Raw genomic sequence first — 72,089 nt, 5'->3', positions numbered from 1 at the left:
TCTCATCCTTCGAAATTGGCTGTAGGGTAAATTATGTATCCAATTCCTGTGATGATTGCTATGATAATTTAGAAAACTGTTGCTGTCAACATCTTTAAAATAAGTCTTGGATGTGATGTTGTGTTCTTCTAAACTAAGGATGAGATCTAGATATTCGATATTTTGTGTCTGAATATTGGCTGTAAATTTAGGCCCATATCATTACAGTTTAAATGTTCTATGAAATTGTTGGCTAACGATAGATCTCCTTCCCATAAAAAGATCAAATCATCTATATAACGGCCATAGAAGACCAGGTTCGCCCCAAAGTTTGCTGAATAGATGTATTTTTCTTCAAAGAAACCCAGGAAATGGTTTGCAAAACTTTGGGCGAACCTGGTCCCCATGGCCGTTCCCTTAATTTGTAAGTAGAAATTGTCTTGGTATATGAAGTAATTATGCTGTAAAATAAACAAAATGCTCTCTAAAATAAAATCACATTGTGTGCTTGGCAAATATATATCCTTATGAAGATAATGTGAAATTGCTAATAAACCTAAATCATGCGAAATGTTCGAATATAAAGAACTGACATCACAGGTGATCCAAAAAAGATTTCTATTGTTAATATTGATTTTCTGTAAGTGTTGTAATAAATAAGTGCTGTCTTTGATGTATGATGGTAAAGTGACTACATATTTTTGCAGATATTTGTCTATAAAAAAAGGATAAGTTGTAAGTGAGATTTCCAATTCCAGCAATGATTGGGCGTCCTGGGGGATTTGTTTTGTTTTTGTGGATTTTGGGTAGATGATAATAGTGGGCAATACCTGGATTTTGTACTTTTAGAAAATCTCTTTCATTTTTGTTCAAGATTTTTTAGGTAAACCCTTTTTCTATCAGTTCTGTATAAGGCTGTAGAAATTTGTCAGTGGGATCTCCTTGTAGTATTTGATAATATTCTTGATCTCCTAAAAATCCTGTCTGCTTCCCTAATATAATCTGCCAAATCCTGGAGGAATATTCAGCCGCCTTTGTCGGCGTCGCAGATGATGATATTGGGTTATTTTTAAGACTAGAAATAGCCTTTTGTTGGCTTATAAAACAATATTTTCTTTTTTATTCTTTGTCCTCAATAAATTGTCAAAATCTTCTAAGACCATACTGTGATACAGATCTATGTGATCCTTTCCTATATTAGTGGGATTGAAATTGGATTTATTTTTTACATCAGTGTGTATAAAACCATCGAACAGATGATTGGTAAGATCATTAGTTTCTGAATATAGGCAAACTAAACTATTGTTTGTTTTTTTATAGACAAATATCTGCAAAAATATGTATTCACTTTACCGTCATACATCAAAGACAGCACTCATTTATTACAACACTTACAGAAAATCAATATTAACAATAGAAATCTTTTTTGGATCACCTGTGATGTCAGTTCTTTATATTCGAACATTTCGCATGATTTAGGTTTATTAGCAATTTCACATTATCTTCATAAGGATATATATTTGCCAAGCACACAATGTGATTTTATTTTAGAGAGCATTTTGTTTATTTTACATCATAATTACTTCATATACCAAGACAATTTCTACTTACAAATTAAGGGAACGGCCATGGGGACCAGGTTCGCCCCAGTTTTGCAAACCTTTTCATGGGTTTCTTTGAAGAAAAATACATCTATTCAGCAAACTTTGGGGCGAACCTGGTCTTCTATGGCCGTTATATAGATGATTTGATCTTTTTATGGGAAGGAGATCTATCGTTGGCCAACAATTTCATAGAACATTTAAACTGTAATGATATGGGCCTAAAATTTTTCGGCCAATATTCAGAGACAAAATATTGAATATCTAGATCTCATCCTTAGTTTAGAAGAACACAACATCACATCCAAGACCTATTTTAAAGATGTTGACAGCAACAGTTTTCTAAATTATCATAGCAATCATCACAGGAATTGGATACATAATGTACCCTAAGGATGAGACGAAATTGTAGCGACTATAATACTTTTTTGAAACAAAGTCAAGTATTATATAATAGGTTTATTGAAATAGAATATCCCCCCATTTTACTAGACAGGGCCCTTGAAAGAGCGAAAACTCTAAACAGGGAGGATATCCTAACAGACAAAAAAATCAACAAAACAGATACACCTTTTGGAGAGAAAGAAACTATCTTTATAACACAATACAATTCTGATTTCCATAAAATACAACACATTATAAAAAAACATTGGTATATAATACAAAGGGACCCCATTCTCAAACATTTGGTAAAAGAAACACCAAAAATCATATATAAAAGAGCGCCCACACTCAGAAATCAGCTAGCTCACAGTAAGAAAGTGAAACACAAATTTTCCAATAGAACATTACAAAATCCAATTCAGAACAAGGGACTATTTGGCCTTCGGGGTATTTACATATGTGGCAAAACAGGATGCGGTTCTTGTAAAATTATCAAATCAGGGATCAAAAATTTCAAATCCACAACTACCGGTGAGAATTTCCAAATTCCTATTTTTTTCAACTGTAATTCATCTTTCACCGTTTACCTTATGGAGTGTATATGCGGCCTCCAATATGTAGGCCGCACCTCCAGAAAACTGAGAAACAGATGGGGTGAACATCACCGCAACTGTAAAAATTCCAGAAAAAATAAAATCAAACATAGCATACCAAAATCATTGTCTAACCAAACACAATGGAAATCCATACGTTTTCAAATACATTCCCATTGATTTTAATTCCAAACAGTTCTGACTACAACAGACTCATCAGACTCAGACAGCGTGAAACATACTGGATCTATCGACTGAAGACTCTTCATCCACAAGGGTTGAATGCAAACCTGGATCTAGCCCAGCCTTCAATTGATAGATTTCTACAGCTATTACACAAATGAATATCATTATCAGACACACTTTTTAATTAATATATATAAAACAATTTCAAAAAACATTAATACATAGCATTTTTTTCTATCAACAACCATCTAACATAGCACATAACAGAATCCCATACTACCCTTTTTCCTCTACATCATTTTTTCTTCATTTCATTTCAACAAAACACCACTCATCAACATTTATAGGCCTAATACACCCCTCGGAACAATGGGGCAAAACTCATAACACCCGACATTGATTTTGATTTATCCATTAAGGTGAAATCAACCTCATTGTACAGTAACTGAGTATTAGTTAAATCAGGTACCACTTACTAATTAAAAATCCCTTTTCATTCTATTTCAAATATTAGATTTCACAAATGAAATTCCAGACATAGGATCCTCAATTATTATTTACCATTAAACATACACTTATACACAGAAAGATAGATACCTTATTTTCTTATCTTTTCTTTTTAATAGAAACTAATTATTTTTCCCAAACAAATAACTATATATAACACAACTATATGCGTGTGTGACACATGCGCATGTATGCAGATATAGGGGGGGGTACATGTGTTGTTGCATGCATGTGTATATATAAAGACCTCTGTCCAATGGATAATCCCATTTTTCCATACATACACATCTCTATGTAATTTTTACAATCTAACCCTTAATGACCACAGCACTTTTCCATTTTTCTGTCCGTTTGGGACCAAGGCTATTTTTACATTTTTGAGGTGTTTGTGTTTAGCCTGTTATTTTCCTCTTACTCATTTACTGTACCCACACATATTATATACCGTTTTTCCCCTCGCCAATTAAATGGACTTTCAAAAGATACCATTATTTTCCATCATATCTTATAATTTACTATAAAAAATTATAAAATATGAGGAAAAAATGGAAAAAAACACACTTTTTCTAACTTTGGACCCCCCAAAATCTGTTTACACATCTAACAACCACCAAAAAACACACCATGCTAAATAGTTTTCTAAATTTTGTCCTGATTTTAGACTATATCCATGTTACATGTTCCTTTGCTTTTTTTTGTAAACTATAGGGCCATAAATACAAGTAGCACTTTGCTATTTCCAAACCATTTCTTTTCAAAATTAGCAATAGTTACATTAGAACACTGATATCTTTCAGGAATCTCTGAATATCCATTGACATGTATATATATTTTTTTTAGTAGACAACCCAAAGTATTGATCTAGGCCCATTTTGGTATATTTCATGCCACCATTTCACCGCCAAATGCAATCAAATACAAAAAATCGTTTACTTTTCTCAATTTTAGGTTTCTCACTGAAATTATTTACAAACAGCTTGTGCAATTATGGCACAGATGGTTGTAAATGCTTCTCTGGGATCCCCTTTGTTCAGAAATAGCAGACATATATGGCTTTGGCGTTGCTTTTTGGAAATTAGAAGGCCTCTAAATGCCGCTGCGCATCACACGTGTATTATGGCTAGCAGTGAAGGGGTTAATTATGTAGCTTGTAGGGAGCTTGCAGGGTTAATTTTAGCTTTAGTGTAGAGCTCAGCCTCCCACCTGAAACATCAGACCCCCTGATCCCTCCCAAACAGCTCTCTTCCCTCCCCCACCCCACAATTGTCCCCGCCATCTTAAGTACTGGCAGAAACTCTGCCAGTACTAAAATAAAAGGTATTTGGCCCTTCTTTTTAAAAAAAAAAAAAAAGAAGCATATTTACATATGCTGATGTGTAGGATCCCCCCTTTAGACCCCAACCTCACTGATCCCCCACCAAACAGCTCTCTAACCCTTCCCCTCTGCAATAATGGGCGCCATCTTGGGTACTGGCAGCTGTCTGCCAGTACCCAGTTTTGTAAAAAATGTGCCTTTTTCTTTAAAAAATACCCTTTTCTGTAGTGTAGCTCTTCCCCCCCCCCCCCACCAAGACCAACCCCCAACCCCTTCCAGGTCCCTTAGATTATATTGTTAATATAATATTTAAATAGTGTTTTTAACTTTTTTTTTTTCTGTAGTGTAGCGGTTCCCACCACGCTCCCGCCCATATGCACGCGCCCGCCACCACCCCCCTGTGCACAGCAAGGCGCTCCCATGCGTGCTCCCGCCCCCGATCCCACCCCCCTCCACTCCACACAGAGCATCGATGGCCGCCCACGCCCACCTCCCACGTAAGCTCCCACCCACCACCGATACCGGCCATCGATGTCCGGCGCAGAGAGGGCCACAGAGTGGCTCTCTCTGCATCGGATGGCCAAGGGGGGTTATTGCAGGATGCCTCCATAACGAGGCATCACTGCAATAACCGGAAAGCAGCTGGAAGCGAGCAGGATCGCTTCCAGCTGCTTTCCAGACCAAGGACGTATGCCACATGTCCTCGGTCATTAACTGTATTTTTTTTGAGGATGTGTGGCGTACGTCCTTGGTCGTTAAGGGGTTAAAGGAACACTGTACCCAAAAAAAAATTATTTGTGATTCAGATAGAGCATGCAATTTTAAAAGCAACTTTCTAATTTACTTCTATGTCAATTTTTCTTCGTTCTCTTGATATCTTTATTTGAAAAAGAAGGCATCTAAGCTGAGGAACCAGCAAATTTGTGGTTCAGAACCATTGGACAGCTATTGTTTATTGGTGCTGCCCTGCAATCAGCAAGGACAAACCAGGTTTTGTCACCAAAAATGGGCCGGCATCTAAACTTAAATTCTTGCTTTTTCAAATAAACATACCAAGAGAATGAAGAAAATTTGATAATAGGAGTACATTAGAAAGTTGCTTCAAATTGCATGCTCCTATCTGATTCACAAAAGAAAAACTTTGGGTACAGTGTCCCTTTAAACATATTCTTTTTTTTATATCTAAAAAAGATTGTAAGTTATAAGTTTATAAGTTATAAGTATCATTCTTCAACAAAAACCAAATAACAACACTGTTTGCAACTAACAGGTTAAATGTTCATACTCTTTTCCAGATTCTCATTATTTAATGAATAATCCATTTTTCATATACAACACTTTTCCCTTTCACAATCAAACTTATTTTTATTTATATTTTTTATAAATTGTGTCCATTACAACAAACTATCAAGTGAGGTTCTATATGTATTAATTTTTAATGAAAACAAAGTGATAACAATGTTTAATTTTCACAATGTAACCAACAGGTTAAAGATTTCAGAATCTTATTTTAACCTTGTTACTCTGTCTAAATTCCCAATTTGTAACAGCTGGGAGCCTGATTTGGTTTCCACAGCTGAATGCACACAATTGTATTTCTATTGGATTAGAACATCTGATGACAACTTCCTTTTAGACACACAATGTGTATAAATTGTCAACAATTGTTAATGATGGGCATTCACTTTTTTATCTGATGAAACCACCTGGTTGAGGTTGAGAAATGCGTCATAAGTATTAAAAGCCATTTTAATGTAAAGTTGGTCGTGTTGTGGTTTATCGATACCAACTGAACAACACACAAAAGGACTACACCTTTGCAGCACCCTGAGGTCCGGCCAACAGGAGGCATATAACAAAGATACAACTAGGACAAGTGCCTTTGGAGCTTGGCTTCCACAGTGTACTAGCCACTGATAAGTGCTAGCCTGCTTTCTTGTACTTGGTCACAGCACAGTGCCACACATTTGGTAAGCATAATACTTACTTTTATCTGTACCTACATATCCAGACGGTATCAACGCTTTTGTGGCGCCCCTCTTTCTACTCTTTGTATTTTAAACAGTTGTCCTATACTCTCTGGGATCAAAGAGGAGCAGCTGATTCACCATACCTATTAGGAGGATATCTTTATTCCTTCAAAGTTACCATCAGCTTATGGACATTTCAGCGGGACTAATACGGTAGGGCCCTGATCTACTATTTTCAAAGTATTTCACCTTGTTTTACATTGCAGTGTGTTATTTTTTTCCTTTTATAACATCAGCGCTCTTTTTTATCCCTCTATTAGGATACGTTCATATGAATAATCTGTTCAAGCATATTTGTTAAATATAGTGTATTTTACTCCCACTACTATTAGCATGGTGGGTTTATGGCTTAATAGATTTAATAGTGACTTGCAATGTGGGTTAATGGTTGGATTAGGGGTTAATACATTAGGTAGTTTGTGCTGTTGGGGTTGGCAGATTTAGGGGGTTAATAATTTAATTATTAGTTTGCGATGGGGGTTTGATGGCGGATTAAGGAGTTAATAGTTAAAATTAGGCATATTGCGTTGTGGGGGGTTGTCGGTTTAGGGGTTAATACTTTTATTATTAGTTCCGATATGGGTTTGATGGCGGATATAGGGGTTTTACCTGTCGGGTTTATTTTTTGGGAGGCGTGAGTTAGACTTTTACGGGATATTTGATTATACATTTTATATTTTCTTAGGCGCCGGAAGTTTCTAAAGTGCCGTAAGTCACTGGCGACTCCAGAAATTTGTATTTCCGCACATTTCGACATAACGCTAGTTTATCCGACTTACGGCACTTTATAAACTGCCGGCGCCGTATATGTAGTACCCCCGATTTTCAATGTGAAATTAACGGGTGGTGTGGGTATCAGCGATAGGGTATATGTAAACAGATGTAATATGGTCAAATATGGGTACTAGAGCTGGATTTTAACACATCCATGATATAAACTAAAGGACCACAAGTTAAATATGACACACCCAACATATATTTATTAACATATTATTTAATCAGCTGATTTTTGTTGGGGTTCCTTAAAGGCACATGAAACCCAAAATGTTTCTTTCATGATTAAGACAGAGCATACAATTTTTAACATGCTCCTCCTACCCCTGATCAAACTCACTCACTGTAGCACAAAAATAATAAACAATAAATTATTATATATAATAAATTTATATCATATTAAAGAAGAAGATACAGGTCTGTGAGAGCCAGAAATCCACACCATTATTTTCCCACCATACATAGCAAATAAATTATTTCCAAATCAAAACAATGTGATTGTCTGGATTTGTTTCCACATTTTTGTCTCTCATAGTTGAGGTTTACCTATGATGAAAATTAAATGCCTCTCCTCATCTTCTTAAGTGGGAGAACTTTGCACAATTGGTGGCTGACTAAATACTTTTTGCCCCACTGTGTATATATATATATTATCGTTTTATTTGTTCAGAAAAAATGGATCTATGAGCCGTAAATTTAAACAAAACAGGAAAATTAGATTAGCAGTTTCTGCCAGTTTATCATTCCTTACTATAATGATCGCCATATACGCCATTAGGTATTTAAGCATATGCCTGTTACACTAACTGTGTGAGACAAATTGTCATCAGCTTTAATATAACCACAAGATATAATTCACAGAGGCAATGGAGTGTTATAAATTTCACATCTGGTGCCTAAGTATAGGTTAAAAAATACCAACCAATCCTCTAGAACACTTAGAACACCTACAGCCAGCCCCTTAGTTCCCATCTGTGAGATTGCTGAGACACCTTTCATTTTTATGAGTGAGACTTTATAATCAATATGTCAATATATTTTACAATTACTAAAAGATACCTAAATCAAATTCCAAGGGAGATTCTGAAGTTCTGCAGTAGTGATTATTTGTCTTCACAGGTTTTTTTTGTTTTTGTATTTTTCTTTGAGAAATCATGTACAGCGTGATTATTTTTTCATGCTTGTCTTTTAAGGTGACAGGCAAAATGAATAGTTTAAAAATATGTTAGATTGGGGGGAGGAGCCAACTCTGTATGCGAGAACGTGGCATAATCTAAAAGCTCCTGCCATACTATTATAAAATGCAAATTTAATGACCGTTCTAGCTCAAATATGTGGACATTATTGTAGAACAGAGAGCCCAGAGGACCTACACAATTAATTTAACAGTGAGCCATAATAGGATTAAAGGGATCTCATGACCCTGGTGTGTATACGGACGACAACAGATCCTGGTGAGCAGCCATCTTGCGGCCTGTGCAGCACTTGATGTGGAGAACGGGACCGGCCAAAAAATCTACTGCTATTACCGGTTTAGGCTAGGTGACCACTACAGTATTTAACGATGGAGGCTCCGGAGCGCATGATGGAGGAGATACACAATTTTTTAGATGGCTGCCGGGAGGTGTTTGAACATCCATCTGTGCTGGCACATCCGGCAAGTGGGCGAGCAGCAAAAGCATTGGAACACGCTACCTACACATTTCTCCCTTTTTAATACTTTTAAGATAGAGCCGCTGAAAGTGACCAGCACCGTGTACAAAAAAAGACAGACACCGCTGACAAACCGACTACAGCTAAATGCTTGAGCTCCTTCAGCGGACAGATACAGCGGGACAGATTTACTGCAGCGAGACACCATGCGGGTGCAATATTTATGGTGGTGGACATGCCCTCAATCAGTAATGGAGCTACCCCACGGTCATCATCGCTGGAAGCAAATCTTGGGTGAGGGGGAAAAAGGTCTTTGCGGGGCAAGAGCCTGAGATCAACATACCAGTGAATTTTCAACTACGGGGACCCCTAATATGGCGGGCAGAGACACCTTCTCCACCAAAACTAGAGAATCTTCTTCTTACCAGGTAATTGCGGAGTGTGAGGAGGGGCAACAACACAACTTCATCTTTGATTCCTGATCACTCCCCTCCTGAGATTTTGAGCTCAGTAAATGGTCTCTAAATACATATTGGAATAGCCTCTACATGTTCATGTGCTGGATTCCCAATTACACATTAATTATCTTCATTGAAATCCACATTAAGTAATTTTAAACACAGAAGTGGTTTACTGCGGTATTCTCACAATATTGTCATGTTAGTATTTTATTTATCTAGGGACTTCAGTGTTGTCTCCTGCATTATCCTCTATTGTCAGTTCTAAACTCCAGTGGGACTTGCAATAACTCTCCATGAAAATTAGTATGATTGCATACAGTATCCAATCCTGTTTCTGTAGTGGTGATAGGCATGACATGTTTCTATGTATATACAGTTCTCTTAGATAATAACCTCATGTTATTAATGTTGTATTAGGTGATAAGGCTTGATTTGATGCTATCCGGCTTAGTATTATACGTGTTGCCCTCTTGTTGTAATACTCTTTTGTTGTCTAGAGCAGGTACCTGTTGGGGGGTATGTGGCCCGTACCCAGACAACAGGGACAAGCGCAGTTTATAAAATAGAAAAAAAAATTCAATGTTGTAGTGTTGACTACAATTGTCTTTTCACACTGAGGCAATGCTACCTTTACAGAGAGACCCTAGCCCTCTATTACATCTGAGATTACACACATTTTGATCTCCACCTTTTAAGCATCAGTACGAAATCAGTTATAACACAGCAAGCCCACTAGTATCCTTTGTTTTATGTAGGCCCTACAAGAATTATTCTTAAACGCTGAACAGCTGACCTTATATCTCTCCCCCTCCCCACATATAGTTCACTTACAAGTTTCGATTTTAAGTAAAACCTCCTCTACTCCAGATGTACAATAGTTCAATCTTTTAGTCCTTGGCAATCCATCGCAATTAAACCACCACCTCGCCCCCCCCCCCTCATGCAATGAGCCTCCTAGATTAGGAGGACTACATATGCGGTTTCTCTTGCCTATGCCGCAGTCTCAACTACTCCCTTAGTATTTATTCTTACATAATACCATAGTATTGAATATATCTACTCTACCTAGATCAGCAGGACTGATCATTAGTACTTATAGTAAAAAGTGAATACAGCGCCAACAAGAGGCCAAGGGATAAATATACTCACAGAGAGATAAAGAAGATTATTTAATGAACCATGTTAAAAAGCATCAGTAAAAAATGTAAAAAACATATATAGATAAAAATTACAAAAACAGGAATATCTTGCAGGAGCGGCTAAAGCTGATAATTACAATAAAAACAGAGATAATCACAGGTGATCAGTGTGAGTGGTACACCAGATTAAGAGTGTAAACTAGTGAAACAGAATAAGCCTAAGTACAACTATAACAAGTGCATCAAGTAAGAAATTAATTAACAGTAGTACAAACAATAATGTTCAAAAAATAGTGTGTCAGAAAATAGAAAAAATGCACTAGTCTTGAGAAAGGCCCTTTTTTGAGGGCAGAAACGCGTTGACATATTGGTAAGCATTATTTTTAATCTTTACTTCATTCTCATATTGGATACACTATGTTTCTTTTTTTCAGGGACACTTTTTAGGATACCATAGGAGCAGCTGACAGGTGCTAGGATCCAATCAGCTACTTCAGCTACCACACTCAGGAATTTGGATCTGTTAAAGTAACTAATATTGAAGGAACCAATTTCCTCACTTTCACCTTGTTTTTTCATCACCCATTTTTTTAATTTTTTTGGGTTTTGATTGATTGACTTATTTTTGTTCTTCACTAACATTTGTTGATCAACTTTTTGGAACACTTTTTTGGAATATATTTTTTATGTTTTGCATATTGTGTATTTTATTTAATTATATCTTTACCTCACTGGATTAGTAGCTAGCATTTGTTTTATCCATTTGCACTCACTTACTATTTGACTCTCTTTTTGCACTGCAGTGCATTTTTCTATTTTTTGAACATTATTGTTTGTACTATTGTTTATTAATTTCTTGCTTGATGCACTTGTTATAGTTGTACTTAGGCTTATTCTGTTTCACTAGTTTACACTCTTAATGTGGTGTACCACTCACACTGATCACCTGTGATTATCTCTGTTATTATTATTTAATTATCAGCTTTAGCCGCTCCTGCAAGATATTCCTGTTTTTGTAATTTTATCTATATGTGTTGTTTTTTACATTTTTTACTGATGCTTTTTAACATGGTTCATTAAATAATCTTCTTTTATCTCTCTGTGAGTATATTTATCCCTTGGCCTCTTGTTGGCGCTGTATTCACTTCTTACTATTTGTGCATATTTTTTGGAGGTTGGTTAGGATCTCTGTTTGGATACAGCTTGGGGATTACCTTAGCGCGTGTACACTACCCCTTTTTTCACTATTGATCATTAGTACTTACCAACTAAACCTTCAATCCTGAAGCATCTCTCAGTTGCCTTCTTTAAGGCCACTGAGATTAAGACAAAGCCCATAAGTGTCTCAATGTCCTAGCTTGAAGACTTCACTACGGATTCTATTTATAACTAAGGGAGTTTATATCATGATATATATTATATTATATACTTTATATTATATTCTATACTTTATCAGTTTCAAGGAAGGTGATACTTACTCATTAAGAAAAACTGAGGTTGATTAAATGTTACCTTGCTATATGTGCAGTATTACAGTATGAACATCTCACAATGTTATATATCACAATGACCTTGTTGATTGTTACCATCCGTTTTATGCTGGCCGTATATGCGGCAATTTTGTACTGGCTCAATAAAAATATATATATAAAAAAAAAAATTCTGGTCTCCACTCCAAATGTGACTAAACCTACAAATATTTTTAAGACCAGATTTCTATAATTAGTTTGAATGTTCCTAAGAAGTTGGTTATTAGATCTGGACTTTGATTTTTCTTTAGAGAATACATGAGGAGATAATATCTAAACCAACAACCCCTCCCCAAAAAAAGAACCCACATATATTTAGGAAAGCAGCTAAGCAGCCAAGCAGCCATAATAGGTCATATTATCACTAATATTGCTCACAGTGCATAAAACCAGATTAGAAATGTCATCTTAAGCAAACACATTGATCTTATAAGAACCCATCAATAATTTACCTTGTAATGGGTTGTCTAATATATTTAGAAAAATTGTGTATTATGTAAATATATCAGTCTGGCATTCAGGGATTAAGTGTGTGAAAAGTGATCATTCCAAATTAAACTTTTTTTTTTTTTTAATTATTGGAAATATATAAATGGGATATTTAAAAATTAAGCCCAAAATATAAATATGGCTTATGATTAAGAAGCTGTGACCTAGATATTTAAATAAATTGTATAAAAGTAATGTTCAGCTATGTCTTGTGATCAGTTAAATTTACGCAAAAAAAAGCATTGTTTAACAGCTCAAGTTTTTTTAGTTTTTTTAGAAAAGTAATATTTTAAAACTATACAAAAGCAAAATCCAGTTACAAAAACTTAAAGGACTATTAAATACAACAGAATTATGTAATCAACGAGTGCACAATAAAAAGACAATGCGGTAGCACTTACATTTAATTTTAAATTAGCAGTATGTACGTATTGGGTACTTGTAAAGCGTGTCTCAAGGCACTGCTCATTTTATCGACCTCAGAAGTATGAAAGACTGAGTGGACCTCACCAGGGATCAAACCTGCAACCCTTGGGTTGCTACAGAGCTCAGCCACAGTCCATTAGCATGCTGAGTGGTAGATTTTTTTGTGACAAATTTCAAAATGGACTTACATTTTCTGGCTCCCTGTATCATGTGGCAAATATCAGCCATTCACAGGTGCATATACATATACACTGTGAACTTTTGCACATGCACAGTAGGAGCTGGTTACAATTTTTTTTTTTTTATAATCAATGTCACTTCTGGTTGTAATCCCCTGATTATTTTAAATGAAATTATTTTTAATCATTAGATCAATTATAATTATCCGATAAGGGGAGAGGTGCTGTTTACTCAATATCAATTAGAATCAGTAGGAGCTGGTGCGCATATAAAAATACTCTGCTTATTTTCAGAATACTCAATCTGAGTAATGAAAGTCTGACATTAGTGTCCCTTTTTTAAGGAAGTATTGATGGTGACTGCAAATGTTTAAAGGGACAGTCTACTCCAGAATTTGTATTGTTTAAAAAGATAGATAATCCATTTATTACTCATTTTCCAGTTTTGCATAACCAACAGTTACTGTATATTAATATACTTTTTACCTCTGTGATTACCTTGCCTATAAGCCTATGCAGACTTCCCCCTTATCTCAGGTCCTTTGACAGACTTGCATTTTAGTACTGACCCAAAAATAACTCCAAGGGAGTAAGCACAATGTTATCTATATGGCACAAATGAATTAACTCTGCCTAGCTGTGAAAACTGTCAAAATGCTTTGAGATGCGAGGCGGCCTTCAAGGACTTAGAAATTAGCATATGAGCCTACCTAGGTTTCGCTTTCAACAAAGAATACAAAGAAAACAAAGCAAATTTGATGATAAAAGTAAATTGGGAAGTTTAATTTTGACTAGACTGGTAATTTAAATACAATGTTTTTGCTTAACCAAAATATAAATGTATGCCATGTTGCTTTGATAAGTTCTTCTAACTAAGTATATAACTAATATACTGTACTTCAACCTTACAGTAATTTTATTGTAATCATAATTTAATATTTAGATGATCCTATTTAATTTGTGTAAACAATTAATTGTCAACAATCATGTTAATGAACATTTGAACTGAGCATGCACAAATAGTTTAACTTTGACAAAAAGCCGTTCAATTAACCAAAATTTTCCACTTAAAAAAAGCAAAAAATATGAAAAAAAAGTGTAGAATATAGGTCTAAATATCCTTTGCAAAGACTTCTGGAAATTAGTTTTCTGACTAATTGGAATAAACTTGTAGTTCTTCAAAACTGTTTGGTTGAGTATACTTTGTATTGATGTTTTCCACAGCTAAAGCATACCAGGAAACAATTCACATGTTAAGTTTAATTTCTTGAATTAGAGAACAGGGTGGAGTGAGTGCACCTTAAAGTTTCAACGAAATGTGATTTTTAAAAGTGATTTTTTAAAAGAGCTCAAACCCAACATTAAGACAAAAGTTCCTGTAAACAGTTGTCAGTGAGATAAATAATTAGAACAAGTGAGGGGAGCTATTATAAGTCTAAGGATATGTAAATATGTATATGCTACTGATTACGTAGAATAAGATTGAGTGTCTATGTAAAGTGTATAATATATACTTGCAATTAGTGTAGAACAATGCTATGGGGTACGTTTTGACTGGAAGAAATAAATACAGTTAAGCGTTACTATGTAAGAATAAACAAAATTATGTAAGAATATAACCTAAAACAATGCAGGAATAGAGCCTAAACAATGCCAAATTTAAATGAGTACGTTTTTAATACAATATTTTGCGAATAAACAAAAATTAATATTTGATATTTAAAACAACGTTGTTTAAGATTGGATACAATAATAAATCATGTGAGCTCAAACAATGATTAGTTTAAAAGGAGATCAATCTTTTTATAAAAGATTACTTTGTTATAAAATGTCTCTGATGCGATAAAATTAGTGTATCACTGGGGGCGGAGCCTATGCTTGGAGCGGCAGGACGTGTTTTGGAGAAGCTCCTGCTTGTACTTTATAAACTTTGCTTTCTATTTTCAACTAAGAAGAACTATTCTACTAAAGATTGTTTTCTTTGGGAAGCTAAGACTGTCTACCTAATATATCTGAAGTACAGGAGCGATCGACTGACACCCTGACCTATGTTATCCAAGTGAGCTGCGCACACTGCTTGTGAATAGCGTGGCTAGGGCTGCCGCATATACTTCCCCTTCAGACCCTTGGGTCTAAAAGTACACAGATACGATAACTCCTACAATCCTTACATTGTTTGGTATTTTGTGAACCAGTTAAAGGCAGTGAATAGAGCTGCTTCACATTGTCTTTACGCTTAGACTGAGAAAGATCGGAACACTTTACATAACTTCAGCACTATATATGAACAAGGGATCTTAACAGAGACTTTCACCTATTAAAGATGGCGTCTGGCGTTAACAAACTACTTGAGGCTATGACGAGCTTGTTAAATGAGCATCACGAGAAGTTAATACAAACCTGGACTGCCGAATGGGGTAACCTTAGCGCACTAACTAAGCAAATTGGGCATCAACATTTGATTCCTGGAGAGTTGCTGGAGAAACCCGACAAAGCTACAAGTGCTCAGGATCTCACCCTAAGGTTGCCAAACCTTCCACCTCAAACCCAGGCCTCGGCTACAGTAGCACAGAATTGGAGCTTACCCGTGAATACTCCCCTAGCTAATAATTCAGACGGTGGTCTGGACACGAAAGTGTTAAAAATATACCCCTCCATGATGCAACCGAGAGAACCGGAAGCTGATGCTAGCGCTGGCGCGGGTGTTACAGCCCCTGGCCAAGAGATGCCTTACCATACACTGAACCTCAGTGTTATAATCGTAATGTCCCAAGTTCTCAGCGACTGGAGGTTGACTATAAGGGAGCAGAAACAGTCAGGGGTAGCGCCGGATTACCATTTGATACTCACTAAGGAGGGGACACAGGATGCGGTGGAGAAAGGCCCCTTTACAAACCATAATCTTTTCCTGAAAAGAACGGCCTCGCATGGCGGTGCTTCAGAACAGGACTCCCTACAAGGAACTTTATGCCTGCTTTTTGACCCTGGGGGCACATTTTATTCTCACCAGCCTTTGGATCCCGGGGGCTCTCAAGCTCCAGAGGTTGAGTACAAGCCGGAACTGAGACTTGCTAATCCTTCCTAGGTGCATAGTTATGCTCATACGACTTGCTATAGAGGAAGGAAAAGATATAGATATTGCGGTCAGCAGCAGGGTATTGTATTTGTATAGCAGATTCATGAACGCTTCTGTATATATGTATTACACCGATGTGGGATTTGATTTAAATAAGTAATTTCGTTTAGACTTGATGGACGGCTCTAAAGCCGGTATTGGGTAAGAGATTAACCGGGCAGTCATCAGGGTCAATCTATGCCAATTTCTCCCACATTAATGACCGCTTGCAAACATCTATATATTAGACTCTCAGAATGTGGGACATTGAATTACTGTGCCTTAGACTGATTTTGAAAGGGTGAAAAGCAAAGCTCTAGGCATTATATTTCCTAAGAGTATTATTTTAAAGCTCCTGTTCTGAAAGTTAGGAGTTTCTGAGTTTATTTTTATAGTTTATGAAATTGGCAACCTACATTACCAATGTTTTTAATGTTGCAGGAAGTTTTAGATTCGCTTTATATATATATATATCTGTTCTAATTCAGATTATGCAGTTTATTCCACAGAGTTGGTTTTTGTGGAAGGATCAGTTTCATACATGTAGTAGTTATGCTGCAACACTATTTTAAGTATGGTCATTTTTCCAACGGACTGATTAATGTACCTTGCTTTGGACTATATTACCGTTTCTTTTTACTACACTCCACATGGTTAGAAAGTTTAGACTCACTCATTACAATTTACCTATGTCTCTAGTTACTTTCAGTATCACCATGCTCAACTTCGAATGCCCTGCATTCTGGCTATGGAGCTGCCTGTCCATATTCTGGAGTGAATCTCCATGCATGTGCCTCTTAGAAGAAAGTAGGAGTAGATTGCGATATATAAGTGTAGATAAGATGCTGGTTCCTTCATACTTATTGCTAGCCAGGCTGACTATATATAACATATTTGTTGATCCCTAGAGTATAATACCTGGCTTTACTACCTGACAGATGTATGAATAGTGTAACTTTAATTTCCCTGCTGTGGGGTATGGGGTCCGTGCCCGCACGGCAGATCTAATTTTCTTATATCTCCTACTAATACAGGCTAATATCTATAATTCAGGTTTGCCATACTAGGGTATTCCTCTGTTGTTTAGGGAATATGATTCCATAGTTAGGCATAGAGTACTATAAAGCCTCAGTGTCTAATTTAATTACTTATCCTTAGCTAGTATGAGGTTATAATCTAGCTTCATGAGAACTATCTAGAATACTATTACTACTAACCACGTGGGACCACTAGGTTTTAATACGACAGTTCCATTGACCATTACATAACCTCCATATAATATATCTTACTCCTTAGCGGGAACTAAATATGTATGGACACAATCTTATTGCTGAAATTGTTTGGTCTTTGTTTGTCTATATTTGAGGTCCTTGGCGTTGTCATACACTGGCCCATAACTTACACTGCAGGAGATCACTAGCTAGTCTGATTTAATGTACCTACTATTTGTGTATGTGTTTCTCTACCTTGCTTAAGTTATGTTGTTTATGTTTTTATTGTTTAGTTTAGCGGTATTTATCGTCCTTAATAACATGGTTCTTATATGCTCAACTCGGCACAACTTTTTGTTTAAAGCTATAAGTGCCCTTTTTTGAGGTTTATATGTTTGTGCACTCTCCCTAGGGACTCTGAGGTTCAGAATTAGTTTTACTGCCCATCACTATAGTGGCCCTCAGCTGCACTGTTACATTTATATATGTATTTATTCAAATGTTTAATGTCACTTAGTATATGATAAAGGACACTAGAATTTAAAGCCCAGATTTTCTTATATAATAGTCATTTTCAATATGGCCAGCTCTAAATGCGCCCCCCCTTTTATATAGCTTACTGGTTAAGCCTAGGGGCACAGACCCCATATGTAACTCCTAATCTTGTTTAAAAAAATGTTTACTAATAGTATGAATTTGATATATCCCCCCTTACCCTTTAAATTGAGGTAGTGATCATATAGATCTTAAAGATGTTTACATATGGGCAATTGGTATGTCTACTTATCCGTACATAACCTGTTAGATGTATGTTTTGCAACAAATTTTATGTATATTGTTTGAATGTTATCGCTTGTCTGTATGCCCTATTTTAAACCTCAATAAAAATTAAAAAAAAAAAAAAAAAAAAAAAAAAAATTAGTGTATCACACTGCAGTGGATTATTGCTAACATAATTTAAAGATGGTAAGGCTCCTCCTAAGTACTCTTAGGAGGAGCCTTAGACTGACTGTTTATTTACCACAGCAAAAAGATGATGAAGAGATCATCTATATACCTGTAGTAGTGCACAACGGCTTACAGCTACAGACTTTAGCAACGGCTTTCAGCTACAAACCTTGCAACGGCTTTCAGTTGCTAACAAGCTCACTAAGATTAGTCCAACTTTGGAACTGTAAAACAACAGACTTGTCAAAGAGTGTATCCCACACAGAACTACATCACTGGGATTTCATCACCTTATGAAGGTTGAACAGATAACATCATATTACAAGATCCACAGCTATTACTAATAGCACTTCTTCATCACGGGTATTGCTAATACCTCTCCATATCTTCAAAAGGAACGCTAAGAACGGATATTTTAGTAACAGAGAACTTCCCAAGCTGTCAAATGTGGTCACACACGATATCTTAACTTGGTTGCACTTTGTAAATATAGCTCTTGCATGCACATAAACAGTCTATATGTAGCGGAGTGAATCTCCCAATGTGATGTGGAGCACTACACACACCCGCAGTAAACCAGACCAAAGGCATCCACTAGAGCGGAATAGGGTGTACCTTATCACTCACCCTTCTGCCGGTGTCTGACGCTGGAGAACAGCCACTCATCCTGTGTGTAGTTGTGGGAATCAGGAAAAGCGCAGCTCCTATCTTCAGCGTGTGTCCGCCATCGCTGCTGCCACTCCAAACATTTCTCCCAAACATGCTGGGGTCTGACGTCAGCGTAGAGTAGAGGGGGTGTGTGTGAATCCTCCAACCACTATTCGTAATAGCGGAGCTTCCAGACTTCAGCTGTATCAGTGCAGGCCAATAGAGAACCAAGTTCGGGTACTGTCTCTAATAGAGATTGCAGGAGGGATTCCTTGTAATCCCAAGTGAGGCAATAAACAAAGAGAAGCGCAGCCTCTAGTAGATAAAAGTAAACTTCTTTGGGGGACTTCCGGTGGGTGGGCTTACAAGCAGCAGCTATGGTGTGGAGCTCCGTAGTGATTATTTGATATAACTGCTGTTTTCCAGGCTTCTGGGGCCCGAATCTGCTTTGCCCTTGACGGATATCGTGTCTGGGCACTATAAGGATAGGAGAATATCAGCTTCCCCCACCGAGGTCCCAAATCTACCTAACTTGAAGAAACAGTGTGATCTCACGGCGATCGCGGCGGCCATTTTGGCGCGAAGTCACAGGAGTGAAGAGTGAAGGAGACGCTCCGTTATCTATATCCCCGGGTAACTATGGGTCTTGGCTGAACCTTGCCTAGACTAAACCTGCCTGCCACACGACTGAAACCTAAGGGATTGCTGCACTGACTCCGGCTGGAAAAGCTGGTGAACGGGCCCACGTGGCGCAGCCAACACGCAGTGCTGTGAGGGGAGCGGAGAAAGTTACGGTTCCGGAGGCATCAGGCATTACCGCCTCTTATCTACCGCAGTCATCGCCCCACAACAGAGGTACCCCTGCCAGTTACCTGAAGGTCTGTTAGTGCTGGCGGCGCTCTCGGCTGACGACGCTCACAGAGGAGAGGTGATGGTGAGCGGTGGGACACGGCCATAAGGGAATCTGCAAAGGTGGCAAAAAAGTTATCCAGGTAACAGGGGTGACTAAGCAGAACTGGCAGAGAGACATAGTGGGGACCTGGTGCCCCTAACACTTAGATCTGGCTGGGAATGACTACATCTGTGAAAAGGTATAGCACAGTCTTGGTGGCATGAGACAACATGGAAACCTGATACAGGTGCACTTTTATAACTAGGATCTCTGGAACTCACAGCTTTATAAAGAACTACCCCTACAGTGTAAAGTGTGAGAGGAGTACACAGAGAGATAAGGAAACACCAAACCCTCACTACACAGTATGAGACTACTGATGTTGTTGGCTGAATTGCAGGCTTTTTTTTTTTAATTAAAGCACCCTACTATTGATTTAAGCCCATATAGGACCTTTGATGCTTCACGTGAGTTCATTCTATTTGTATTCATGCAATAACTTTGAAAGACTCACTCCACGACACTGGTGACTCAATATTTGCTTGCAATAAAACTAGCCACTGTTTCTGGGCTTTTAGCTGGAGCTGCACAAGCTAAATGTTGACATTAGCCCCTTTTTTGTATGTCTGTATGTGATGCTGGCTTAACTCATCATTGCTTTTCACAGAGACAGTAATACATTCGCAAGGGAGCATTGTGGGGTGGTGATGCTTATGGGATTCCTCACTGTATATATTTCTGCAATATTTGTTCTCTATATATGGTAAACTGTATGCTTTTCTGTTCAGCCGTAGAAGGTGACACACAGATTAACCAGCACTTTTTTTTTTTTTTTTGGTGATTTTGTGCACAGAGTGTATTATTGGACAGTTGATGTGAAATGTATTTTGCTATATTTCTGCACTGAATGCTTCTCTTGTGTAAAAACAATGTTTATGTAAGAGTCTATAGGTTAAATTGTCTTTGCTCCCCTGCTGGTGCTGTATTCTATAGAGACAGGGGTGTTAGCTTAAAAATCTTTCTGTTTTCTATTGTACTGCAAGATATTTGTTCAACCTGCACGCTAGAAATTGAGGATTTGGTAGTGTATGGAGAAATTCTTAATACCAAACAAAATGGCGAGTAGGAACAAAAATACAGACCGCAGAGCTAAATTAGGTTCTGACGTGGGTACCCAGGCCTCCTCCTTTGACCCTATACAAGAGGGCCATGTCTTAGACCCACACCCCATAGTCAAACAAATATCCACCCTTTTTCTGCCCAAGATAGAAAACCTTCAGAAGGGGGTTGACACGCTTGCAGAGGAAGTAAAACAGTTTTCGGCAAGAGTGTCAGAGGTAGAGGGAAGGGTATCTGACCTTGAAGACACGCAAGCTGTGAACTCCAATAAAATTGTAGCACTGGAGAAACACACAATAATTCTGCAGCAAAAAATTGATGATCTAGAAAATAGATCACGGCGGAATAACCTCCGCTTGCTAGGTCTGCCTGAATCTATTAAAGCAAACGATATCCTGAAATTTGTTGAAGTCACTCTCCCCTCCTTGTTGGGGATTCCCAGTGACACCCTGGTTCATAGTGTAGAGAGGGCGCATAGAGTAGGCCCAGAAAGATCAGCCCTAGACCGCAATGCACAAGCAAGGCCTGTAATGATAAAATTCCTACACTTTCAGACCAAAATGGCAATACTTAGAGCGTATAGAAAGATGGAGGAAGTTTCTTTTGAAAACTCTAGGCTCTTGCTATTCCAGGATTACTCTGCAGATTTAATGAAACAACGCAGAGAGTTCTCAGCACTCTGTTCTAAACTACATAGAGAGGGCAGACAGGCCTATCTACTTTATCCTGCTAAGCTGAAAGTAGCCACCTCTAGAGGTCCTACATTTTTTGATTCACCAGAAGCAGCACAGGAGTTTTTGGATGCAGAGGATGGCTCCAGGAGCCCCAGAAATGCCAGGGGAGGGGAGGGTTAAGGGGAGTCTCTCTGCTGAGAACAAGATGGGATTCTTAATGTTTAGATTTAATTTCTGGCTTACATGGCTAAAAAAAAGTTAAGAACACACTCAGGACAGAAGTGTTGTTGTACCTGTACACAGGACATGGGTTGGTTCAAATGGTTATGGTTTATACCCAACCCTCTGTTAAATAGGAAATGTGATGTAGTAACCTTTCGGAGGGTAGATATAAAGTTTTGCATAAGTTGGTTACAGTTTATGGTTTGGTTGGTGTTCTGCAAACTGCTAATTTGCAATTGTAATAATGAAAAGAAACGTGTCTGCTTCCTACCAGTCATGTTGTAAAATATGCCCTAAAATGGATTCTGATGACAAATTTGTGTTTTTCCTCAGCACAGCAGTCAAACTTATCTGGCTGGTGGGGCCTGGCGAGGAGGTGGCGTGCCAAAGGGCTGAACCAGGAGCCTGTACACACGCCAAGGAGGTATGTCAAGGAGGTTGTTTTTTTTTTTTTTTTTTTTTTTTTTCCCTCCCTTTTCCCTCCCCCCCTCTTTCCTATCAGACTCAGTCCCCCTCACCCCCTTTTTCTCTGCGCTCCCTGTCCCCCTCTCTATCCCGTGACATATACTATGCAGCTCCCCCTACCCAGAATCATGTATATACACATAGGTCCTAGCCTAAAAACCAAGATTTAATCTATATTCCTGGAATATAGGGGGCATACATTCCCCTATTAAGAGGAAGTCAATTTTAACCCACCTTAGGAAAAAGCGCGCAGAGATTGCATTCCTGCAGGAGACACATCTTTCAGATGTGGAGCATGATAAGTTGCGGACAGACTGGGTGGGGAGGGTGGAATATGTTTCATACAAATCAGCAAGTAGGGGGGTGGCCATACTTTTTGGTAAGCAATTGGAATATGAAGTATTGGATATACTGAAAGACACAGAAGGCAGATATTTAGTTGTGCAGATTCACGTCCTAGGAAAAATCTACACATTGTGTAACATCTACGCCCCGAACCAGAAAGACAGGAAGTTTTGGGACACCATAGTGACCACACTCACGCCTTACCTAGGCACACGCATCATAATAGGCGGGGATTTCAATCTGGCTCCAAACCCTCACTGTGATAGGCTGAGGGACCCCACTAGATGCACAGATGGGAAACTGCCCAAGGTGCTGGATAAATTTGAAAAAGATATCTTTGCAAGGCTGGGAAACTCTTTGATGTCTTTGACATCTGGCGTCAGCACAATCCTGATGGAAGGGACTACACCTGTGTCTCACTGGTGACCCCTTCCATGTCGCGTATTGATCTCTTTTTGATCTCTAACACATTAGTCACTCAAGTGATTGATACAAAAATCGGAGAAGTTGTTGTCTCGGACCACGCCCCCATAGCTCTTTTTCTGGACACAATCCCCAGAATGTGTCACAGACGCACTTTAAGATTCCCTAAATACTTAATGAACTCCCAAGAATTCCAACATTACTTAGTACACTGTTGGGATGACTACAGAGCTAACAACATCCAACATTTAAACACACCAGAGTTATTCTGGTCGACGGCCAAAGTTGTTCTCACAGGTAACATTATTGCTTACCTGGCACGTCGGAAAAAGCAATGCGTGGAGAGAGTCGAACGGTTGCGTGCCGACTTAGCAATTGCCTATCGCGACTATCGCACCGCCCCTTCCACTCAGAAATATTGCAAATATGTTAGTGCTAAAGAGGAGTATGATGCGCTTCTTGCGCATCAAGCCTCCCAGACGCTTCTACGTACTCGAGGCAAGTATTATCGTTACGGAGATAAATCCGGAAAACTTCTAGCAACGCTGGTAAAGTTGCCCACGTCCTCTAGAAGCATTGCTGCAGTGAGGGTGGGGGGCAGGGTTCTCCGAGATTCTACTTCAATAGCGGAGGCCTTCGCCTCGTACTATTCCTCCCTATACTCAAGTGAGCTCCCCTCTGGCACGGAGACAAGGGATAGATTCTGGGAGGCTATCTCCCTCCCCAGGATTTCAGAAGAGCAGTTGACCAATTTAAATGCTCCCATAGAGAGGGAGGAAATTGAGAGAACCATCATGAACATGTCACTGGGCAAGGCACCAGGCCCTGATGGGCTGCCGATTGAATTCTACCGCCTGCTTAAATCGCAGGTAGCTCCGACTCTTGTAGATCTGTACACGGGTTACTCTAGGGAAGACAAGATCCCTGCCCCTGAATTCTTAGCAGCCTCTATCACGTTGATTCCGAAGGCAGGAAAGGATAGCCTGTTGCCCGAGTCTTATAGACCGATCTCCTTACTAAACTCGGACTACAAGATCCTTACCAAACTGTTTGCCGAGAGGCTGAAATTTATCCTACCTAGCATTATACATGAGGACCAAACAGGCTTCATGCATGCGCGATCGTCAGTGGTCAACATGCGAAGGGTTCTACAGGTAATCCAGCACTTTTGGGCCGGATCTCGAGATGCCAGGGGGGTGGACAGACCGGAGGCCTTCCTGCTGTCATTGGACGCGGAGAAGGCCTTCGATCGCGTGGAATGGAGTCATCTACTTGACACCCTGACCCGGGCCAACTTTTCCGGTCCCTTCCTTACCCTTATTCAAAATCTCTATCACTCCCCTCTTGCAAACGTACTGGTGAACAATGTCCTGTCATCTAGTTTTCAGCTACACAGAGGGACTAGACAGGGGTGCCCATTATCACCACTGCTTTTTAATATAGCACTGGAACCCCTGGCTATCAAATTACGGCAAGATTTCCCAGGCATTGACATAGCAGGAGCCCCACAGCATCTGGCGCTTTATGCAGATGATATGCTCCTCTTTGTACAAGACCCCCGGGCACATCTACACAATATTGTGACAGATCTGACTGACTTCGGACTTTTTTCGGGCTACAAAATAAATGTACAAAAGTCGGAAATTCTCTGGCTTAACAAAGTAGCAGGCCCTGACGTCAAGTACCCCTTTATGGTGGCCAAACATGATATCACATACCTGGTCATCAAGCTCTCAGCTAATCCCAACAAACTATATGCTAATAACTTGACCCCTATCTGTGCTAAATTACAAGATCAGATGAATGGTTGGAAAGCCCTGCCGCTCTCTTTATCTGGGAGAATCGGCCTAATTAAAATGGTGGTTCTTCCTAGGCTACTGTACCCGTTACTCATGCTCCCACTACTTCTGAGCAAATCGGATATTAAACTCTTAAACACAGCGGAAAAAGGTCTTGTTTGGCAGGGAAAGAAACCACGGATTTCGAGGGATAAGCTAAGCATGACTCTTCTTAATGGAGGGTTAGCCCTCCCAGACTTTAGACTTTATAATTGGGCCGCACTGGTCCGCTTGGTGGTAGACTGGCAGGTGGGCACACATCACTTCTGCCGACCGAATTTGGAGCAAGCGATACTGGGGGATGTGTCTTTGGCTTACCTTCCACATGTTGCGGACACAAAATCCTTGAGGGCCTTGGGCCTCAATGTGATGTTCACAGACCCACTGAAAGCTTGGCAACTGGCGCATAGATACCTGAGCAGGGATTGTCGTGCCTCATATTATCTACCTATCCGAAAAAATCCAGACTTCCCGGCGGGATCTGAGACCCTACCTTTTAGAGTCTGGGAGGAAAAGGGGCTGAAGTCACTTAAAAATTTGATGGACCCCCTTACTAGAACAACCAAGACATTCGGAGCTTTGCAGAGGGAATATGACTTGCCCAGAACTCACTTTTACGCCTTTCTCCAGGTACGCCATTACATGGGAGAGCTGGTGAGAAATAACCGAGATTTCTGGGAGGGCTCGCCCTTTCGTCTCACTCAATCACTATATGCGATGGGCAGGTTCTCACTTTCGGAAATATACCAAACATTTCTGCAGCATCGCCTTGTTGGCCTCCAGCCATCAATATCAGAGGGGTGGGCCAGAGAGGGACTGGTGGGGGTCACATGGGTAGAGATAAGAAACAGTATGGAAAAAACAAAAAGGGCGACACTATCAGCAATGTATAGGGAATCCCAGGTACGCTTCCTACATAAAGCCTACTTCACACCAAGGGTGATGGCAAAATGGATGCCCAACTGCCCGAATAGATGTGTTAAGTGTGCACTGGTCAACCCGAACCTTTTGCATTATATATGGGAATGTCCACCGGTTAGGCAGTATTGGGGTAAAATCCAGTTCTGGATGAAACAAAAGTTACAGATACAGCTTAACTTACAACCTGAAACTGTTATATTTCTGAATTGGGACAACAGTTATGGACAGTATGATTCATTGCTTAGCTTAGTTATTTTGGTGGCTAGAAAGCACATACTAAAACAATGGATATCAAAAGTGGGTCCTTCCTTCAAGGGTTTTAAAAACCTGTTACAAACCCAGCTGTTCATAGAACAAATGGATGTTAGATTTGATGTACTACACAGGTTGAGTTTATTTTTGCGCAAATGGCGCAGGCTTCTCCTAACCTTTGAACTAGAGATACAGAGGCTGATTTTAACGCCATTTAGGGACTCTGTGATCTTCATGGAAGACTCCTTAAGGGGTGACTGGGAACACCTGTTCCGTGGAGGAGACACTAGATAATCAGCATGATGTCCCATGGTCCCCCCCTGCCTCTATATGACGTATCCTCCTCTTTCATCCCGATACCGTCCTACCCCCTCCTCCCCCCATCCTCTTTTTTTCCCTTTTTTCCCTTTTTTTTATTTATTTTTTATTTTATTTATTTTTCTCCTTGGCCAGGCCCCACAGCCAGCATGGACACGACCGCAGACGCGGTCCCTCATTAGTAGTGATATGTTTATGTTTAGTTAGGTAGAGTTAGTTAGTTAAAAGTTTTACAGAAAAAAGTTAAGAAAATGTCTAGGAGAAATCTGCACTGATAGTAGTATCCCTTTTTATGACTTAATCGTGTACCTGCACAAACTAGAAAAACCTGCCTTTAGATTGTTGAGACGGAGATTATTCTACATTGTATGGTCCTTAAATAACAAAGCAGGTGATAGAATGGTTGTAAATGACTGTAACGTGTGTTTATGAATTTCTGTACACCAATGTATATGTGTGCTTTTTTTTTTTTTTTTTTTTCTCCTTAATAAAAATGATATTTAAAAAAAAAAAAGTAAATTTCTTTATTCGTTATAGGTAAAATTCCAGCAGCTGGAAAACATGAGACAAGGTGCAGGGTCTGACTAGTTTCGGCTTGTGGCCGTAATCGTATACCTAGCACACCATAAAACAAACTTGATTTAAAAAGGATTCATTACTCTCTAATTGGTTAATTGACATAAGGGGTGGAATTCGAGTTTACAACATTTAACACTTGGAGTACTATGAATAATCACTTTAAACAGAACAGCACATACTTTTCTACTCAAGCAAGACATCAAACTTGCATGTGAATAGTCATTTGAAAAAGCATTGTTGTACATATAATTTCAAAGATTTCAGCCAAATACAGAACATAAGTAAATAAATAAATAAATAAATAAATAAACAACCTCCCCACTCAACAGAAACTATCCTTAAAAATATTATAATAAGTTGCTTGCCAAGAAAAGGAAGGGATGTCATAGTACTATTCCCCTTTATAACTCCTATTAGTATCTGGTAGCAAAAAAAGAATTATATAATTAGTAAGAACAATACATTCTGTATACAAAGGGGTGATAACAGAGAAGTTCCTCTCTTATATATACATACATATAGAACTTTCCCTAACACATGGATATTTAAATATCTTATATTGCTGTAAGACCATATAATGTGATTATACATGTAGATGGCTATATAACCTGCTGCCCGGTTAATATTGTGTACTCTAAATAAGGACATGTTAATACCTGACTATAGTTGTAACATACATAGATGTCTCCCCATATGTATTATTCTCGTTTCCAGTAGATGTATAGGATGAGTGTATATGTATAGAGAACAGAATTAGATCGAACATATATGCATAATACAACTGATTCAGTAAACAAAAGACTTATGAATTTATACAGTTGATTAACAATAACCAATCTCAGTATTAAGGGGTATCGGCCGCAGGCGGACAATGAAACATGTAAAGGGCATCAAGTGGACCAAGGGTGGCAGAGGGCCCCAGACACAGAAACACCAAAGCCAAGGAGTTTAAAAATATATGTTTTTAGAAATGCAATATTTCTAATCAACTGATATTTATGATAAGCATGCTACCAATGATTAATTAGGTCAAATTCAGAGTTATACCCTTCTGGTGTTTGTGTCCTCAATTTAAATATCCAAAAGGTCTCTTGCTTGGCTAAAAGCTTATCCTTGTCACCACCCCTAGGGGGTCTTTTAATAGCTTCAATAGCTCTCCATTTGAAAGTGGTAACATTACAATGATGTGTTTCTATAAAGCGTTTGGAAAGTGCTGAGCATGTCACTTTGTTTTTGATGTAGCCTAGGTGTTCCCTTATTCTGGTGCGTACATCCCTACTCGTTCTACCAATGTATTGGTGATGATGTTGTGTACACTCTATTAGGTATACTACATAAGATGTTGAACATTTTATGAGACCTATTGTTTCAAATATTTTATGTGTGGTACAAGAATAGAATTCTTTGCCTTCAACCAAATAGTCACAGGCTTTACATCTTCCATCGCCACATTTATATGTTCCCTGAATGTCTAGCCAAGAGCTGCGGCGTTTAGTTGTTGGCAATTGTGTTGGAGATAGAATGTTCCCTAGGGTTAAATTTTTGGAATACACACATTTAAAACCCTTATCTATCACTTCCTTCAATGCCCTGTCTCCATGAAGTATCGGAAAGTATTTTTTTAGGATAGCACAAATTTCATAATATTCAGTTGACTATTTCGTGATAAACATAGTTCTATCATCCATAGCCTTTCTTGGTCTGCGTTCCAGGGCCTCCCGCCTCCCAACCTTAGCCACTTCCTTAGCCACGTTCCTTACCATCTCCGGCCGGTACCCCCTTTCGATTAGTCTGTTAACCAAACCTTTACTTTCGTCAATGTAGTCACTTTCAGAACTACATATCCATTTAGTACGTAATAGTTGCCCTTTAGTTATTCCTTTAAAAACATGCCTGGGGTGTGAGCTCTTGTTGTGTAGAAGTGTGTTGCCTGATATTGGTTTCCTATATAGTTTGGAAGTAATCACACCTGTTTTAGGGTTACCTATCAAGGTTACATCCAAAAAATTGATAGATATTTTGTTCCATTCACTGGTAAAGTGAACTCCATTGTCACAATCATTCAAGTACTGTAAGAAAAGATATGCATCCTCTCTATCCAATGACCATATTATTAACAGGTCGTCTATGAACCGTTTATAAAGGGAGATATGCTTTTTGAAGGGGTTACTATCCGCATAGACAAAGACTCTCTCAAGCCACCCCATAAAGATATTAGCATAGGAGGGGGCGAACTTCGCCCCCATGGCTGTTCCCTGTCTCTGCAGATAGTAAACCCCCTCAAACATGAAATAATTGTGCTCAAGTAGGTATTTAGTAACTCTCAGGATGTATAGTGTAGCATCACTATCTATACCATACATTGGTTCCAAAAAATATTTGATGGCATTAATTCCCATATCCTGAGGAATACTAGAGTAGAGGGCCACCACATCAATGGTTAGCCAACTGGATTTGTGAGACCATGTGGTATCCTATATCATCTGTAGAAGATGGGTGGTATCCTTTATGTGACTGTACAGTGTTTCTATAATGGGCTGCAGAATGGCATCAAGCCATTCTGACAAGGGCTCCAGAAGGGACCCTATGCCAGACACTATAGGTCTACCCTTTATGTCAGTCAATCCCTTGTGGACTTTGGGTAGATGGTGAAAAATGGGGGTAACCGGATTGCTCACATAAAGATATTGCATGGTTTCTCTATCCATAAACCCCCAATTCACACCATCGTCCAACAGGTCATACAATTCCTTTTGGAATCTTCTGACCGGATCATGTGTTAGTGTCAAATATGTATTAGTGTCTTCAAGTTGCCTTAATGCCTCAGCGACGTAATCATTTTTGTTCAAGACTACAACACTTCCCCCTTTGTCTGAATTTTTAATTGTTATTGACTTGTTGTTTTTAAGTTTGCTAAGGGCCTCTTTCTCTCTAAGAGATAAGTTATGTGTAGTAGTCCTGTTTGTCTGATGTAGTGTCGTAAGATCCTCAACGACACGCTTATGGAATAATTCCAGTGCCTGCCCCCTACTTTGGATGGGATAAAATTGAGTGGTTTCTTTAAACCTGGGAAATGTAGGTCTAGATGTATATGGACTGGGATCATTAGATTCCGTGTATAGTTCCTCCAATGTAGTTATATCACAGGCCTCTAAAAATGTAGGCCTAGTATTTCCTTGATTAGGTAGAACTAAACATGGTTCCAATGGTGTAGGAGTCATGTTACCATGGGCATTACTTTGTGCATTGAAATGTTTGCGTAGTGTGAGTTTTCTGATGAATCTGTTAACATCAATGATAGTATTGAAAAGGTTGAACTTATTGTCAGGGCAAAAACCAAGGCCATAGTTGAGTACTTTTATTTCCGTATCATTGAGAGGATAAGATGAAAGATTAATCACACTATTTACTTTGGGCGATTCATTGCTTTGTTTTCCCTCAGAGTATATCTGTGTTGTCTGTTGTGTGTGTTCTTCCCTCCCCCTGTTGGTGGCTTCAGGGCCGACCGAAAAACCTGTACTTGTTCATTTGCTTTGGTGTTACCTGTGGTTTTATTGATAACTGTATTATCATGTGTAACACCCCCTGATTGTTTCTTGTATGTGGCTTTAGGCTTAGCCCCTTGACTTATTTCTTTTGATATATCCTCTCTAGTCACATTAGTACATGTTATAATGGGTTCATTAGGGTCCTGCTCTGAGTGCCCTTGCTCACAATCAGATAGTGAATAGTCTTCTCCTGATGTGGATGCAGCCCATGATGATTGATCATCATCATCAGTTGTATCCATCTCCACAATTGTTGAGGATCTTACGACACTACATCAGACAAACAGGACTACTACACATAACTTATCTCTTAGAGAGAAAGAGGCCCTTAGCAAACTTAAAAACAACAAGTCAATAACAATTAAAAATTCAGACAAAGGGGGAAGTGTTGTAGTCTTGAACAAAAATGATTACGTCGCTGAGGCATTAAGGCAACTTGAAGACACTAATACATATTTGACACTAACACATGATCCGGTCAGAAGATTCCAAAAGGAATTGTATGACCTGTTGGACGATGGTGTGAATTGGGGGTTTATGGATAGAGAAACCATGCAATATCTTTATGGTTACCCCCATTTTTCACCATCTACCCAAAGTCCACAAGGGATTGACTGACATAAAGGGTAGACCTATAGTGTCTGGCATAGGGTCCCTTCTGGAGCCCTTGTCAGAATGGCTTGATGCCATTCTGCAGCCCATTGTAGAAACACTGTACAGTCACATAAAGGATACCACCCATCTTCTACAGATGATAGAGGATACCACATGGTCTCACAAATCCAGTTGGCTAACCATTGATGTGGTGGCCCTCTACTCTAGTATTCCTCAGGATATGGGAATTAATGCCATCAAATATTTTTTGGAACCAATTTATGGTATAGATAGTGATGCTACACTATACATCCTGAGAGTTACTAAATACCTACTTGAGCATTATTATTTCATGTTTGAGGGGGTGTACTATCTGCAGAGACAGGGAACAGCCATGGGGGCGAAGTTCGCCCCCTCCTATGCTAATATCTTTATGGGGTGGCTTGAGAGAGTCTTTGTCTATGCGGATAGTAACCCCTTCAAAAAGCATATCTCCCTTTATAAACGGTTCATAGACGACCTGTTAATAATATGGTCATCGGATAGAGAGGATGCATATCTTTTCTTACAGTACTTGAATGATTGTGACAATGGAGTTCACTTTACCAGTGAATGGAACAAAATATCTCTCAATTTTTTGGATGTAACCTTGATAGGTATCCCTAAAACAGGTGTGATTACTTCCAAACTATATAGGAAACCAATATCAGGCAACACACTTTTACACAACAAGAGCTCACACCCCAGGCATGTTTTTAAAGGAATAACTAAAGGGCAACTATTACGTACTAAACGGATATGTAGTTCTGAAAGTGACTACATTGACGAAAGTAAAGGTATGGTTAACAGACTAATCGAAACGGGGTACCGGCCGGAGATGGTAAGGAACGTGGCTAAGGAAGTGGCTAAGGTTGGGAGGCGGGAGGCCCTGGAACACAGACCAAGAAAGGCTATGGATGATAGAACTATGTTTATCACAAAATATTCAACTGAATATTATGAAATTTGTGCTATCCTAAAAAAATACTTTCCGATACTTCATGGAGACAGGGCATTGAAGGAAGTGATAGATAAGGGTTTTAAATGTGTGTATTCCAAAAATTTAACCCTAGGGAACATTCTATCTCCAACACAATTGCCAACAACTAAACGCCGCAGCTCTTGGCTAGACATTCAGGGAGTTCTGAAAGTGACTACATTGACGAAAGTAAAGGTATGGTTAACAGACTAATCGAAAGGGGGTACCGGCCGGAGATGGTAAGGAACGTGGCTAAGGAAGTGGCTAAGGTTGGGAGGCGGGAGGCCCTGGAACACAGACCAAGAAAGGCTATGGATGATAGAACTATGTTTATCACAAAATATTCAACTGAATATTATGAAATTTGTGCTATCCTAAAAAAATACTTTCCGATACTTCATGGAGACAGGGCATTGAAGGAAGTGATAGATAAGGGTTTTAAATGTGTGTATTCCAAAAATTTAACCCTAGGGAACATTCTATCTCCAACACAATTGCCAACAACTAAACGCCGCAGCTCTTGGCTAGACATTCAGGGAACATATAAATGTGGCGATGGAAGATGTAAAGCCTGTGACTATTTGGTTGAAGGCAAAGAATTCTATTCTTGTACCACACATCAAATATTTGAAACAATAGGTCTCATAAAATGTTCAACATCTTATGTAGTATACCTAATAGAGTGTACACAACATCATCACCAATACATTGGTAGAACGAGTAGGGATGTACGCACCAGAATAAGGGAACACCTAGGCTACATCAAAAACAAAGTGACATGCTCAGCACTTTCCAAACACTTTATAGAAACACATCATTGTAATGTTACCACTTTCAAATGGAGAGCTATTGAAGCTGTTAAAAGACCCCCTAGGGGTGGTGACAAGGATAAGCTTTTAGCCAAGCAAGAGACCTTTTGGATATTTAAATTGAGGACACAAATACCAGAAGGGTATAACTCTGAATTTGACCTAATTAATCATTGGTAGCATGCTTATCATAAATATCAGTTGATTAGAAATATTGCATTTCTAAAAACATATATTTTTAAACTCCTTGGCTTTGGTGTTTCTGTGTCTGGGGCCCTCTGCCACCCTTGGTCCACTTGATGCCCTTTACATGTTTCATTGTCCGCCTGCGGCCGATACCCCTTAATACTGAGATTGGTTATTGTTAATCAACTGTATAAATTCAAAAGTCTTTTGTTTACTGAATCAGTTGTATTATGCATATATGTTCGATCTAATTCTGTTCTCTATACATATACACTCATCCTATACATCTACTGGAAACGAGAATAATATGTATGGGGATACATCTATGTATGTTACAACTATAGTCAGGTATTAACATGTCCTTATTTAGAGTACACAATATTAACCGGGCAGCAGGTTATATAGCCATCTACATGTATAATCACATTATATGGTCTTACAGCAATATAAGATATTTAAATATCCATGTGTTAGGGAAAGTTCTATATGTATGTATATATAAGAGAGGAACTTCTCTGTTATCACCCCTTTGTATACAGAATGTATTGTTCTTACTAATTATATAATTCTTTTTTTGCTACCAGATACTAATAGGAGTTATAAAGGGGAATAGTACTATGACATCCCTTCCTTTTCTTGGCAAGCAACTTATTATAATATTTTTAAGGATAGTTTCTGTTGAGTGGGGAGGTTGTTTATTTATTTATTTATTTATTTACTTTTGTTCTGTATTTGGCTGAAATCTTTGAAATTATATGTACAACAATGCTTTTTCAAATGACTATTCACATGCAAGTTTGATGTCTTGCTTGAGTAGAAAAGTATGTGCTGTTCTGTTTAAAGTGATTATTCATAGTACTCCAAGTGTTAAATGTTGTAAACTCGAATTCCACCCCTTATGTCAATTAACCAATTAGAGAGTAATGAATCATTTTTAAATCAAGTTTGTTTTATGGTGTGCTAGGTTTACGATTACGGCCACAAGCCGAAACTAGTCAGACCCTGCACCTTGTCTCATGTTTTCCAGCTGCTGGAATTTTACCTATAACGAATAAAGAAGTTTACTTTTATCTACTAGAGGTTGCGCTTCTCTTTGTTTATTGCCTCACTTGGGATTACAAGGAATCCCTCCTGCAATCTCTATTAGAGACAGTACCCGAACTTGGTTCTCTATTGGCCTGCACTGATACAGCTGAAGTCTGGATGCTTCGCTATTACGAATAGCGGTTGGAGGATTCACACACACCCCCTCTACTCTACGCTGACATCAGACCCCGGCGTGTTTGGGAGAAATGTTTGGAGTGGCAGCAGCGATGGCGGACACACGCTGAAGATAGGAGCTGCGCTTTTCCTGATTCCCACAACTACACACCGGATGAGTGGCTGTTCTCCAGCGTCAGACACCGGCAGAAGGGTGAGTGATAAGGTACACCCTATTCCGCTCTAGTGGATGCCTTTGGTCTGGTTTACTGCGGGGGTGTGTAGTGCTCCACATCACATTGGGAGATTCACTCCACTACATATAGACTGTTTATGTGCATGCAAGAGCTATATTTACAAAGTGCAACCAAGTTAAGATATCGTGTGTGACCACATTTGACAGCTTGGGAAGTTCTCTGTTACTAAAATTTATTTCCTTGATCCAAGCTGGCCACTGTTTTGTGTCACTGATCATAGGGGCTGACTAGTATCTTGTTTATTACTGCAGCACCGATTTATACAGTGTATTTGTATATTTAAATCATGGAAATTGAAGACATCAATAGATATTACTCTCTTACACCACTTAACGACTCTGACTTTGAGGGATTGGAGCTGGAGGAATTTTTTCAAACTGAGTCACAAGACATCAAATTGGGAGACTTGTTTTACTCTCTATAAATTTTGAGACTTAAAGAAATACGCCTAAAATTGGATACCTGGATAATTGGGAAGCATCTGAACCTGGGTATGACTCCTAGATGACTTAGGGTCAAGAAATTTCCCAACTTTGAAGTGGTCAACAATGAGGACTTTGTAAAAGAATGGAATGATACTTCATCAGACTGCTCGCTTAGACTTATGGGTATTTTAGCAAGATATAAGGCTGAACAATTATTAGCAGTTAGAGGTGAACTAGCCAAATTGCAGTCAGAGTTGAACAACTATAAAGGAATTAATGAATATGGTGAATTTGATAAGATGTTAGCTGAAGTCATAGAAACATCTAGGAAAGAGCTTATAAATACTAAACATACAAAATTTTTGAGAGATCAAAGGGATTACCAAGAGAACAAAGTATTCATCTGGTTTAGACCAAGGAGAAATAGGAATAGACACAATATAAAAAATAAAAATAAAAATACCATGGGTGTAAATACTGCCATTAACGCCAATACTAGCAATGACACTATTAATGACACCACAAATGACAAACCTTTATATAAACATAAAAGAAGACAACACAAAAAGAAAAAGGTAACATTTGTGGAGATGGATACAACCGATGATGATGATCAATCATCATGGGCTGCATCCACATCAGGAGAAGACTATTCACTATCTGATTGTGAGCAAGGGCACTCAGAGCAGGACCCTAATGAACCCATTATAACATGTACTAATGTGACTAGAGAGGATATATCAAAGGAAATAAGTCAAGGGGCTAAGCCTAAAGCCACATACAAGAAACAATCAGGGGGTGTTACACATGATAATACAGTTATCAATAAAACCACAGGTAACACCAAAGCAAATGAACAAGTACAGGTTTTTCGGTCGGCCCTGAAGCCACCAACAGGGGGAGGGAAGAACACACACAACAGACAACACAGATATACTCTGAGGGAAAACAAAGCAATGAATCGCCCAATGTAAATAGTGTGATTAATCTTTCATCTTATCCTCTCAATGATACCGAAATAAAAGTACTCAACTATGGCCTTGGTTTTTGCCCTGACAATAAGTTCAACCTTTTCAATACTATCATTGATGTTAACAGATTCATCAGAAAACTCACACTACGCAAACATTTCAATGCACAAAGTAATGCCCATGGTAACATGACTCCTACACCATTGGAACCATGTTTAGTTCTACCTAATCAAGGAAATACTAGGCCTACATTTTTAGAGGCCTGTGATATAACTACATTGGAGGAACTATACACAGAATCTAATGATCCCAGTCCATATACATCTAGACCTACATTTCCCAGGTTTAAAGAAACCACTCAATTTTATCACATCCAAAGTAGGGCGCAGGCACTGGAATTATTCCATAAGCGTGTCGTTGAGGATCTTACGACACTACATCAGACAAACAGGACTACTACACAGAACTTATCTCTTAGAGAGAAAGAGGCCCTTAGCAAACTGAAAAACAACAAGTCAATAACAATTAAAAATTCAGACAAAGGGGGAAGTGTTGTAGTCTTGAACAAAAATGATTACGTCGCTGAGGCATTAAGGCAACTTGAAGACACTAATACATATTTTACACTAACACATGATCCGGTCAGAAGATTCCAAAAGGAATTGTATGACCTGTTGGACGATGGTGTGAATTGAGGGTTTATGGATAGAGAAACCATGCAATATCTTTATGTGAGCAATCCGGTTACCCCCATTTTTCACCATCTACCCAAAGTCCACAAGGGATTGACTGACATAAAGGGTAGACCTATAGTGTCTGGCATAGGGTCCCTTCTGGAGCCTTGTCAGAATGGCTTGATGCCATTCTGCAGCCCATTGTAGAAACACTGTACAGTCACATAAAGGATACCACCCATCTTCTACAGATGATAGAGGATACCACATGGTCTCACAAATCCAGTTGGCTAACCATTGATGTGGTGGCCCTCTACTCTAGTATTCCTCAGGATATGGGAATTAATGCCATCAAATATTTTTTGGAACCAATTTATGGTATAGATAGTGATGCTACACTATACATCCTGAGAGTTACTAAATACCTACTTGAGCACAATTATTTCATGTTTGAGGGGGTTTACTATCTAAAGAGACAGGGAACAGCCATGGGGGCGAAGTTTGCCCCCTCCTATGCTAATATCTTTATGGGGTGGCTTGAGAGAGTCTTTGTCTATGCGGATAGTAACCCCTTCAAAAAGCATATCTCCCTTTATAAACGGTTCATAGACGACCTGTTAATAATATGGTCATCGTATAGAGAGGATGCATATCTTTTCTTACAGTACTTGAATGATTGTGACAATGGAGTTCACTTTACCAGTGAATGGAACAAAATATCTATCAATTTTTTGGATGTAACCTTGATAGGTAACCCTAAAACAGGTGTGATTACTTCCAAACTATATAGGAAACCAATATCAGGCAACACACTTTTACACAACAAGAGCTCACACCCCAGGCATGTTTTTAAAGGAATAACTAAAGGGCAACTATTACGTACTAAACGGATATGTAGTTCTGAAAGTGACTACATTGACGAAAGTAAAGGTATGGTTAACAGACTAATCGAAACGGGGTACCGGCCGGAGATGGTAAGGAACGTGGCTAAGGAAGTGGCTAAGGTTGGCAGGCGGGAGGCCCTGGAACACAGACCAAGAAAGGCTATGGATGATAGAACTATGTTTATCACGAAATATTCAACTGAATATTATGAAATTTGTGCTATCCTAAAAAAATACTTTCCGATACTTCATGGAGACAGGGCATTGAAGGAAGTGATAGATAAGGGTTTTAAATGTGTGTATTCCAAAAATTTAACCCTAGGGAACATTCTATCTCCAACACAATTGCCAACAACTAAACGCCGCAGCTCTTGGCTAGACATTCAGGGAACATATAAATGTGGCGATGGAAGATGTAAAGCCTGTGACTATTTGGTTGAAGGCAAAGAATTCTATTCTTGTACCACACATCAAATATTTGAAACAATAGGTCTCATAAAATGTTCAACATCTTATGTAGTATACCTAATAGAGTGTACACAACATCATCACAAATACATTGGTAGAACGAGTAGGGATGTACGCACCAGAATAAGGGAACACCTAGGCTACATCAAAAACAAAGTGACATGCTCAGCACTTTCCAAACACTTTATAGAAACACATCATTGTAATGTTACCACTTTCAAATGGAGAGCTATTGAAGCTGTTAAAAGACCCCCTAGGGGTGGTGACAAGGATAAGCTTTTAGCCAAGCAAGAGACCTTTTGGATATTTAAATTGAGGACACAAATACCAGAAGGGTATAACTCTGAATTTGACCTAATTAATCATTGGTAGCATGCTTATCATAAATATCAGTTGATTAGAAATATTGCATTTCTAAAAACATATATTTTTAAACTCCTTGGCTTTGGTGTTTCTGTGTCTGGGGCCCTCTGCCACCCTTGGTCCACTTGATGCCCTTTACATGTTTCATTGTCCGCCTGCGGCCGATACCCCTTAATACTGAGATTGGTTATTGTTAATCAACTGTATAAATTCATAAGTCTTTTGTTTACTGAATCAGTTGTATTATGCATATATGTTCGATCTAATTCTGTTCTCTATACATATACACTCATCCTATACATCTACTGGAAACGAGAATAATACATATGGGGAGACATCTATGTATGTTACAACTATAGTCAGGTATTAACATGTCCTTATTTAGAGTACACAATATTAACCGGGCAGCAGGTTATATAGCCATCTACATGTATAATCACATTATATGGTCTTACAGCAATATAAGATATTTAAATATCCATGTGTTAGGGAAAGTTCTATATGTATGTATATATAAGAGAGGAACTTCTCTGTTATCACCCCTTTGTATACAGAATGTATTGTTCTTACTAATTATATAATTCTTTTTTTGCTACCAGATACTAATAGGAGTTATAAAGGGGAATAGTACTATGACATCCCTTCCTTTTCTTGGCAAGCAACTTATTATAATATTTTTAAGGATAGTTTCTGTTGAGTGGGGAGGTTGTTTATTTATTTATTTATTTATTTACTTATGTTCTGTATTTGGCTGAAATCTTTGAAATTATATGTACAACAATGCTTTTTCAAATGACTATTCACATGCAAGTTTGATGTCTTGCTTGAGTAGAAAAGTATGTGCTGTTCTGTTTAAAGTGATTATTCATAGTACTCCAAGTGTTAAATGTTGTAAACTCGAATTCCACCCCTTATGTCAATTAACCAATTAGAGAGTAATGAATCCTTTTTAAATCAAGTTTGTTTTATGGTGTGTTAGGTTTACGATTACGGCCACAAGCCGAAACTAGTCAGACCCTGCACCTTGTCTCATGTTTTCCAGCTGCTGGAATTTTACCTATAACGAATAAAGAAGTTTACTTTTATCTACTAGAGGTTGCGCTTCTCTTTGGTTAAGAACGGATATTATCAACACTTCAGATCCACAGCTATTACTAATAGCACCCTATCATCTTTTGGTATTATATATACCCCTCTGGATCATCCCTTCAACCCATAAAGGTTTTTCTACAAACAACAAGCAGAGAGGCTTAACCGCTTCAAAACCATTAGTCTATCACCTTTAACTCTAGCATATCTCAACACGCAAATAACCAGGAGGGCAGATATATATTCTGTCCTTTCTCAACACGGTTTGCCACTCGCCAAAAAGTAGAAGTGTGTGACACAACACTTAAAGGTACTTTTATTCATTGTTATTACTTAAGATATTATCTATCCACATTAGCTAATTGGTCTCTAAATCTACCAAATAAGGCCTCGCTTCCATTGAGTCGTAATTCAGTTTGCGTACACTCGCAAACCGATAAATATGCTGTCGGAAGCGATATCGTTTATCGACTGTTTCCAATGGCGCGTTATACCTCAATATCGGCAGCCGGACTTCGGCTGCCGAAAAGATCTTCGCGCCCCATAGAAAGTAATAGAAGCCGTTAATCGATAAATTATACCAGGTTTCCAATGAAAGCGCTAACCGTTAATACATTGTCGGAGGCTGTCGATACATTGAGAAATATTACCCCCAGCTCAACTAGGTGTAAAAGAGGAAAATTGTGCTTTTTGAGACCTATTTTCTATTGAAATTATAAAACTTGCAAATAATGAAAGTGTTTTAATGTAGAAATAAATTGTTATAAGTAATATTTATTGTTGTCTCATGTATAGAAATAGTTGAACTTATATTCTAATAGAAATATCAGTATATATTTAAATATAATAATATATGCAAGAACATATCTACAGAATGCAAACTAGACCTATGCCTAGGGCAGCAATAAATATTACTTATATTTATGAAGTGTTAAATATAATTATATTAGAAAATAGTATTTGATTATTAAAAATATGGATAAGTGTTTTTTTATTTTTCTTGAGAGGCGATCACAGGTAAGAAGCACGGACGTTAAACGTAAATTCTATAGCGTAAGGTCGGGTTACCTTAGCAACTAATTGATTTTCAAGAAATCCGACGTCAGATGGAAGCGTTAACACAACGTTAACTTACAGCTACACGAAAAGAGCGACTGCGCGCAACACGCTAATCTTTTCAATGGAAACCTGGTACTAAAATGCAGCCGTAAATTACTTTTAGCTGTCGGCCGCTTCGGTAGCTTACGGCTCCATTTTTAACGACTCAATGGAAGCGAGGCCTAAGACGGCTAATAAGTGACATTACCATCTTTAAATTTTGCTATTACAGAGTTCTAGCAATAATCCACTGCAGATTGATACACTAATTTTATCACATCAGAGACATTTTATAACAAAGTAATCTTTTATAAAAAGATTGATCTCCTTTTAAACTAATCATTGTTTGAGCTCACATGATTTATTATTGTATCCAATCTTAAACAACGTTGTTTTAAATATCAAATATTAATTTTTGTTTATTCGCAATATTGTATTAAAAACGTACTCGTTTAAATTTGGCATTGTTTTAGGCTCTATTCCTGCATTGTTTTAGGTTATATTCTTACATAATTTCGTTTATTCTTACATAGTAACGCTTAACTGTATTTTTTCTTCCAGTCAAAACTTACCCCATAGCATTGTTCTACACTAATCGCAAGTATATATTATACACTTTACATAGACACTCAATCTTATTCTAGGTAATCAGTAGCATATACATATTTACATATCCTTAGACTTAATAATAGCTCCCCTCACTTGTTCTAAGTTTAATTTCTTGACAAAATATGCTGTTTATGTGAAAACAAATCTATTGATTGCTAAAAAACAAACAAATATACTTTGGTTTTAATAAAAAAAGGATATTTACAAATCATATAAATTGTAGGTTGCATATTTTTAGATATTAGTTTTTAAAATAAGACAGCATATCACACAACATGATGCAGACTGCAGATAAAACAAAAGAATGGAATTAAGGCAAGCTTATTAAATCTTTAACTGATAAAGCATCCACATACCTGTGCTTTAAAAAAGCATACAAGTACAAAAACAAAATGCTTTAACATGTTTGATACATTTACAGGCAATAGGGCGATAATAAAATGCTCCAGCATACAGCCAAGCTCCAGAACAGCAATGCACTACTGGCGTTTAGCTGAGCATACATACGCCAATGACATAAGACATAAGTTAAGAGCTGGCTCCCATTGATTCATTGCTGCTCCTGAGTCTATCTAGGTATGCTTTTCAACAAAAGATACAAAGAGAATGAAGTAAATTTGATAATAGAAGTAATTTGAAAGGTCTCTTAAAAATCTATGCTTTACTGGAATTATTTTGACGTTCATGAATTTATATGAATATCAAACTATATAAAATTGAATAAAATTATTCAATAAAAAAAAATAACCCTCACCCAGTTCTCCCATTTATTTTGATAACTACAACAGTTTTATCAGCTCAGAGAAACAAAGCATGAGCCCTTATACTAACAACAAAAGAAAGTAGTGTAGTAACCTAGTAGATAACTTAAAGAAGATAGCAGTCCACTAAGTTCAACCTATGCAGATTATACCTTATTATAATACAATTAGAAAGTTGACCCATTAAACACAAGCAATCATATCCCCATTTTCGTTTTCTTGCCAGAGATGTATCTAAGCCATTTTAAATGTATCTAAGGCATTGGCATTTACTGCCTACTTAGGCAATGAGTTCTACAACTTGATTTCTCTTAACCCTTTAAGGACACAGCTCAATTGTCATATGTCCTTAAGAGGTTAAAGAGAAACATGTTTATGTTGCTGGAGATTAAATAGCCAAACAACTACCTTGAAATAAACAGAGCTTCCACCAACTCTGTATATATGCATTGAATATATCTTTATAAAGTAATCATATCACTCTCAATCTCAAGCATTTTTTTTCTGGAGAAAACAGATCCAGTTTGGCTAACCTCTCCTTCTATACTGTCAGAAAATAAATGTAAAAATTGTACCTTTAGGGGTACAACAGCTTGTCACTGGGGCAGTACCCTCAAAGGTGCACCCATTGCACCCTTAAACATGGGTACATATTGATACCCTTGACGATTGTACCTTTCAAAGGCAAATATGTACCTTCCGTGACTAAATTGGACCTCTATGCTATGGTATGATAATGTACCAATAAAAATGGTACAAAATTGTCATTTTAAGGGTACTGAACCAATGACTAGCCCTTTGTACCTCATGATAGCACATTTGTACTCAATACAGCGTATTAAAATACCAAAATTCTGTTCCATCACATTTATTAAAGGGACAGTATACTGTAAGATTATTTCTCCCTTAAAAGGGGGCAGTCCCTATGAGTAGCAAGATGAATCTTATTGAAAGTAATGGAGCTCGCTGGAAATGGACATTTTGCTCTGTATGTGTATATATGTCTGCAAATACATACATACACATTTAAATGTACAAATGCATATGTACACACACACACACACACATATATATACAGTATATATATATGTAAATATATATACATATATTCATCTTTAGACATGTATATGTATGTATCTCTATGTTAAAGCTCTTTACCTGCCTTTTTTGTTTTTATTACACCTGAGAACTCACATTATTTAGCACATTTTTTGCAATATTTTTTTAAATAATTTGTATTAGATGTTATTATTAATGTATTTTTGATGTGTGACACTTTTTAATGCTACACCCGACGTACACAGACTCGATAAACCCCTTTTCATTTGCGCGTAACTGTTAGCGTGCGACTTTTAATCTAGCCCTATATGTTCATTGCATAATTGAGATCACTGTGAATAACTCTATATATATATAAAATAATAATTTACCATTGTGAGAAATAATAATGCTCAGGTGCACAAATTATATTCACTTGCAGGGTTTGGCAGCTTTGAATCACCCACCCCCCTCAACCTTTGTTTGAGGATTAAATGGTACAGACGTGCACCCTTTGACAGTTGGAAACATATTTATTCCTTATTTACCCCTAAATGGTACATATTAGTTACTTAATGTGTAATTATGACTCATTGAGGATGCAACTACAGCCACAGCAATTGTACCCTAAGGGCTAGATTACAAGTGAAATGAAAACTGTTTGCGCAAGTGATATTGTCTTTTTGCAAGCCATTTTCATTGTGCTGATATAACAAGTTGAGTGAAATTTTGATTGCACTAGCGCAAATGCCATTTGCGCTTCAATCCTTTTCGCAATCTCAGAGCTGTGGTAAGATGGCTTTAGGGGTTAATAGTTTATTTAGGTACTTGGTAATATGCGGGGTGGCGGTTTAGGGGATAATAGTTTAAATTTAGTGTTTGCAATGTGGGGAGATGGAAGATTATGTGTTCTTAGGCTAGGGGCTTATGGTAGGGTGTTTTTTTATTTTTTTTTCTTCTTCACTTTTTGTCTCCATTGATTTCTATGGGGAGTACATGCACTCAAAAAGTTTTTGGGTTAGCGCTAGCGCAAAATAAGATTTTTTGCAACTTGTAAAACCCAACAAGCACAAAAAGCTTAACACTAGCAACGTTTTCGGTAACAAAATAAAATATATTTATCGCGCCACTTGTAATCTAGCCCAGTATATTTAAAGTGACAAATATCATGCTTTTTACCTGTTTTTTTGTTTATCTGTTTGTTTATGTTGAAATTTACAAAGCAATTCTATTTCATAGTCCACATATAAGTGCCTTCAAATAACTATCAGCTAGATTACAAGTTATGGTGTAATGGCTGTTCTCAAATAGTGTGTGCGTTATTTTCATTGCGCAGTTGTCATAATGTCGGTATTACAAGTCTGAAAAGAACCTCATTGCGCATCGCGGTAATACGAGTACCGCATTTATTTCCAAAGCGTAATCACAGATGCGTAAATTATTCTACCATAGAGATCAATGCAAACTAAAGAAAAGACGGATTTTTCTTCTAACACTCGATATAGCGAGAACTACACACTGCTCTGTCATATTACGCATATAACATAATGGACACGAAAAGAATCAGATCAAATGTACAAACAACAATCACTCACACAACATAGCACATACGCATTCAACATTCACAATTCTTTACAACAAATACTACACAACATTTACACTAAACGAGAATTATCAAAATACGTTGCAATCTGCATCATGGAACAAAACAACATGAAAAAAGAATTGCACACTGAAATGCAAACAAAACATTCACATTGCCGATTAGAAAACATTATTAAAAAAAAACACTTAACAAATACCATACAAATAGAAATCAGCATTTAGATTTTGGGATACTAAATTAGGAGAATGTTATGCAAAACGATCACTATCTATGACATCATCGCATTTTACACATTCCAGAAATACATATGTGCATTTAAAAACTCGATATGAGCATGCGCAAATTAAAACAACTACTCCACATTGCACATATACAAATCATCACTAAAGCACATCTGGACCTTGTTTACTTTGCAAACCGGTATATCATTAACCATTTACATAGGGTATATAAGCACACTAGAAACATGGCTTCTTTGACTGTATTGCTTTTTCAAGATAGGTGCAGGTCTAGGCGTTGGAGGTTACTGAGAGTTAGTGAGTTAATTAGTGAGAGAGATTTAGTGAGTGAGAGTTAGTGAGAGAGAGTGAAAGTTAGTTAGTTAATGTTAGTGAGAGAGACTGAGAGTTATTGAATGTTAGTGAGAGAGAGTGAGAGTTAGTGAGACAGAGTGAGTTAGTGAGAGAGAGTGAGGGTTAGTGAGTGAGAGAGAGTGAGAGTTTGTCTGGGTGAGTGTGTGAGTGCTGTTTTTTTGTACATTACATAAACACATTTACACGCAAACACATTCAATACATACATACGCATATCAGTAACACTACATACACACACATACACTTCATACCTCATTCCCTTTAATTCCATACCTATCCCATAGTTAGAATTTGTTTGATTTACACGAAATTATTGTTTACACACCCTCATTTACTCCTTTTTTTATACGTTTGTCTGTTAATTAATACCCCTTACCCTATGTTTTTAATACCATTCACAGTTTGAGCACTTTTTATTTTTAGTTCATTAATTTGACCCCCTTTCATTTGGGCACTTTCACATTTTAAACAAGTATGGCGGGAAGGATGGCTAGGGGAGAGCCGAGGCAGGAGATCAGCGTGCATCTCTTAGAGCTTATTACGCAGCAGGTTAGTCAGCAGGTTAGGAAGCAGGTTACGGAGGAGGTTAGGGAGCAGGTTATGCAGAAGAGAGGGACAGGGAGAAGGAGAGGAAATGGGAGAGTAACTAGAGAGGAAGGGGGAGAGGAAGGGGTGGGTGGGCCCAGCCACATTGTTGAAGATGAACAAGTGGCTGGGCCCAGTGGTGTAGGGCAGGAGCGCAGATAGGGCGCATTACAGTCCGACAACAGAGGCTCACATCACAGGGAAAGCCTAGGCAGAGGGAGTAGAGGTATACCACAGAAGAGAAGGAGGTCCTTATAGCTGCCTATATAAAGAGGGCTAGGAGGCTGCAGGCACTGAAGGCTACACCTTCAGAGAAGAAAAAGTTGTGACTGGAGATCACGGATGCTGTCAACCCAGTGGGGGACTTCAAGAGGGATTTTGAATCAATACAGCACCGCTACCTGGACTGCAGAAGTTATTCAAGAAGAAGATGTCAAGGGAGAATGCATTCCATGCAGGGACCGGTGGCGGGCCAGAACATACATTTGTATACAGCCGCTGGGAGGACATGCTGCATCCAAACATCTCTGAGGTGGCCATAGTCGGTATCGAAGGAGGAATTGATACCAGGAACCTGCCCCTCTAATCTGCTGGTAAACTCATTTACTAATCTCTTTACACCAACCTCATAACCCATTCACACGCAAAAGAAATTAGGGATATGACTAACACAATTTTTTCAACATTATTGCAGAAACGCATTCAGAATTACCTTAAGAAAGTAGGATTTGAAGAAAAGCCATCACATTTAGTATTTAGTCTACCGATTAGGTTTGCATTTAAACATATTTAACACGCACACAAAAATACATTTATATTGACCATCTAGATATCCAAAAGACAGGTTTGCAAATACGTAAATTGTATTGATCGCTTTTGGTTACAATTGAACAGGGATAGGCACGAGCCAAGGCTGTGGCGGACATTTTCTAAAGTAAAAACCTTTAGTGAAGGACACCAAGGTACATTTACAATTAAAACTATTATTTTATAGTGCTGAATTTTATTATACTGATGCAGATACCACTGATCCTATAACCAGCCCTTGTCTGGCTATACGCATGTGCTAGTGCACTTCTGTGTCTTTGTATAGAGCTGGGTGTTATTATACAGATGCAGACGACACACATCCAGTATATCACTCATGCTTTATTTATTCCATAACTTATCACCCAATATTGCTAGCAGTCTCTTGACAAGCCACTAATTTTATTCTCACTAAATATTTTCCCTTTCCTATTATTTAATCAGAAAAAAGATATACTAAGGTTATGATTCACAACCTTACTATATCTTTTCTTTCTATTTAAATACTACTTATAATAAACCTCAGGTGCTGGTTAAAGTGCTTTACCTTTGCATATAAAGCTCCAGGGACACAGTGGCAGCTTGCTTCTTGAATCTTCCCTCTCTCTCTGTCTCACTCAGAGTCATTTTCTGGTACTAAGCGGCATCATGTGGGAGTGGCCACAATTTTGCTGTGGACAAAATTACTTGTATCATGTGGGAGTGGCCACAGCCCTGCAAAATGTGGCGCCGCGTGTGTTAAGGAGGAGTCAGGACCAGTTTTCATCTGCCTTACTCCTCCCTCCCCACAGCAAAATTGGCGGCGGGCACTGCAAGGGCCAGTCACGGACACCTTGCCTATCCCTGCAATTGAATTACGAAGGTAGCCTCATTAATATACTTCACCCAGGCATGAGAGTGGTGCAGATGACTCGCCACCTCGGGGAGAACTGGAAGATATCCCAGCACTTTCCCCCCCCTGAAGAAGCCCCCCATGCAGAAGAGATCCCTGCAGCAGTCCACTTTACAGCAGCAGCCCCCTGTGCATTAGTCTCTCGTGCACCAGCAGCCCGCCATGCAGCAGCTCCTCCGGAGGAGAACATCCCCCAGAGATACCAGAGGTGGAGCTGATGAGGGCCTTCCTGGAGGAAATGCAGTCCTCCCAGAGGGAACAACAGGCACACAGAGAGTTCATGAGAAACGCAATACACTACCTGCTCAAAGGACAAAATAATATCTTGCAGGTCCTTTGGGAGGTGGCAAGCAGACCAGGAAAGGGAAGACCATTAGCTCCTGGACCATCTGCTCCTGGGCCTCCTCCATCTCCTCCTCTGCTTGGTGAATCCCCAACCACTCATAGTACTCCTCCTCCCCTTCTTCACCAACCATCTCCAAGGAGGACTCATTGGAAGGGGCATTTGCACTCCCCAGAGCCTCCGTCTCATGGGAAGAAGGGAAGGAGTAAGAAGTAATTATGTATATATATATATATATATATTTGTTATTTAATGTGTAAAGGATAGGTATGTGATGATATCGTCTTCTTACGCTTGTGGAGCACACTCTGTATTAAATAGGCTTCTATAGGACTGGCTCCATGGAAGCAGATTGTTTGCAGAGTGTGTTTTACAAGTGTTTTGAGACTACATCATCACATGCTGTCCTTGTTAATTAGATTGATTAGTTTTTGTGATGTGATGTCCAAACTGTTCTCCTAATACAAAACAATGACCATTACAAATATACATGATGGCATATCACTGTGTTGATGCCAACAACACAGCTTAAAGGGACAGTCAACACTTAAATTATAATTGGTTAAAAAGAAATATAATACCTTTATTAGCCATTGTCCAGTTTGGAATACCCAACACTGTAATAGAAATACACATTATTACCTCTGTGATTACCTTGTATCTATGCCTCTGCAAACTGACCCCTTATTTCAGTTATTTGACAGACCTGCATTTTAGACAATCAGTGCTCATTCCAGGGTAACTATACGTGCATGAGCTCAGTGTTTTCTATATGAAACACATGAACTAATTCCCTCTGGTGGTCCAAATGCATTCAGATTAGAGGCAGTCTTCAAGGTCTAAGAAATTAGCATATGAACCTCCTAGGTTTAGCTTTCAACTAAGAACACCAAGAGAACAAAGCAAAATTGGTGATAAAAGTACATTTGAAAGTTGTTTAAAATTACATTTTCAATTTAAATAATGAATCTTTTGTTTGACATGACTGTCCCTTTAAACAAGAACATATGCTAACATATCCTAATCCTTAGGGCTTGTTGGTATATATACATGTGTTTGTTAAAACAAGCAAATATTTGAATCTTATAATAAGTCTGTATGCCATATTTCTCTTGATGTGTTAAATAAAGTGTATATTTTTCAAGCTAGATTAAAGTGTTTTATTTCGGAAATCTATTTCATTAAAAAGTTGCATCAAAGCAGAAAATTCGCTTACATGATTTTGACAGAGCATAACATTTTAAACAACATTCACATTTATTCATATTCTTTTAATCGTTATCTTGTTATCCTTTGCAGAAAGGTTTATCCAGGAAAGCTCAGGAGCAGTAAAGAACATAGCTTTGATCTGCTGATTGGTGGCTGCATATATCTACTGATTGTCATAGCCTCACCCATGTGTTCACTTAAAAACTAATAGTGTATTGAAACATAGAAACATAGAAACATAGATATTGACGGCAGATAAGAGCCATAGGCCCAGCAAGTCTGCCCGACCTTACCTAACAGTATAAACTTATCTAGTTCGTAGGATAGCCCTATGCTTGTCCCATGCATTTTTAAAGTCCCCCACAGTGTTTGTTGCTACTACCTCTTGAGGAAGTTTATTCCATAAATCAATCACTCTTTCTGTAAAGAAGTGCTTCCTCAAATTACTCCTGAATCTACTACCCTTTAGCTTGAGCTCATGACCCCTTGTTCTTGAATTTTCCATTTTATGTAAAATACCCACAGCCTCAGTTTTACTAAACCCTTTAATGTACTTGAAAGTTGCTATCATATCACCTCTTTCCCTTCTCTCCTCTAAGCTATACATATTTAGGTCATTGAGCCTATCCTGGTAAGTTTTATTTTTTAGACCATGTACCATTTTGGTAGCCCTCCTTTGCACAGATTCAAGTTTGTTAATATCCTTCTGAAGATATGGCCTCCAGAACTGCACACAATACTCAAGATAAGGCCTAACTAATGATCTATAAAGTGGCATAAGAACCTTACTATTTCTGCTGCAAATACCTCTACCAATACATCCAAGCATTCTGCTAGCCTTACTCGCTGCATTACTACATTGTTTACTAAGTTTTAAATCATCTGAAATAATAATTCCCAAGTCCTGTTCCTCGTCTGTAACAGTCAGTAAAGTGTCATTGAGTCTGTAATTAACATTTGGATTTTTCTTCCCTAAATGCATTATTTTACACGTTGCTGTGTTAAACTTTAGATCCCAGTCGTTTGTCCAATCCTCCAATTGTTGTATATCACTTCTCCTTTTGTCTACCCCCCCTGGAACATCCACTCTGTTGCAAATTTTTGTATCATCTGCAAAGAGACATACTTTCCCCTGTAGCCCTTTGCTGATATCGCAGATAAATATGTTAAACAAAACAGGCCCCAGAACTGACCCCTGAGGAACACCACTAGTAACAGCCCCCTCTGCTGAATGAACTCCATTTACTAAGACACTTTGTTTTCTGTCCTTAAGCCAGCATTCCACCCAGTTCACAATTTTTGAATCTAGACCAAGGAGATATAGTTTGTGAATAAGTTTATTGTGTGGGACGGTGTCAAATGCTTTGCTGAAATCTAGATATGCTACATCAACTGCTCCTCCCTTGTCTAATACTTTTGTTACATAATCAAATAAGTCAATTAAATTAGTCTAACATGATCTCCCTGAAGTAAAACCATGCTGATTTTGGTCCTCTAAATTGTTTGTCTTTATGTAAGTCATAATTCTTTCTTTTAAGAGGCTTTCCATTAATTTCCCTACTACTGAAGTTAAACTAACTGGCCTGTAGTTGCCAGATTCTTCTCTACTGCCCTTTTTATGAAGAGGTATTACATTTGCTATTTTCCAATCATCTGTGACAGCTCCTGTTAATAGTGACTGATTAAACAGATCAGTTAATGGGACAGTTATCACTGATCGAAGTTCTTTTAAAACCCTTGGATGAATATTATCAGGACCCACTGCCTTTGTAACATTTATTTTTGATAATGCTAACAAAACCTCATCCTCTGTAAAAAGATTACTGTTAAGCTTGTTTCTATTTTGCGTAGCATCCCTTAATGTAGACATTGTATCTTCACAATCTTTAGTGAAAACAGAACAGAAGTAATCATTGAGACAGTCTGCAATCTGCTTATCTCCTTCTATTATTCTACCATCAACTGATTTCAATTTTACTATTCCTACCTTATTTTTTCTTCTTTCACTGATATATCTAAAGAATGTTTTGTCCCCATGTTTTACTGACTGTGCTATCTTCTCTTCTGCATGAGCTTTAACCTTCCTAATTAACTGCTTAGTCTTTTTTGTTGGAGTCTCCATATTTTCATATCATCATCTGCTTGTGTGTGTCTGTAATTTTTATAAGCTATCTTTTTTGTCTTTACAGCATGTGCTACTTCTTTGGAAAACCAAATTGGTTTCCGCTTTCTTTTACTTTTACAGACATGTCTAATACAGTGTGCAGTTGCATCTAAAATGGCACCTTTCACAAATTCCCACTGTTCTTGAACCCCTGTAATAAGAGTTTTCCCCTTTAAATAGTTTTTTAGGTATTCTCCCATTAATGAAAAATCTGCCGTCCTAAAGTCTAAAACTTTTGTTTTAGTCTGGGTGGACAGTTCCTGAACATGAATACTAAACCAAACAGATTGATGATCACTGGATCCTAAGTTCTCACCTACAGACACATCTGAAACTGTATCACTGTTTGTAAGTATTAGATCTAATATAGCTTCCTTACGAGTTGGTTCCTTGACTAATTGTTCAAGTGATTCCCCTAGCAGAGATTCAAGAATATACCTGCTTCTAGCCGATCTAGCAGAAGGAATCTTCCAGTCTATATCTGGCAAATTAAAGTCCCCCAGTACTATTACCTTACCCTTCATGGTCATTTTGGTTATTTCATCTAATAACAGATTGTCCAGTTTTTCATCCTGCAATGGAGGCCTATATACAACCCCTATTCTAAAAACATTTTTATCTCCAATTTCCAAAGTCACCCAAATACTTTCCACCTCATCATTTGTTCCTACAATTTCAGTAACCTTTATATTTTCATTTACATACAAAGCAACTCCTCCACCTTTCTTTCCTACTCTGTTCTTTTTAAATAACCTGTATCCAGGTATGACTATGTCCCAGTCATGCAAATCATTGTACCATGTTTCTGTTATAGCTACTAAATCCAAGTTGTCCCTAGTCATTATTGAAATGAGTTCAGGTAATTTATTTCCTAAGCTGCGAGCATTTATGCTCATGGCACGAAGAATTTTTCTACTAGAATTTCTAGAATTGTTACTTGGACTAACAGTTTTGGCATGCTGTGGGGGGCAGGTGGATATATTAATGCTACCCCCCTTTATTAGTTTAAATGATTTCTAATAAAGTATTTGAACTCCTCTCCCAGATACTCTCTTCCTTTAGCATCCAAATGCAAGCCATCTCTCCTAAATAACCTAGTATCTTTCCAAACAGAGCTATAATGGCCAATAAAACCAAATCCTCGTTCCCTGCACCACTTATCTAACCAAGAATTAAATGTTGTTATCCGCTCCATCTTTCCTGCTTCCTGGTCATTACAGGTAAAATAGCAGAAAATTATAGAGTTGATGCCACAGTCTCTAAATGATTACCTAGGTCACAAAACTCTTTCTGAACAGCAGCAACATGATTACTAGCCAGATCATTTGTTCCTAAATGAACAATCACATCTAACTCACTTCCCTTTCCTGCTGCATTAACAATTCTCAAAATACGATTCTTATCCCTGTGAGCAGTATTGATGCTCCTTCAACACATTATACCAAGAGACTGAAGCACATTTGAGAATAGAAGAGAATTGCAAACCGGGTTAAAATTGTATGTTCAACATAACTAATGAAAGATAGATTTAGGGTTTCATGTTCCTTTAAGAGTTACATTTGAAATGCATGCTCACAGTACTATATTTATAGAATAACAATGTGGAATCGATACATGACACAACATTAAGCATTTACATTAAGAAGAAATATCAAGACATAACATCTAGAATAAGTATACATCTCATATATTTATCATATGATAAAGGTGAATCCATATTGAGAAATTAATTCAAATGCGCATGTTTAGGAATTTTCAATGTAGAAAATTAAACATAACACATTAATTATTTTTTAATGTGAAAATATTGTTGACAAACATATTAAACAAGATGGAGTATATTCATCGCTGAACATTCATGGATTAACACTTGCCTCAAAATATATTCGGGATCAACAACACTTTGCCTTCATATGTTTCTTCCACAAGAAATGTATTTGCTCTTTTTCATCTATGTTTCAACAATATACATGATGGACACAATCCATAATCCAAGAAAATCATGCTTTTAAACTTTAAACTCATCCGCAAAAGTGGCTAATCCAATGTTACGGGACAATGCAACATCCTGCATCTGATATCGCGGAACAACGTAATACAATCAAATGACGGATTTTACACCTTTCATGTGACGTCTTACACAACATGGCACATCCGATATCGTGGAACAATGTAATCCAAACAAATGACGGATTTTACACCTTTGCATGTGACATCTTACGCAACATGGCGCATCCAATATCGCAGAACAACATAATCCAATCAAATAACGGATTTTACACCTTTGCATGTGACCTCTTATGCAACATGGCGCATCCAATATAGCGGAACAACGTGATCCTATCAAATGACGGATTATACACCTTTGCATGTCAATAACGTATCTCTATTTAAAAACTAGCAGGTGCTATATTGTTATCTATCAAGCATGTTTGTTTCATGTAAAGCACAGCTTTACATAATGTAACGATAAATAACATAATACTGTGATATCTGAAATATAATCTATTTTTGGTAATGAATATATATTTCTTTAGAATACGAAGATTAGGAAATATTTAGGAAGCAGCAGGGTTTAACATAGAAATAATGCTACTATATACATTACGAAAATGTGTATTGTTTATACATTATATGTTACCTATAGCAACATATCGTTGGATAATTGCATATAATAAAAAATAATAGAAAGAGATTAATCTTTTTAAATGTGTGCATTACACACAGTGATTTCTTATGTTATACTACTACAATAAGATGTAAGGAAAATTAAAATATATGTGCTGCCAACATTCAGATAATAGTCTGTTTTAAATATATTATATGTGTATGTTGATGTCAAAAGAAATAATAGTAAAATGTACATTATGAATGCATATCCATAAATTAAGAATTGTGGTCAGCATCACTTAAGGATTATCAACATAAAATATATTTTATTTGAAATTACATTAATAAATAAAGAAGAAACTGAACAATTTAATGACATTCTTTTTATTATAATAAATGTGATTTATGAATGTCATAAAACATAAAGAAATAAGATAATTTGAAAAATAAATCAGAATGAGAACACAGCCCCTTTGGAGCCAACTGACAAGGTGACATAGTGCATCACAGTCCTTGGAGGGAGTTGACAAGGGTAAACAAAGGCCAACATAGAGCCTTAGTAGCCATCTGACAAGGTGACATAGTGCATCACAGTCCTTGGAGGGAGTTTACAAGGGTAAATAAAGGCCAACATAGCCCCTTAGTAGCCATCTGACAAGGTGACATAGTGCATCACAGTCCTTGGAGGGAGTTGACAAGGGTAAACAAAGGTCAACATAGCCCCTTAGTAGCCATCTGACAAGGTGACATAGTGCATCACCGTCCATGGAGGGAGTTGACAAGGGTAAACAAAGGCCAACAAAGCCCCTTAGTAGCCATCTGACAAGGTGACATAGTGCATCACAGTCCTTGGAGGGAGTTGACAAAGGTAAACAAAGGTCAACATAGCCCCTTAGTAGCTATCTGAAAAGGTGACATAGTGCATCGCAATCCTTGAAGGGAGTTGACAAGGGTAAACAAAGACCAACATAACCCCTTAGTTGCCATTTGACAAGGTGACATAGTGCATCACAGTCCTTGGAGGGAGTTGACAAGGGTAAACAAAGGCCAACATAGACCCTTAGTAGCCATCTGACAAGGTGACATAGTGCATCACAGTCCTTGGAGGGAGTTGACAAGGATAAACAAAGGCCAGCATAGCTCCTTAGTAGCCATCTGACAAGGTGACATAGTGCATCACAGTCCTTGGAGGGAGTTGACAGGATGGGAAGGGGCAGGAGGGGAATGGGCGGGACAGGGGGCAAGAGGGGAAGGGGCGGGATAGGGGGCAGGATGGGAAGGGGTGGGAGGGTGATGCCCAGAAGTGGAAGGTCCATCTGAAATATATAATACAATTTTATAAATACATATATTATATGAAAATATATTATTATATTGAAATAAATCAATTTTCACCATTATTTTAAATCTGTATTCATTTTCTCATAAAATATTTAGACCAAGTCACAATAATGACTATGTTTAAAGGTATTAATTAATTTGAAGCAAGTCTAATTTATAATAATATTTAATTGATCCTTGAAACTTGATTGTTCACTAGTATTTTTCATGGAATGTTTGATCAATACATTAAAAAGCATATTTTCAAAGTCAACATTTAGGGCGCCATGTACTAAGCTTCGAAGTGACCGTCCGTCTGTATTTCCACGTCAAAATTCGCTCACGATCTGCTTCTCGTATGTACCAATCTGCGATCTGGTCAAAAAAACACTATTTTCATCAGCGATCGTAATTTTACGCAACTGATCGTTTCGAAGCCTTTTTCCACTTACTACATGTTTGATCGCACGTAAATTCACTGTAATCGAAAATTATGAATGTTACAACTAACCCGTCCACTCCAACTTTCACTGTAACTTTGCGTGATTTGCTTCGCGACCATTTAGGTAGCGAATACAATAGAAAACTATAAGGCGTATCAACCTGACGCCAGGTAGAAGTACTTAAGTGAAAGGACTAGACTACTATTGTAGCATTATTGGTTTTTGGATCACTGAATGATGATGGAGACACTTTTACACATGTTTCTTTTCCGATTAATTCAATTACGAGGAAGAAGGGCTATACAGGCACCGGTCGACAACTTGCAAAGAAGGAGAGGTAGAAGAATCAGAGTCCCTAGAGTTTTCCTTCCACATATGGGTTTGGAAAGCATTTCTGATTGAGAGATTATCCAGAGATTCCGTTTGGACCGAGAAGCTATTATGGAACTTTACTATGAAATAGCAGAATACCTGGAACCTATGACAGCGCGTTCACAAGCCATACCCGGACTATTAAAACTGTTGGCAGCCTTACACTTTTTTGCCACCGGTTCATTCCAAGCTGTGTCTAGCGTTATAATTGGTATCAGCCAGTCTGCTTTTTCGAGGCACCTAACCAAAGTTATTGATGCTTTGATGGTCGTCTTTCCAAGGTACGTGTGCCTTCCAGCGACTCCAGAAGAGTGGCAATCTGTGAAGTCTAATTTTTATAGAATGGCCGGAATGTCCAATGTACTTGGAGCCATCGATTGCACCCATGTTGCAGTCAAACCATCCCGAGAACGTGAGGAAGTTTTCCGGAACAGAAAACAGTACCATTCCCTCAATGTTCAGATGGTGTGTGACCATAACATGAAAATAATCAGTGTCCGTTCCAACTTCCCTGGATCCTGCCATGATTCGTATATCTTTCGTCAGTCTGGGTTATATCGGAAGTTTGAGGAGGGAGAGATGCCTGAAGGATGGCTGTTAGGTAATTATATTTTGTGATGTTATGTTACAGTATTATTATAATTGTCAAACGTAGTTTATGTCATGCATTGTGATGATAGATTTAACTAAAAAACATAGTTAATTCTCATTGAAATTATCATCTTTATCATCTTTGAAATGTTAATACTTTTTAATTTTTTTCATAGGGGACGCTGGTTATTTCAGTAGAGATCGGTTATTCATCCTCGAAGAAGATGTGAGGTGAAATTCAACGAGACACACAGATCCACCAGAGGAATCATCGAGAGAGCATTTGGATTGTTAAAAATGCGCTTTCGTTGTCTTGACCACTCAGGTGGTGTCATGCAGTATGCTCCCGAGAAGGTTGCAAAAATTATTCTTGTATGCTGCATTCTCCATAACATTGCAATAAGAAGAGGAATTGAAATTGATGATGAAGAAGAAATATCATTTGAGAACTTCCCTGAGGTCATCTGTAATGATGCACCAACAAGACAGGCCATGAATGCCAAAAATTATGTCGCAGAGAACTATTTTAAGGATTGATTTCATCAAAAGATTGTAATCACAGGACTTCTATTTTTTGGTCTTTTGAATAAAAAACTAAATTTTCACTTTCTGAATAAAATCTTTTTTTTTCCATCATATACTTGTGTGATTTTTTATTTGTTTTTATTTTTATAAGTTAACAAATTATAATAAACGGTGACATTGGATATTGTTTTTTAATAAAACTTTTATTTTTACTTAAAACCTACATATTGCACAATAACTATATAAACCAAATAATCATAAAGATCTATAATTATATGACTGTCCTACATAACAAAAAAAACCTAGACTAAACTATTGATAACTATATTAAACAATAAAATATATACATCAAACTTCATTTACATTTATCATTACTTGAGAATGGCAATAAATAATACAACTTTTTTATAATTGTATCCAAAGAATTCTAACAATTTAGCAAATATACAATAATGTTGCATAGAGACAGTGAATAACGCGATATTGAGAACATTTTGGGATTTGACACACCCATCTAGAAAGTTGCTATGGGACCAGGGAGGATGAAGAGAATTGCACCTTTCACATCTGGGGAAATGATAATTCTAGTGTATGTAATGGATAGATATTTTCCCAAACGCTTAGGGGGTGTCCGGGGGGTCATTCAAGATGAAAGGGACAAAACTATTTATGAAATGATACGCAGAATGTATCGTGTATCAAATATTAAAAGGACCAGGCGTCAATGTTTGAGACAATAGAGTGATGTTAAACGTTGAGAACCAATATATTACCAATCTATTAGGAGCCTTTTAAGGACATGTAAGTTTATAAAATTGTTATTCTTTTAAATGATAAATTCTATGCAAAGTTCATCATCAATATGAGAACTGAAATTATAATTAGGTTTCAGTGTACCATAGTGATCACTTTCATGTCCATACTGTTTCTTACTGGTATATAATTTAGTTATTCTTTTAAATGATAAATTCTATGCAAAGTTCATCATCAATATGAGATCTGAAATTATAATTAGGTTTCAGTGTACCATAGTGATCACTTTAATGTCCATACTGTTTCTTATTGGTATATAATTTAGTTATTCTTTTAAATTATAAATTCTATGCAAAGTTCATCATGAATATGAGATCTGAAATTATAATTAGGTTTCAGTGTACCATAGTGATCACTTTCATGTCCATACTGTTTCTTACTGGTATATAATTTAGTTATAATTTTAAATTATAAATTCTATGCAAAGTTCATCATCAATATGAGATCTGAAATTATAATTAGGTTTCAGTGTACCATAGTAATCACTTTCATGTCCATACTGTTTCTAACTGGTATATAATTTAGTTATTCTTTTACATTATAAATTCTATGCAAAGTTCATCATCAATATGAAAACTGAAAGAATAAATAGGTGTACCATATCACTTTCATGTTCATTCTAATTTAAAACAAATTGAAACACTATAAACATTCTAACACACGAACATACTGTTTCTTACTGGTATATAATTTAGTTATAATTTTAAATTATAAATTCTATGCAAAGTTCATCATCAATATGAGATCTGAAATTATAATTAGGTTTCAGTGTACCATAGTAATCACGTTCATGTCCATACTGTTTCTTACTGGTATATAATTTAGTTATTCTTTTACATTATAAATTCTATGCAAAGTTCATCATCAATATGAAAACTGAAAGAATAAATAGGTGTACCATATCACTTTCATGTCCATTCTAATTTAAAACAAATTGAAACACTATAAACATTCTAACACACGAACATTGAAAACTTTATTATATAACACATTTTAAAACTAAGAAACTTTAAACAAACATATGTACAAATTTTCTATTTCAGATAAGAAGAAAGAAAATATTTGTGGTGCTCCTCCTCCACGTTATGCAAGGCCTATTTTAAATTTGACACCTAGAAGTGAGGCTAGATCCCCACCCTTGCCACTGTCTTTGCTTGACAGACAATTGTCCCCACAGAAAGGAGGTGTCAGGCGCCTAACTGTCGTTCATACACCTCAAGGTACAATAGAACCATGGTTTACATATCTATAGTTATACAACTGTTAAATTTAATCATTATTAGCTTGTTGTGTAATTTACAGAAACCAATAAAAGAGTGATGAAAAAGAAGAAAACAAGGTTCACAAGAATAATACAAATATCTTCTACAGAAGGTATTTTTCTTATATTTTGTACCATTAGCATTTTTCAACTTACATTTTTTTATATAAAATTCCTTATTAATCTTTCATAGATAGTGACAATGAAGCAAATAATGCTCCTGAAAGGATGTCATTCACTTCACCCTCAATTCAACTAGGTAATTGTTTATTAATTTTTTTGATTTACTATATTATAGCTTATAGTCAAATCAATACCAAAATATATACCCCGATTTTTAAATATATATTTCAGATGCAAGTAGTGAGAAAAACTCAACCAATATTTCTGATATTGATAACGACTGGGACATATCTATGGTTTCTAAATCTACACAGACAGGTTCATCTATGGATAATACCGCCTCTAACCAAAATGGTAATACAATTTTGTTACCTGCTTATTAATAATCTGTATTTATTTTAACCATGTTCTCATAATCCTTAATTTATTTTCTAATTTTTGTCCCTTTTCTAGATTCCAGTGTACCAGTTGTATCACAAGTTCAATCCTCTGTCTGTGAAGATATTAAACAAATAATGGATACTATAAAGAATTTAAATACACAGGTTCAGAATCTCTACAATACTTATGTAGTGGAAAACAGATAATCAATGATTGCATTTTAAATAAAAAAAAAATTATTTGAGGCCACTAAAATTGTCATATTTTGGTATGTTAAAAAGTTTATTCAAAACCCCCAAAAAAACTGTATTGGCCGTGAGCACTTTTTTTTATAATGCCATTTTGATTCAATTTTGTTAATATTTTGGATGTAATAAAAATTATAATTGTTTCACTTAGATTTGTCTGTGTGTACAATACATTTTAAACCTTTAACTGATTTTAACTAAATTTCAAAAAAATAATAAAGAAAATTAAATAAAAACAGGATAAACTTTAATAAAACTATGTACAAATAACAATATATTCTTCGTCAACAAAAAAACAATAATAATAACTTTAAAATTGTCCATAACAATGCACCAATTAAACCGTGGTCTTTTTGGATCTGGCGACTCTTGGCTCTGATGTCTATCTCTAATCAATTCTAACAAAGTTTGCATAGTATTTTGAGCCATTCGCATGTTGTTTTCAGCTATTGTCAAGGCCCTGTTTATATGTAGGTTCCTGTCCATTTCTCTTTGCCAGTTAAAGATTTCACGGTCCAGTTCCAACCGTTGCTGGTTATAAGTGTCAAATCTTTCTAAATGTCCAGACAAAATTGCCTGGACCTGTCTACTGTCTGCTCTATATCCTCTGGCAAGATTTAACATTTCGTTAAGACCTGCATCTTCCAAAGGTGCCTGCTCTTGGACAATACCTTGTGGTTGTTCCAATGGTTCAATTCCCTGTGCTTGGACTCCATGATCAGGTGGTGAATTTGTATTTTCCTCATCACTACGGGGGTTTATAACAGGCTCATGTATATCCAAATCCTGATCTTGTGCCATCTGTGTTAGGTCAGGAGTCAGGCTTCCACTTTCTGGCGATCTACCCTCTGGTGCTGGAACTGGAACAAGATTCAGAATCACCTCTCTTGATGAATCATCCTCCTCAGCGATATCTAAAAAAAAACCAAAACAATTTAGCATTAATTTAAAAAAAAAGATGCAGATCGAAATTTATTCCATCATTAATGGTTAGAGAGGTGACTATACAAGAGAAATGTATACTGTCATGTTATACTGTCATGTTGGAATCTTACAATAAGATTAAATGCCTTCCTTACTACAACTGTTTGCATATAAAATACATCAATCTCACAGTATTACAGTTTGAATAACTATCAAAGTTTAAAAAGTTAAATTTTGTTTCTAACAAAATTATTTGTCTTGTCATCCTATATTTACTTTAAAAAAGTAACTTACCATCGAAAAGTGGTGCTGATTCGGTCACCATGGCTCTGAAGAGACGTCTAACATCTGCTGTAAAAATTAAAAATAAACATTAATATCTAATTTATAAACAAAAATTCAGAAGGTGTATATATAAGTGGTTTAAAGATACATACCTGAGCTTCTTCCAACAGCTGTATCTGGTGTACTGCTCCTTACATCTGGAATAGTATCTGCAGACGATAGGCTGTGGCTGGTATTTGTAGTTGACTGTAAATATTGCCCATGTTGTTGTTGTCTTACGTTCAGAGGCTGAGAAGTTGAAGGACGTGGTCTCTCTGATGAAGAAGTAGATGGGGTATGGACAGATGCAGAGGTTGACGCTCTAACTGAACCACCTAGGAGTTAGTAAATACAAACTGAAATTAATACAATCAATAAAATTAAAAGCTTACGTACAATTTATGAAATGCTAATTAAAAGTTAAATGTACTCCCGTAATAAAATTTTCTACCTATGATTTGTATCTTGCTTTAATATACACAAATTAAAAGGTCTCTAAAAAATTATTTCTCAAATGATTCCAATAGAGAATACATTAAAAAAGAAATTACAATTTAATACTATTATCTAATTTGCTTCATTCGTTAGTTCTCCTTTGTTGAAGAAATAGCAGCTACCGAGTATTTCAATATCAATATATGTTATTCAACAAAGAATATATACAAAATAAAGCAATTTAGATAATGAAAAAAAAAAAAAAAAAAGGTGGATTAAAATTGCATGCCCTTTCAAAATCAAACATTTGGGTTTCATTTTACTGTGCCATGAAGGCCTTATTTTTTAAAATACATTAAGCAATAGGAAAAAAAATGGAGCATATTAGATAATTGAAAATGTTTTTCATGCTCCATCATGAATGCTTTCATTTTTCGTTCACTGGAACTTTAAAAAAAATAGATACAGAGAGAAGTAATGTAATTCATAAATCTATTTTAAAGGAACGGTAAACCAGAAATTGTACAATCAAGATTCCGTTAACAGAATCAAATTTTGTAAAACATGCACGTAAGAGAAACAATTTTGGAGCAGACAAGTAAACAATATAAATATTAATTTATAAATTATAATTACCACGAATATCGCTATCACAGTCATCGGTTATGCCCTCAATGACCTCCGTGCCAAGCCTCTGTAAAACTTTTCTTTCAAAGTCTGTCAAATCTGCAACATAAGGTTGTCCGCCTCCAGTACCTCGAGCATATTGCTTTTCTTTGGCAATTTTGGATTTTGTTTGACGCTTGATATCGTTGAACCTTTTTTTTGCAGGACTCGATATCTTTTTTAGTGGGTCCTTGAGCACTCAGTGCGTCACTAATTTTCTCCCAAATAATCTTCTTACGAGCGCCTGGGGTTTGCTTGACTCGACTACCATAAATATTGTCATAATATTAGAGTACTAGATCAACAAGTACAACATTCTGTTGATGCGAGAAGTTAGGGTTGCGAGTCTTCTTAGAAGTAGCAGAATCTCCGGAGCAAGCCATCTTGTCAAAGTGAATACCGAAAATTAATTAAACAATATTCTAAGATTTCTGGGAAAATGCACATTCTTATACATGTCAGCAGCCAGACGTTGCCGCTTGTCTGACGATTATGACACCTAGATCGTCACGTGGGTAAAGAACTAAACCAATCAGGTCGCAGACTGTTTCTTAACTTTGCTCTTTCGTGCCGAACGAAGCTTCAAAGTTATCAATAATCTGATTGTCTTCAACACACAATAGACGTGAAATTTTACGGCTTGGTTTTTAGTACATTCATGTAACGAAGTGCCATCCGCATGGTGCGAATGCCGGCGGGTTATTTCGATACGGTCTGTGTGAAAAAATTGACGCCTTAGTACATGGCGCCCTATGTGCTAATCTTTATGATTTTACAATATGATAGTTCTCTTTTTGATAATATATCAGGACGCATGTATGCATTTTATTTTGAAACACCATAGAGTTCTTTTAGACACATGCCCGTGGATTAACATTAAAGACTGCACCAATTGGATAATTTGGGAGTGTGTAATATGATGAAATCTAAATAGCCACTCCACATAGCCTTTGAAACAAGGTAATCACTGATTACCATAAAGATTAAGATGATTGCCTTTGTAATCTTAAATATAATTATTTTAAGCTTGATGGTTCAATCAATTACTATTCAGAATGTATACACGGTAGATACCATTCATATTAAATATTAAGAATAGAATGGTATCTATGTGACATTACTTTTACAGAGTATGTTTTTTGAATATCTCTTTTACATTAGAATTAAATTATGTCATCCCAATATTAATAGACACATTAAGAATTGAACTTTTTAGTTTAGAGGAATATTAATGTTTGTTTGAGTGAAATGGACAGTCTACACATAAATAATTTTCAAACCCCTTTACATATCATACACTATGAAATGAAATCAATGAATTTCAACATGATTATGTTTTATGTATATTTAGAAGTGGCTGAGAAGCTCAGAACAATGATGACATAATGAGATGGTCTGCATCTAGGCACTCAGATGAATAGCAAAGACTATCTATACAATCATAAGATGATTATTGGGTGTTTGGTTGTAATATGCATGTGACATCATGATGTTATTCATGACAATTCATATATAAATACGCAAATAAATTAATAATTTCTATGTTCATGCTGCATGATGTAGAAAGGGGGACAGTAGTGTATTTGAAAAATAATGGACTAATATATTTTAATGGGACCAAGCTGGAGACTTTAGTTCTCTTCAATAGTATGATTTGAAACAATACACGTTATATACATGTTATAAATATTTGATGTACTATCAGACTCCAAGGGAGACACATCCTCCTCCATCGCACATGTAACATCCATATCTGTAAAACATAATATGTTGTGTACTCTACTGTGTTACTGGTGCTCAAAAGGACACACATCAATGTTGCATTAAAGAGATACTGAACCAAAGTTAGGAATTTCATAATTTCGATAGAGCATGCAATTGAGATAAAATATATAATTATCGATGATTAGTAATTAAATGTGATTGTCTGTATTTTAAAAATTCGGAAAAAAGCATAGTACACGGAACATTTAATAGTTATCATGTGTGTATTGCTCGAAGAATCTTGCTAGCCATGTTCTGAAGCACAAAGGTGTAGACTTAGAAGCTTTGAGATCTTAAACAAATAATATATATATAAATATATATATATATATATATATATATATATATATATATATATATTTATAATTAATGGAGTACATTATAAGTTTTATTCAAATGGAATGCTTCATCATAATCTAATAGGTTTATTAGATTAGGTATAATTAGTTTAAATATTTGATCATTTATTTTTTATTTTGTGTAAAAGTGTTTTTTATTTTGTGTAACTTAGTGTTTTTTATTTTGTGTAACTTAGTGTTTTTTATTTTGTGTAACTTAGTTGTTATTTTTTGTAACTTAGTCATTCTTTATTGTAGATTTAACTTGAGTAGGGTTAGGTTTTTAAATATGTAATATAGTTAATTTAATTTGTAGTTTAAAGGGACACTGAACCCACATTTTTTCTTTCGTGATTCAGATAGAGCATGCAATGTTAAGCAACTTTCTAATTTACTCCTATTATCATTTTTCCTTTGTTCTCTTGCTATCTTTATTTGAAAAAGAAGGTAGCTAAGCTTTTTTGGGTTCAGAACTCTGGATAGCACTTTTTTATTGGTGGATGAATTTATCCACCAATTAGCAAGGACAACCAAAGTTGTTCACCAAAAATGGGCCGGCATCTAAACTTACATTCTTGCATTTCAAATAAAGATACCAAGAGAATGAAGAAAATTTGATAATAGGAGTAAATTAGAGAGTTGCTTAAAATTTCATGCCCTATCTGAATTACAAAAGGAAAAATTTGCGTTCTGTGTCCCTTTAGTGTAATTTTAGTATAATAGTTAGGGTAGGTTAATAGTTTAATATAGTTTATTTTAATTCTAAAGGTAAGTTTAAATGTATTATAAGATAGGGATGAGTTAATATTTAATGTAAAGTTAGCGGGTTGTTAGGTTTAGGGGTTAATAGCTTTATTTAGTTAATGGCGATGTGGGGGGCTGGCGGTTTAGGGGTTAATATGTTTAGTAAGTGGTAATGATGTGGGAGGCCAGGGGTTTAGGGGTTAATACATTTATTTAGTTGTGGCGAGATCTGGGAGTGGCGGATAGGGGTTAATACATTTAGTTAGTTGCGGTGGGCACCGGGTGCGGCGGGATACGGGTTTATACATTTAGTTAGTTGCAGTGGTGTCGGGGAGCGGCTGGATAGTGGTTAATAACTTTATTTAGTGGCGGCGGGGTAGGGGAACAGCAGAATAGGGGTTAATAACATTATGTAGGTTGTGGTGATGTTGGGGGCGGCAGATTTGGGGTATTTAGACTCAGGTAGCTGTTAGGATGTTAGGTGTAAACTTTACTAGTTTTCTACCATAGAAATCAATGGAATATTTGGCAGCATCAAACATGAGCATTCGCTGCTTTCAGACTCCCATTGATTCCTATGGCATCTGCGGCCTCCAGGGTGGAGGATTGAAAACCAGGTATGCTGGGCCGGAATAATGTTTAGCGTACCTGTTAGAAGTTTGATAAATAGCAAAAGTTGTCAGATAGTGCCGAATTTGTATTTGGAACATCTGTAATGACGTAAGCATCGATCTGTGTCGTATTGAGACCGACGGATCGTATGTTAAGTCACAAATTTCAACTTTTGCCGGTCTGTAGGCTTTGAAAAATGAGTCGAATCAGGCTCGCCACAATTACGCTGCGGAATTCCAGCGTATTTGCCGTTGACGGCTTGATAAATATCCCTCCATATGTTGATGTAATAAATCAGAATAAGCATGCAATTTCAATCAAATATATAATTTCCTCCTATCATCATGAATATATAATAATCCTTTTCTCTTAATGATAAAAAGAAAATATCAAAATATATGAGATGGATATTTATATATTCTGCACATGTGTAAAAATGTGTTAGTGTTGTCTAAATGTAGCCACCAACTGTCAAGCACTACCCAGGTGCAGAATCCAAAATGGGCAATACCCTAATATTACATTCAAATAAAGATAGCAAGATTCAGAGGAATATCTTCAAATAATAATAAATAGTGATTTTGATTAGAATAGAATTCGATCTCTGAATCGTGACTTTTCTTTTTAAATACACTTGAAATCTAATTAGAGGATCCATGTTAATATAGATCAATGTGAATGGATTAGTCAATGTTATGTCCAAATTTGTAAGCCAAAAGTGAAGTATAATGAGACATACTAGACTAGGACAAATCCAAGCTTGAGGGTCCAGCACCAACATCCAGCTCTGTAAAATATGCAATCATCATTGGATATCATTAATACAAATCTGAACTTTGACACAAACAATCATACATTGTTTTTTAAATTGATAAAGTTAAACATATGTTAGTCCTTCACGTGAGTTCATTGTCAATGTATTTATAAATAAAGAGATCATGTACATTTATTTTAAATCTTTTATGTTGTTGACTGTCCCTTTAACTCATTTTATGTATTCTTGCATTGTCATCAATTGTTATACATTGATCTGTCAATTTTTAACTTTATATTGCTAGTATAGCGTTTGTAATTTAGAAGATTGAAAATCAGGATACTGTATTCCATAATATTGTATCAGCCAATAGGATTTTTTCTACCTTAATTCCGATTGGCTGATAGAATTCTATCAGCCAATCGGAATTGAAGGGACACCATCTTCATTCTGTGTTAGCCATCGATTGAAGAGGATGCTCCGCGTTGGATGTCTTGAAGATGGACCCGCTTCGCGCCGGATGGATGAAGATAGAAGATGCCGTCTGGATGAAGACTTCTGCCCGTCTGGAGGACCACTTCACCCAGCTTGGATGAAGACTTCTCCCGGCTTCGTTGAGGACTTCGGCCCGGTTGGGTGAAGACTTCTCCTGGTAAAGTGATCTTCAAGGGGTTAGTGTTAGGTTTTTTTTAAGGGGGTATTGGGTAGGTTTTAGAGTAGGGTTGGTTATGTGGGTAGTGGGTTTTAATGTTGGGGGGGATTTGTAATTTTTTTTACAAGTAAAAGAGCTGATTACTTTGGGGCAATGCCCCACATCAGATTAGGGTTTAATAAGTGTAAGATTAGGGGTGTTTAGACTCAGGGGTTCATGTTAGGGTGTTAGGTGTAGACATAAAATGTATTTCCCCATAGTAATCAATGGGGCTGCGTTAAGGAGCTTTACGCTGCTTTTTGGCAGGTGTTAGACTTTTTTCCAGCCAGCTCTCCCCGTTGATACCTATGGGGAAATCGTGCACAAGCACGTTACACCAGCTCACCGCTAACGTAATCAGCGCTGGTATTGGCGTGCGGTAATGAGCTAAATTTTGCTCAACGCTCACTTCTTGTCTGGGTTGTAAAAACCTGTAATACCAGCGCTGTCTGTAAGTGAGCCGTGAGCATAAACTGCTTGTTAGAACCGGACAGCTCAAAATGAAAAACTCGTAATGAGTGTAGGTGTACTTTGTATAATATTTTTGAAGTGATTCATGAATGTTTTTGGTAACAATCTATCAATAACTACTGGTTTGGGAGAGCGTTATGGATTTGAGCGTAGATGGTGATTTTTGTGGCGCTACAGAAACCTGTAATGGCAGCGTTAGGGAAAACGATGCTATTTGAGTCATAACAAAACTCGTAATCTAGGTGAATGACTTTAAAAATATGTTACTTTTTTATATGTTTTATTAGGAGGACAAGAGGGAACAAAATGGGATTGAAATAAGAAAAGCAGATATAGACGTAGAAAATATTGATCCCCACTTATACCACTATCCAGACTTTATATTAAGCTTTATGCAACCGTTAATAGCATCTACAGTTTTTTTCTACTTCTTTAAATATGGTACACCTTAAGTGATATCCATACATACTAACATACACAAGATGCTTTTAAGTGTTGTATCCCTGGAGTGTTCTAAAACAACAAAACCTTGCAAACTGTGCTAACACAGGGCTAGATTATGGTAGTGGTAGTTTGTGCTTTTCAAGCTTTAAAACCGCTAGAAGTAGTTTTTGTGCTCAGAGATCTGTGCTCGTTTTACAAGTTGAAAGTAAAAAAAATTGCGCTCTTGCGTTTGCAAAGTCATGGTAACAAATAAACTTTGAGAAGTTGCGAGTGCAAAATAGCATGCCCTCATAGACTTCAATGGAGCCAAAAAAGTTGGAAAAAAACACCCACAAGTCGTGCAAACAGGATCGCAGTTATGTAAAAGTGCAACATAAGAAGATAATATTGCATATTTCATAATAGTATGTTGTGCACATAGCAGATTATGTTGTATTTATTCTTAAAGAGATATTTAAATATATATTGGATGGATTTTTGCAAAAACATATACAGGTAGCCCTCATTTTACGCCGGGGTTAGGTTCCAGAAGGAATGGTTGTAAATCGAAACCGTTGTAAATTGAAACCCAGTTTATAATGTAAGTCAATGGGAAGTGAGGGAGTTAGGTTCCAGGTCCCTCTCAAAATTGGCATAAGTAACACCTAATACATTATTTTTAAAGCTTTGAAATGAAGACTTTAAATGCTAAACAGCATTATAAACCTAATAAAATAATCACACAACACAGAATATATAATTAAACTAAGTTAAATGGACAAAAACATTTGCTAAACAGCATTATAAACCTAATAAAATAATCACACAGCACAGACTTTACTTGCATTTTTCTGCAAACAGTTCATTCTATGCATTCCAATCTGGACTGATTTATAGACAGGAAGATCTTGTTCCTTTGCAAGCTGCTCAATAGCTCAGGTCTCGTTAAGCTGATTCATTTCAGCTTGCTTGGCTTGCATATCTTTGCTGCAACACAAGCAAACAGCTCCACCTACTGGCTATTTTAATCAATGCACTGCTTCTCAATGCTTTTTAATAGCAGTCACATGACTGAAAAAAAGGTTTGTTATTCTAAAACGGTGCAAATTGAACCGTTGTAAACCGAGGGCCACCTGTATTTATATATAAATGTGTTGTTTTTCCCAAGATAGCTGCTCACACGATCGGACTTGTTCCCAAACAGACTGACAATGTCAGCGTAAGGAATAAACTGTTTGAAATCTAACGGAATAAAAACACTGCATGCAGCAGAATATTGAAAAGCACAGAAACCGGGTCTGTATAAAAACAAGTATTTATTTGCTACGAGTTTCTCAGTCCGTAAAGGACCGTTTCCTCAGGCATATAAAAAGGTGTTTAACAGGTTACTATTTATACCTGACTGTGACCCGGATTCTAATGTGGAGGTCATCTCCAAAAAAGTTAACAATAAAATGTTTTTATAAAACAACATTAATACAATAAAAATTTAACATATATCGGTATTGTGTTAAGCAGCAATCTGAAAATATGTGTATATCATGATAAAGAGAGACATACATATAAAACCGGCATATATTTACATTAATGGGTAACACCTGTGATGATATTTCTAAAAGTGCAAGGCCCATATATACTTTAGAAGATGTGAACATGTTGGGTTATATTAAAAAAAGAATCCCAATAGTATCTAGCACTTAAATTACATTAAAAAGTAGTGAACACTTATAAGAAATATATTTTTCAAGGTTGGGCTCAAACCCTTGACCTTGTGTATGCTAGGCTTTTGCTGATCTAAAAGAGCTGTTCGGATATAACAACAAATGAGATTAATATTGATCAAATTATACCAAAACTTGAAATTAAGTTGAACAATAATGTGATAGGGTTGTTGATTAAAAAACATTGTTCTTATAAAGAGCCCTCGTGTCTTTATTCCAGAGAAACAAATATGACACTTATTGTGGATTGACGACCCCAAATATAAATATAAATATAAATTGGATGTCTGTAAAAATATTGATTTTATTGAATGAACATTGCTCTAAAAAATTAAGACCCTTGTTTGGGAAATCTAATTACGCTATGTGCTGAGTGTTGTGGTGCTGCTGAAAAAGTGGTAAAATTGTATGCAAAATATATTGAAAGACAATAAAAAATAATATACTATTAAAAATATATAAAAATATAAAGGACCAAAAATATAAAGGACCTTCGTTTTGTGAGAATACATTTTCTAAATACTGGCTATTGTGATACTGTATGACACTGCTTGTAATATTGGCTTGCTGGGCTCGTATTGGTAATACATTATTTCAATATTTTGGATTGGAAACGAACCAGTGTCCATATGTGTGAGAAACCTATGCTGAGTCTAATGAGCTATCTGGAAATGACAAAATATATGGTAATCTTGGTTTAGTTGACTCTAATCCTATAGATATGATATTTGTAATACTGTGCACTAATTGCAGTGATTTATCTCATTGGTTCTCAATGTTAGTATGTATTTCTGGTTATAATATCGTAATGATGAGTATATTAGAAAGCATCATTGGGGATCTATTGGTATAAACTAAATGTGTGATATAATCTCTGTATATGGTGATAGTGAAAACAGATTTATATAAAAGCAGCCAAATCAACATTGGCATTAAAACCCAGTGGATACAAAGTTTTAAGTTTGTGTATCCAGTAAGTTTCTAATTGTCTAAGTTTAATTAGACGGTCATAATCAGTGGATGGAGGTACATGGTCTATCGGAATGATTTTGAAAATGTCTGCTCTACCATCATGCATCATTTCGCAATGGTTTGGTACACTGTGGTTAATTTTACTTTTTTTACAATTTTTACAATTCCGAAAATGTTCACCCCAACAGGTGCGTATGTTTCTAATGGTACGTCCAATGTATAGGACCCCACAAACACAATTTAAGAGATAAATAATGTACTTAGATTCGCAATTAAGGCGATGTGAGATCCGATAAGTCAAACCGGTGGTATTGGATTTAAATGTTTTTTGAGAACTAATAAATTTACACATATTACATCCTCTTTTGCCACATTAATATGAACCATATAATCTAAAAAAACTACGATACTCAGCTGATTTCATCCACCCACCCACAGGTCTCCCTGGTGAGACCTCCAGCGTACTGACTGCTGGTCCTGAATGTCAGCCTGCCTGCACGCACCTAGTTGATTCTAGGTGCCACTCCACTTGTGAGTAGATTTCTTGCAACTTATTGTTTTAGATTTGTCCTAAACCGATTCACACTATGTTGGCGCCCCTTGTCTTTTCATCCTCATATATATATATATATATATATATATATATATATATATATACAGTATATATATTTTATATATATATATATACTGCTCTGCATATTTATATATATATATATATATATATATATATATATATATATATATATATATTGATCAAAGATAGCACTAACAGTAAACCTAAGCCTGCTACCCCCTATTAAGCCAATCAAATACAAAAGTACAGACACCGTACCTTTAAGAACAAATCAGCGTATACATCACACTCATATTGAGATAAATCAAATAAATATTTATTAGGGCAATAAAAAACAAACACATTCGTGTCTGAAATGGTTTGTGTCTCCCATCTACCTAGATATAAGAACGCATATGTGGGGGCACAACAGGGCCCCATGGCTGTACCCATTAGTTGTCTGTAGAACTTCCCATACAATTTAAAATAATTTCTGTTTAACACAAATTCCAACAGTTTAATCACCAGGTCATTGTGTTGATCAAATCTACTTCCCCTTTGGGGAAGGTATTCTTTCATTGCCAGTAATCCTTTCTCATTGGGG

The sequence above is a fragment of the Bombina bombina genome, chromosome 6 (genome assembly GCF_027579735.1).
Source record: "Bombina bombina isolate aBomBom1 chromosome 6, aBomBom1.pri, whole genome shotgun sequence".
Taxonomy (NCBI): domain Eukaryota; kingdom Metazoa; phylum Chordata; class Amphibia; order Anura; family Bombinatoridae; genus Bombina; species Bombina bombina.
Note: the sequence above shows the minus strand (reverse complement) of the source record.